This window comes from Arachis ipaensis, chromosome B7, assembly GCF_059453495.1.
Source record: "Arachis ipaensis isolate K30076 ecotype BB chromosome B7, ASM5945349v1, whole genome shotgun sequence".
NCBI lineage: Eukaryota > Viridiplantae > Streptophyta > Magnoliopsida > Fabales > Fabaceae > Arachis > Arachis ipaensis.
The window spans coordinates 132,417,680-132,489,034 of NC_142442.1; the positions used below are offsets into that span (position 1 = coordinate 132,417,680).

General features: G+C 37.5%; 6 protein-coding genes and 1 non-coding gene across 9 annotated transcripts in view; 5 read left to right on the top strand and 2 right to left on the bottom strand.

The window, feature by feature from the left end:
• LOC107608290 (pathogen-related protein) overlaps positions 1–1,769 on the bottom strand; it is a 1,987-nt gene extending 218 nt beyond the window's left edge. The window contains exons 1-4 of the mRNA XM_016310127.3: positions 1,507–1,769; positions 1,300–1,432; positions 535–839; positions 1–100 (exon numbers count right to left, since the gene is read on the bottom strand). The exon at positions 1–100 is cut by the window's left edge and continues 218 nt beyond it. Of these exons, the coding sequence (XP_016165613.2) occupies positions 1–100; positions 535–839; positions 1,300–1,432; positions 1,507–1,635 (667 nt within the window). The 5' untranslated portion in view covers positions 1,636–1,769. The remainder of the gene's footprint in view (positions 101–534; positions 840–1,299; positions 1,433–1,506) is intronic.
• A 6,387-nt stretch (positions 1,770–8,156) lies between these two features.
• LOC148554183 (uncharacterized) lies at positions 8,157–9,643 on the top strand. The gene is made up of 3 exons (XM_088495027.1): positions 8,157–8,589; positions 8,631–9,100; positions 9,299–9,643. Exons 1-3 carry the CDS (start codon positions 8,157–8,159, stop codon positions 9,641–9,643), a joined length of 1,248 nt encoding a protein of 415 aa, XP_088351153.1.
• Positions 9,644–17,018: 7,375 nt separating this feature from the next.
• Positions 17,019–20,286, top strand: LOC107605959 (WAT1-related protein At3g28050). 2 transcript variants are annotated; one of them, XM_016307914.3, is made up of 7 exons: positions 17,019–17,515; positions 17,618–17,680; positions 17,872–17,985; positions 19,000–19,234; positions 19,366–19,524; positions 19,610–19,761; positions 19,861–20,286. In XM_016307914.3, exons 1-7 carry the CDS (start codon positions 17,340–17,342, stop codon positions 19,997–19,999), a joined length of 1,038 nt encoding a protein of 345 aa, XP_016163400.1. In that variant the 5' UTR covers positions 17,019–17,339; the 3' UTR covers positions 20,000–20,286. The 2 variants fall into 2 exon arrangements, with proteins under 2 accessions (XP_016163400.1, XP_016163402.1); XM_016307916.3 differs by having other exon boundaries at positions 17,056–17,515; positions 17,861–17,985.
• A 6,190-nt stretch (positions 20,287–26,476) lies between these two features.
• On the top strand, positions 26,477–30,678 carry LOC107607728 (WAT1-related protein At1g70260-like). Of its 2 annotated transcripts, none has more exons than XM_088493905.1 (7): positions 26,477–26,839; positions 26,987–27,052; positions 27,146–27,262; positions 27,888–28,152; positions 29,664–29,825; positions 29,891–30,042; positions 30,218–30,678. In XM_088493905.1, the coding sequence occupies exons 1-7, from the start codon at positions 26,634–26,636 to the stop codon at positions 30,363–30,365; spliced, it is 1,116 nt and encodes a 371-aa protein (XP_088350031.1). In that variant the 5' UTR covers positions 26,477–26,633; the 3' UTR covers positions 30,366–30,678. The 2 variants fall into 2 exon arrangements, with proteins under 2 accessions (XP_088350031.1, XP_088350030.1); XM_088493904.1 differs by having other exon boundaries at positions 26,498–26,839; positions 27,885–28,152; positions 30,218–30,495.
• An 854-nt stretch (positions 30,679–31,532) lies between these two features.
• Positions 31,533–33,801, top strand: LOC107608295 (beta-glucosidase 13-like). Its single transcript, XM_016310131.3, has 5 exons — positions 31,533–31,672; positions 31,780–31,811; positions 32,151–32,253; positions 32,365–32,461; positions 33,633–33,801. The coding sequence occupies exons 1-5, from the start codon at positions 31,552–31,554 to the stop codon at positions 33,799–33,801; spliced, it is 522 nt and encodes a 173-aa protein (XP_016165617.1). The 5' UTR covers positions 31,533–31,551.
• A 21,204-nt stretch (positions 33,802–55,005) lies between these two features.
• LOC148554184 (small nucleolar RNA R71) lies at positions 55,006–55,113 on the top strand. Its single transcript, XR_015893248.1, has one exon. It is a non-coding gene; the product is annotated as a small nucleolar RNA R71 (small nucleolar RNA).
• Positions 55,114–69,671: 14,558 nt separating this feature from the next.
• Positions 69,672–70,076, bottom strand: LOC148554185 (uncharacterized). The gene has a single exon (XM_088495028.1). It carries the CDS (start codon positions 70,074–70,076, stop codon positions 69,672–69,674), a length of 405 nt encoding a protein of 134 aa, XP_088351154.1.
• Between the last annotated feature and the right edge of the window lie 1,279 nt (positions 70,077–71,355).

Consider the following 71,355-nt stretch of genomic DNA (forward strand, 5'->3'; position numbering starts at 1 on the left):
CACCACTTGCATCAATGGCAGGACCTTTCACGAGTCCACCAAGGAGTTCAGCAGGATCATAAAAGAACTCCACCTTCACTATCTTCGAGGCCTCATCCAACTGTAACCATAACAAAAACCATGACTTACTAAAAATTGAATTTATTCCATAAATGTATGGAAAGCATAGTATTAATAATAAGTGTTAACATCAAAGCAATGCTATATATGTTGCTGCATACAGTTAGATTCAGATTCTTAATTGAAGCAAATATCTTTCTAAATTCTAATGCTCTTTCTTTTGGTTGTCCATGGTATACTCCAATTCCATAAGTCAAGGACTAATCTATCACAGATCTAAGCTTTATTTAAAGGTCTACCGTTGGTCGATGGATTGCTGTCTGCATAAGGCGAGATTCGACCCTTGACACTTGTTTAAGCGGACGAGTGAGCTGACTACTCGACCATCCCAAACTGGTTTTCTAATGTTCTTTCTAATATCATGCATATATGGATATTACTTTCGAAAATGGAGGAAGCAATGATATAATATACCGTGAAAATGGCGATTCCAAAAAGTTCAACTTTTTGACCAGTTGGGGCATGGCCTTTGAAAGGACCCTCCATGAATCCCCAGTGTCTGAACTTGTAAATAATAACGGGTGGTCCAGAATAGACATGAAGAATCTCCAGAGCAAAACCACGTGGGAAAGTGGTGGTGAAAATTTTGTGAGATGAATCTGCTGTTTCTTCATTTGGGTCGTATACCCTTAGTTCTTGTGGCATCGATGTTTGCAGCAGTGCATTATACCCACCACCTCCAAGCTTCTTATTCTCTTCCAACGTCATAGCATTCCTTCCTATCACCATTAATTCTCAAAAGCTTAAGAACAACTTTTCACTTTCAAGTTATAATCTGTCCAAACTTTAGAATAAATAATTTCGTGACATGATATCAGAACTAATATTCCAACCAATATAAGGCGAAAATGGAGATATGCTAATTCCTTATTGCGTGAAGTGTGGTATTAGACGATAGTTTAGTTAAATATGTCAAATCTTTTAACAATTCTCAATCATCAATTTTACAAACACTGGCACGCGAGTTTATGAGTTTATAATACATGGTTAGATATATAACATGCTGAAAAGTGAAAATTCACACACAATTATTTTTATGTAAAGTTAATAATTGAAAATCGTTAAATGATAATTTAACTAAATATATGTCCAATCATTTAACAATTTTTAACTATCAACTTTACGAAAACAAGCGCATGTGAGTCTCTGCCGTATAATACATGGTTAACTTATTATTACCATTGAGGCTGAAGGTGTATTTCTGTGGGTCTAGTGATCTGTATTGATTTACATCAAGTTTATGGAAAATTTCCATTTCCCAATTCTTGACTAGAGTCTGCACCTGCTCTTCAAGAGATCCAGGAGCCCATTCCTGCAATCAAGAATATAAATACTAGTGTATTATATATATTACTTAGTAGTAGTTATTCTAAAATGTGGGGGTACCTTGGTTCTGCCCTCTTCAAAAAGCTTGTTGACAGCATCATAATTAGGAGGGGCACCAAATCTCCATTTGGTGTTCTTCTCTTGCTCTTGATGCAAAAACGTGCGGTATTTGTCCTCTGATGAACCCATCAATCTCTTGCTGCCATATAACTCAATATCTTATTAGCTTTGTGATGATATCTATATACATAATTGAAGAGGAGGTAAGATGACTTTTCATACTTATTCCCAGCAGAAAGCAATGGCTTTATTATTATATTGTAATAATGAGGAAAATAATATCATGGTTAATTTTATAGGAGAGAATAATGCCACAATAACTATAATGGACAATTGCTCTTAATCATGTGGCAGTAGTTTGTTTGATTTTTCAAGTGGTGATAGATGAGTGGTAAGGCCATACGTATCTATGAAATAAAAAATGACAATTACTTAATTGTTACAAAATTTCTAGCACATCTTGAAAATTCTTTATTAAGCTTAGTCATCAATTTTAAAGCTTCCAATGTACTTCATGATTCTTCTAGTATGGAGGTGATGAGTGCAACTTCCATTCAATTCCAATTCAATTTGATTTTGAACTTCTTTAATGTTCTAGTATATTGTAGTTGTGCTATTCTTTTGAATGTTCTTCAAAACTCTTCAAGCTTCCAATATGTTAGCTTCTAGCAATATCTAGCCAATTGATGATTATTGTATTCAACTCAAACTTTGCTTCTTCAATTCTCTAACCATGTTTCATAAAGATTCTAGTCCATGCAAGTTGATTTAAAATTTTAATCAACATACACTAGTTAATTAGTTTAGTATCTTGAATTATTTTGAAATCTTTTGAAAGTTGAGTTTGTGTGTTATTGGTTACTATTTTAGTATCCTATTAGTGATTTGATTTAAGTGAAATTATTATCTATTTTGTCCGTTCCTCATATTTTATAGGAAAATATTTGTTTGTCATATTTGTATATAAATGTTAAAATGAACTATTTAAATTTTTTCAGAAATTATTTTTTATATGGAACTCTTTTGGATATATTTGCTGAATATTGGTGAAAGACGTATTTTATCAAGGTATGAGTGTTAGACTCATCAACATGTCAGGGGCGTGGTGCCTGAGCCCATCAGTGGCGTGTCAGTCCCCGGTCAACACGCAGAGGACGTGGTGATGTGGCGGTCAGGAACAGGTGGCAGTACCTTGTTAACACGCGAGGAGTGTGTGTGTTGCCTTGAAATTCGTGAAGCATTGTAGGTTTGTGGTGAGTTCCGATGATGCAGCAGCCTAGTCTGCATGCAGGGAACAATCTCCCACTCCGGTAACCAGCGGCCAGCCCATTAAGCTCTATATATTAAAGTTTCTCCCCATTCCCTTCATGCATGTTGTGAAAGAGGTAGGAGATCACCAAAGAAAAAAAAAAGAGCATGGAGAAGAAGAGGGGCTTGTTACCTTTAAAAAAGAAGAGAGTGTTACAGTGTGTTAGTAATAGTGTTAGTGTGAGTGGTGTTTTGAAAGAAAAAAAATATTAAAAAAAATTATTAGTTTGTAATAATTAAAGAATAGTATGTAATTATACGGCACCCAAATACCATATTATCAATTATTTAGATTATTCAATTTATGTAAATTGATAAATTTTATTTGTTTATGTATTTAAATTTTTTTAAATTTTGTTATTGTTAGTATCATATAAAAATATAGTAGGATTGTTGTTTTTTATATTTTATAAATATTTTAGAAAAAAATTTATTTGTAAAATATAATTATATTTTATTTTATATAAACGTGAATATATAATTTTTTTGTTATAATTGAATTAATTTTTTGTTATAAAAATACTATAAAGAAATATATATTTTATAATTTTTGTTATGAATATAATAATGAATAAATAAATATTTGGATTTTTTGAAAATAAATATGTATATCGAACATGTATTTTCAAAATTTTAATAAATAAATATTATAATAAATTGTAAATATTTATAAAATATATTGTTATTAAATATTAAAAAAATAAATATTTTGATTTCGGGAAAAAATCAATTATTTATATTTATTTATTTAAAAAAAGAAATGTAAGTATAAATATTTGTTTATAATATTTAAAGAAATAAATGTTAATATATAATTTTTTTATTATTTTTCTTAGAATGAAATTATTTTTCTATGAGTTTAATAAACAATTTGAATATTAATAAATGAATAAATATTTTTTTTAAATAAATATGGTAATATTTGTTAAATATTTTAATAAATAAATATTATAATTAAAATGTGAATATTTATAACAATATTTATATTGATGTTGATTTATTATTTGTAAGAATTATTATTTATTTAAACTAATAAATATATTTTTTTGGAACCAGCCTAACAGGAATTTGATGGTTCGTAAACTGGATCCGCTACAGACGTGGAACCCGATGGTCGAAAACCACTTATGCTCGACGGGATTTTACCATGTTTCTAGGATTGGGGTGATAAGAGGATTTTACCCCTTATTAGCTGCTCTGGTGGAAAGGTGGAAGCCAGAAACTCACACCTTTGTATTGCCGGTGGGTAAGGTTACTGTGACACTGGAAGATGTCGCACATATATTTGGCCTACCCATTGATAGAGAGCCTGTGAGCGGATGGACAGATAGTAGTAGCGACTTCATATAGAACCAGAGCATCGCGATATTCGGTCATGAACCAGAAGTCAATAGTTCTTTGAAGTCCTATATAAAGCTGGGTTGGGTTCGACGTATCAGAGACGCAGAGCCGTTGGACAATAAGGAGTCCATTAGGAGATACGTCAGATGCCAGATTTTCTGTTTGTTGGGTTCGACTCTATTCACAGATAAGTCGATCGCATATGGCCACATGAAGTATCTACCATTGCTTCGCAATTTCGAGCAAATCCATACTTATAATTGGGGGTCAGCATGTCTCTCACATCTTTACAGAGTATTGTATCGTGCATCACGACAGGATACAAAGAAGATGGATGGCCCTTTTAATCTGTTGTTTGTTTGGGTATATGGGAGTGAATGTCCTGTATTGCGCCCGTATCGAGACAGACCCTTCCACAGGCTGAGATACCAGTTGCTATGAGGTAACAAAAATCTATTTTAGTCCTGTGTTATATTCACGATGCATGTTTGATTTACAGTGACTTTTTTAAATTTTTTCAATGAATCATATTTCAGGTGGAGTCATTCGGAACGGACCACAGCGTGGTTATCGAAGACCGCAGCAAAATTTAGGTTGGATATAGACTACATGGAGGAGGTAAATATTTAGGGTTTTTGTGATTCCTATTTCCAAACATTAATGATAGGGTTCTAATATAGCAATAATATGTGGAAGTTTGAGTGGTGGCCGTACGACGGATTGATCATACTTGACGAGTTACAGGGACATCTTGAGGTGTGTGACATCGTTGCTCCATTATTGTCATTCGAGTCTGTCGAATGACACCCTGCGGACCGAGTGATGCGTCAGTTTGGGTATACACAACCTCCCCCGCGAGTAGCAAGAGACATTCCACTACACCAACATTGCATCACTCTTCGCAGAGTGCAACTTTATGACTAGACAGTTTTACTTGGGGTATGGATACCGGAATGGGGCAACAGGCGAAACACTCAGCGGCGGGATCTGCACCCTCTTCCGAACTGGGACTTTATACCGACGGTGGAGTACTGGGATTGGTACGTGGGCTCGTATGGACATATGCTGAGATTGTTGGAGCACGTTTCTCAGCATCCATATTAGCCACCAGCACCACAGCCACCTGCACCTCAGGGTCCACCTCAGCATGCAGTGTTTGAGACGTTTTCTTATTATATACCACAGCCACCAAACTACAGTCATGGTAGCCATCACACTCACTACAGTGGGTGTTATAACTGAGAAAAGAAAAAAAAAAGGAGGGGCATATGAAAAGCACGTGACCTCATTAATTCCTCTTATTTCCTTCAGGAAGGCTCCCGAAGCCCTTCCCCCTCCCTTTCTCAATATCATCTCTCTCCTTCGTCATTCCTCCTATCTTCTTAATCTCTTCCATCTTCTTATATTTTCTTATTTCAATCATATACTATCATCAAACTCACTTTCCTTCATCACACTTCTTTCTTCTTTTCTACTCTAACTTTATTCATCCAAATTTCATTTATTACAACCCCAAATCATGGAGTTCTAACTTAATGAGTGAGGAAAGTATTCAACTTTTGAGTTTCGATTATTATTGAGACTTCAAGATAACTCTTTGACTCAATAATTAGCTATATCTCAAATTTTTATCATCTCTATACTTGTGAGTATAGCAAAATCCAAAATTAGGGTTTTTAGGTTAGAGAATTTGGGGTTTTTGTCAAAATGAGTAAGATTATATTAATTGACAACATTAATAGCTCACAAATATCATTATTGTCATATTTCTAGAGTTGTAAAGTTATTGGACATCACATGGCAGCTCATTGACGCGCTCAGAGTTACTTCTGGTTCTTTGGAATCAAGTTGTGAGTGGATATTATGTCTATAATGATTTTTAAATGTATTATTATCAATATTTAAATTGAAACATTATTTTTAACATTTGAAAATAGTTTATTGTTGTGATTTTTGAATCATTGGAATGAATATTGATTTGGAAAATGAATAATTTTATAAAATAAATAAATAAATAAATACACACGGAACGATATTTATATATTTTATAAAGTATATATTTTCTTACTTGACTTTATGAAACTTTAATTAAATTCTAGTATGCATTCTTATATATATTTGATTTATTATGAAATTTTTAGTAATATGTTATAAGTATTAGAGATTTGTTATAAGTGATTTGGTTTGAATTGGTTGGGAGACTCTGACTAGAAAACCATAGTTAACGGCAGTTATGACGTTAACTTAGATGCATCTAACTCAGACCTCAGCTAGCAGGGGCGTTGCTAGCCCAACGTGTAGACTACACGTTGGATCTGTTATACCGTACGGGCACACTTGAGGAAATGGATACCCATAAATGTGGAGTCGCTCTAAGTGTTTAATATTTGATTTGATTTGACTTATGGAATGAGAACTTCCATTTCAGTTCATTCCACTTAATTATTTATCTATTTATTTGCATAATTAGCTAATATGAATTTCTCATCTTTGGAAAGAAACATAATTTTCATGGTAAAATTGTATTGTCTCGTATGGGTTATAGATATAATATTTGCTCACTGAATTGTAAAATTCACCCTATCATATTCCCATGTTTTTCAGATACAGGTGTCATTCCAGGTTCCATTCCACCCGCCCACAGTAGATCTTATTCATTCGGTGAGCCCATATTCTTTCCAAAGGCTATGTGATATGTAATAGAACCTTCATGTAAAAACTTAGAGTTTGTCAATGCTCCATATGCCACAAGCAGGATTCTCGTGTGGGTTATGTTATTTTGAATCTCGAACTATTTAAATAGTAATTATAATTTGGTTATGTAAGACTTATGGATTTAACTATATACTCTAGTTATCAACTTAATATATATGATGCGTATTTTGGATATGTTTGGTTGTGGATATGATTAGAATATGTTGTTGTTATTGTCTTTGGAAATGGATATTTATTATTGAAACATGAAGATAATATTTATGTTGGTAAGGTCTTAGGAACAGAGGAGATTCTGTCTGTTTTTCTAAAAAATTTGGTCGTTTGGCTTGTTGAGGGACTTGTCCCTTGAGCGCCAGTCATGCCTTAGTTCGGGTGATGAGAAAGTGGCATCAGAGCCTTAGGTTTCTTGTGTAATATGGAGCAAGTATTCTGTAGTAAGATCACAATTGTGAAAATTGAAGTCGGCCCATTTTCACAAGGTGTGATGTTATTAGAGGCCTATAGGAAGTTATCCTCAATATTTTGGTCTCATAATTCTTTCTGTTTGTCCTATTGTCTTTGAACCCCATATACGTATCTCATTGGTGATCCGATCGCTTTATTGACTCAATAGGAGGAAGATGCCTCCTAAGAAAAGACGTGGTGGAGCTGTTAATGCTCCTGATACTGCTGAATCCAATAGGGTAGTTTCTCCACCACTTGGAGTGCTTCGACAAAGACCAAGGAGCCAAAGAATAGCTGATAGGCTCGGAGAAGGGATACCCCACAAGGGAGTTCAAGAAAATCCCGCAGTAGGAGTGGGTCAAGCAGACTTGGCAGCTGAACTGAGGGGAATGAATCAAAGTCTTAATGCAGTATTACAGATCCTAACAAATCAAAATAGGAGCGAATCAGGACTTACTAATGTGCCAAATCCTCAGCCTTATAGAGTTCATCAATTGTTTGGGGATCAAGAGCCTCTAATTGAGAAGTATTTGAAGTTGAATTCGTCCACTTTCAATGGAGATTCATTGGATGAAGATCCACAACAATATCTAGAGGATACAAAGAAAGCTATTCGGGCTCTCAAGTGCACCAAGGAATGGGATGTTGAGTTAGTATCCTACAACTTGCATGGTTCAGCAAGATACTGGTATGAGTCTCTTCTTGAGAGCAAAGAAGCAGCTGGATTACCTCCTCCTTCTTGAGAAGAGTTCACTGAAGAGTTTTTTGCTCGATTTTATCCAACTAACAAGCAAGTAGAAGATGCAATTGCCTTTGAAAGATTAAGGCAAAAGAATATGACAATGACTGAGTATGCTAAGGAGTTTGCTAGACTTTCTAAGAGTGCTCCGTACTTGGTGAACTCAAAAGAAATGAAAGTTCGTCGGTTCGTTCGTGGATTGGCAGAACCTATGTTCACTACTCTTATGCCTGAAGTCGGACGCATGTCTTTTAAGGACGTCCTAAACTCTGCTTATGGAATTGAAGTTGGGATAGTAGAGAGAAATGCTTATAAGGATGTGGGTAAGAAGACCAAAGTGAAGGGACAATTTTCTGGTGGATCTAGTTTAGGAGGATTTCAATCTCATCATGGTCAGACTAATCAGCAAGGTTATTCGGATTATCAAACTTGTCCTCAAACATCTTTCGGTGGGGTTACTTCTTCTGGATCTGTTCCCATGAGTGTTTCAAGTCCGAGACCTTTTGTTGGAGGCACCTCTAAATCTAGTGCACAGGGTTCTAATCAGACAATACCAACTAAATCTTACTGCCAGCAGTGTGGGATTTACCATTCCAGTATATGTTTTTTAAGGCTACTAGAGCATGTTTTGGTTGTGGTCAATCTGGTCATCTTAGAAGAGATTGTCCAAATCCTAGAGGAGGCTTTGCTCCAAGTATTGCACGTTCTACAACACCAATGCCATCATCTTCACCTATGTCTATTGGCAATTCTTCTGGTCTTAGTGGCAGGGGAGCAGGTGGAAGGGGTCAGACTTATAATAGAGGAGGAAGCCAGAGAGGAAGAGGTCAGCCACGTGTGTACGCTTTAACACGTCAAGTTGCTCAAGCTTCTAATGCTGTGGTGGCAGGTACTTTACAAGTTTGTTCTTTAGATGCTCGAGTGTTATTTGATACGGATTCTCATTATTCATATGTATCTCCACATCTTGTATCTCGTTTCGATAAACAACCTGAACTGTTATCCCACTCATTTTATGTTGGCACTCCACTTGGAGTCTCCACGATGGTTCAAAGTCATGTTTTAATCTTGTGTTGTTAAAATTAATACGATTGATACCTTAGCTGACTTAATTCTTCTAGAACCAATGAAAGATATTGATGTTATCTTAGGTATGGATTGGTTAGCAACTTGTCATGCTGATGTGGGTTGTTACTCCAAAACTATGAAGTTTGACATTTCGGGTATCTCACCTTTTATTTTAAGGGTGACGATTGTCCCACTTTAGCTAGCATCATCTCATCTATGAGTGCTATGCAATTGATGGATAAGAAAAACCAAAGATTTCTGGCAGTTGTTAGAGGTATTGATGCTGAAGTGCCTAGTCTTGATCAGGTTCCCATAGTTAGAGAATTTCCTGATGCGTTCCTAGATGAGTTACCAAGGATGCCACCTAACCGCGAAGTTGAATTTTCCATAGAATTGGTCCCGAGATTTTATCCTGTGTCCATTCCTCCCTATCGTATGGCTCTAACTGAGTTACGAGAATTAAAGGTTCAATTGGAGGACATGCTGGAGAAAGGATTCATCCGTCCTAGCACTTCTCCGTAGGGTGCTCCTGTTCTATTCGTAAATAAGAAGGATGGAACGATGCGATTATGTGTGGACTATCGTCAGCTCAATAAGATAACTATTCGTAACAAGTATCCATTACCAAGCATTGATGATTTGTTTGATCAACTTCAAGGAGCTACTTGTTTCTCTAAGATTGACCTGCGTTCAGGGTACAATCAATTGAAGATAAAAGAGGGAGACATTCCAAAAACTGCCTTTCGTACTCGTTATGGACACTATGAGTTCTTAGTAATGTCTTTTGGTCTGACGAATGTGCCAGCAGCTTTTATAGACTTGATTAATCGAGTCTTCAAACCTTTCTTAGATTATTTTGTTATTGTCTTCATCAATGATATCTTGGTATATTCGAAAAGTGCCACGGAGCATGAGTATCATTTGAGGATTGTGTTGTAAACCTTAAGAGATCACAAACTTTATGCTAAATTTTCTAAATGTGAGTTTTAACTTGATCAACTGACATTTTTTGGGCATGTTGTATCAAAAGATAGAATCATGGTGGATCCAAAGAAGGTTAAAGCCGTTCAAAAGTGGCCAAGGCCTACTACAGTGACGGAAATTCGTAGCTTTCTAGGGTTGGCTGGCTATCGGTGATTCATCAAGGACTTCTTGAGAATGTCTGCACCATTAACCAAGTTAACTCAAAAGAATGTAAAGTTTCAATAGTCAGAAGTTTGTGAGGAAAGTTTCCAGGCGCTTAAGGCTTGTCTAACCTCAGCACCTGTTCTTGTTTTACCTTCCTGATCTGGAGGATTCTCAGTCTTTTGTGATGCATCTCGGATAGGACTTGGTTGTGTATTAATGTAACATGGCCAAGTTATTGCCTATGCCTCGCGACAACTCAAGAAGCATGAACAGAATTATCCAACTCATTATTTGGAAATGGCAGCAGTCATTTTTGCTTTGAAGATTTGGAGACACTACCTTTATGGTGAGACCTGTGAGATCTATACGGATCACAAGAGTTTGAAGTATATATTTCAGCAGAAGGATTTAAATTTGAGGCAACAGAGATGGATGGAGTTGCTAAAGGATTACGATTGTACCATTTTGTATCATCCTAGAAAGACAAATGTTGTGGCGAATGCCCTTAGTAGAAAATCTATGGGTAGCTTGGCCCATATCCCTCTTGTAAGGAGACCAATTATTGAAGAAGTCCATCAATTGGAGGCTGGTGGAATCCAATTTGACCTTGGAAAATCAGGAGTTTTCTTAGCACATGTCCGAGCTCAATCTTCCCGGATAGAACAAATCAAGGTTGCACAAAGCAGTGACTCAAAATTAAGAAAGCTTATGGAAGATGTTCGCAATGGGAAGAACTCATAATTTTCTCTTGATCAAGGTGTTTTGCGATGTGGGCAACGCTTATGTGTGCCAGATAACCACGACTTGAAGAAAGCGATTTTGGAGGATGCTCATAATTCTAAGTACACAATTCATCCAGGCTCCAATAAGATGTATCAAGATCTGAAACAATTGTTTTGGTGGGAAGGCATGAAGAAAGACATAGGAGTTTTTGTTTCTCATTGCTTAACTTGCCAACAAGTTAAAGCTGAACATCAAAGACCTGCTAGGTTATTGCAACAAATTGGGATACCTGAATGGAAGTGGGAAAGGATTACGATGGATTTTGTAACTGGTTTATCTCATAGCTTTAAAGGTTTTAATTCAATTTGGATAATTCTGGATAGAATGACGAAGTCAGCCCACTTTCTTCCTTTGAAAATAACTTTTAGTGCAGCTCGGTATGGTCAACTTTATGTTGATAAAATAGTTAAACTACATGGAATTCCAGTGTCCATTATTTCAGATCGTGGACCTCGGTTCACCTCTCATTTTTGGAAATCCTTTCAGAGAGCATTAGGAACTCGTCTGGATCTTAGTACAGCTTTTCACCCTCAAACCGATGGACAGTCGGAGAGGATGATCCAAACATTGGAAGACATGTTAAGATGTTGTGTTCTAGATTTTGGTAAAAATTTGGACAACTATCTACCTTTGATCGAGTTCTCTTATTATAATAATTATCAAGCCAGCATTCAAATGGTACCATTTGAGGCTCTTTATGGGAGAAGACATAGGTAGCCTATTGGGTGGTTTGAGGTTGGTGAGGTTAAGCTTTTGGGGCCAAATTTGGTACAAGATGCAGTTGAGAATGTTCGTTTAATAAGAGAATGTTTATTAGCAGCTCAGAGTAGACAAAAGGCTTATGTTGATAATAGAAGGCATAACTTAGAGTTTTCAGTTAGTGATCATGTATTTCTTTGAGTGTCGCCTATGAAAGGAGTGATGAGGTTTGGAAAAAGAGGCAAGCTTAGTCCATGTTACATTGGTCCATTTGAGATTTTGGACAGAATAGGTGCAGTTGCTTACTGCTTGGCATTGCCGCTTGAGTTGTCTATGATTCATCCAGTCTTTCACATATCAATATTGTGCAAATACCTTCCTGACCCATCTCATGTGCTTGCACCACAAGCCATAGAGCTAAAGGAGGATTTATCATTTGAAGAAGAACCAGTGGCTATAGTTGATCGCCAAGTAAAGAAACTACGTTCTATAGAGATAGTATCGATGAAAGTTATTTGAAAAAATCATTCAGAAGAAGAAGCAACTTGGGAAGTGGAGGATGCCATGCGCGATAAATATTTGTATTTGTTTGAATCTGAAGGTAAATATCATACTTATCACAGTATATGAGTTTGAAATTCGGAGACCGAATTTTTTAAAGGGGAGAGAATGTTATAACTGAGAAAAGAAAAAAAAAAGAGGAGGGGGCACTTGAAAAGCATGTGACCCCATTAATTCCTCTTATTTCCTTCAGGAAGGCTCCCGAAGCCCTTCCCCCTCCCTTTCTCAATCTCATCTCTCTCCATCCTCATCCCTCCTATCTTCCTAATCTCTTCCATCTTCTTATATTTTCTTATTTCAATCATATACTATCATCAAACTCACTTTTCTTCATCATACTTCCTTCTTCTTTTCTACTCTAACTTCATTCATCCAAATTTTATTTATTACAACCCCAAATTATGGAGTTTTAACTTAATGAGTGAGGAAAGTATTCAACTTTTGAGTTCCGGTTATTATTGATGCTTCAAGGTAACTCTTTGACTCAATAATTAGCTATATCTCAAATTTTTGTCATCTCTATACTTGTGAGTATAGCAAAATCCGAAGTTAGGATTTTTAGGTTAGAGAATTTGGGGTTTTTGTCAAAATGAGTAAGATTATGTTAATTGACAACATTAATAGCTCACAAATATCATTATTGTCATATTTCTAGAGTTGTAGAGTTATTGGACATCACTTGGTAGCTCGTTGACGCGCTCAGAACTGCTTCTGGTTTCTTGGAATCAAGTTGTGAGTGAATATTATGTCTATAATTATTTTTAAGTGTATTATTATTATATTTAAATTGAAATGTTATTTCTAACATTTGAAAATATTTTATTGTTGTGATTTTTGAATCATTGGAATGAATATTGATTTGAAAAATTAATAATTTTATAAAAATAAATAAATAAATAAATACACACGGGACGATATTTATATATTTTATAAAGCATATATTTTCTTACTTGACTTTATGAAACTTTAATTAAATTCTAGTATGCATTCTTATATATATTTGATTTATTATGAAATTTAGTAATCTGTTATATGTATTACAGATTTGTTATAAGTGATTTGGTTTGGATTGGTTGGGAGACTTTAACTAGAAAACCATAGTTAACGGCGGTTATGACGTTAACTTAGATGCATCTAACTCAGACCTCAGCTAGCAGGGGCATTGCTAGCCCAACGTGTAGGCCACACGTTGGATTTGTTATACCGTACGGGTACACTAGAGAAAAGGGATACCCTTAAATGTGGAGTCGTCCTAAGTGTGTAATATTTGATTTGATTTGACTTCTGGAATGAGAATTCTCATTTTAGTTCATTCCACTTAATTATTTATCTATTTATTTGCATAATTAATTAATATGAATTTCTCATCTTTGGAAAGAAACATAATTTTCATGGTAAAATTGTATTGTCTCGTATGGGTTATAGATATAATGTTTGTTCACTAAGTTGCAAAACTCACCCTATCATATTCCCATATTTTTCAGATACAGGTGTCATTCCAGATTCCATTCCATCCGCTCCACAGTAGATCTTATTCATTCAGTGAACCCTTCTTCTTTCCAAGGGCTATGTGATATGTAATGTAACCTTCATGTAAAAATTTAGAGTTTGTCAATGCTCCATATGCCACAGGCAGGATCCTCGTGTGGGTTATGTTATTTTGAATCTCGAACTATTTAAATAGTAATTATAATTTGGTTATGTAAGACTTATGGATTTAACTATATACTCTAGTTATCAACTTAATATATATGATGCGTATTTTGGACATGTTTGGTTGTGGATATGATTGGAATATGTTGTTGTTGTAGTCTTTGGAAATGGATATTTATTATTGAAACAGGAAGATAATATTTATGTTGGTAAGGTCCTAGGAACAGAGGAGATTTTATCTTTTTTCCTGAAAAATTTGGTCGTTTGGCTTGCTGAGGGACTTGTCCCTTGAGCGCCAGTCATGGCTTAGTTCGGGTCATGACAGTGGGTCCAACCACCACGTCCAGTGCATGCATGGCGTCAAGATCCAACGTACACATAAAAGGTGACATTCATTGGTTGACTACCTGAGGGATGAACCACTACATTCTCCGCTACTGCCTCAACTCCCACATCACCATCTTCGTCTTCGTTGCCGGCTTCATAAGTGGCTTCGAAGTCCTCTTCGTTGTCACTATTCATTCCTTCGTACACTGCAGCTCTATCATCCTCTATATCTAAATCATTTTGAATCGCATATGCCTCTACGTTTTTAAAGTCAACATACAGCTCAATCTGTAGCTGTCGCATCTGAGTCTGCCGGTGAATTTGGAACATATTCTGCATACTCGCTTTGTTAATGATCGGCATGATATCAAACTGTATTAGACCACCAAAAACTACAACCGGATTCCGGTATAAAATTATGCTCACTCTCCTTAACATACCGTTCTCCATGCTTTGACAGAGACCGTTCTGAAGCTCCATTAACGTCATGGTGCATGGAACCACAAACGAAAACGGATTCTGGCACACAAACCTCACTCCCTCATGAGTATTCTGTATTATCTCACCGTTGCGATACACTACCAAGTTTGCGGTACCCTTCGTTACACTACCAATACACTCAAAGAACACTCTTCTTCACAATGAAAATGGTATCGAGTTTTGCCTTATATAGAGGGGAGCATTCAACACGCCCACCACGTGTTGCTTCATCAGCCAGTCGGAGTGAGCCACGTGTCAACACGCCCTACCCGTGCTGACTCAGCATGCCCCCACGTGCTGGAGATTCAACCAACCAGGCTTCGCCACGTGTCAGCACACCCATGCGTGCTGATTCAGCACGCTCCCCACGTGCTGCTTGCCAACCCAACCAGGCTTCGCCACGTGTCAGCACGCCCTATGTGCTGCTTGGCAACCCAACTAGGCTTCGCCACATGTCTTCCATGCCCCCCACGTGCTTCATGTAATACTCCCACTGCGTGTTATATCTTGCATCTGACACATCCACCAAATTGTAATTACACTCGCTATACCCATTTCTAACTAAAACACCACCCTTAACTCCATAATCAAATTCTTAGCCCAAATTTTCTTGTGTCAATTTTATTGTTCTACTTCTACTCTAGTGCACCTCTTGCCTATTTCCTAACCAATCAACCACTTACAGTTTACTATTTTGTTAAATATATTAAACTTGAACAAAATATTATTTAGAGTAAAGTACTAAATTGATCTCCTACGTTTGGACGTAATCCTATTTTGACCCTTAAGGTTTAAACTGTCTTATTTGAATCCAAAAAAAAAAAAAAAAATCATTTAGCTTCAATGTAGTCCCACCTTGATGTCAAAGCTAAATAATTAACAGAATGTGCTACGTGACAGCAGTGCAAGAACAAGGTCGATAACTTAGAGAACAAGTACAAGTTTCAGAGGTACAAAATCAACAATAGATGCATCAATATATTTATTTATCATTCTCCTTAGTTCTATAGAAAATATTTCATTTAAATTGTCAGGAGAATAATAAATAAATGTATTAATGCATCTATTGTTGATTTTATGCCTCTGGAACTTGTACTTGTTCTCTAAATTATCGACCTTGTTATTGTACTGCTGTCAAGTAGGACATTCCGTTAATTATTTAACTTTGACCTCAGAGTAGGACTACATTGAAGCTAAATAAAACTTTTTTTGGATTTAAATAGGATACTTTAAACCTTAAAGATCAAAACAGGATTACGTCCAAATGTAGGAGATCAATTTAGTACTTTACCCATATTATTTATTAAAAGAGCATGGACATTTTGAAAATGAGGAAATTGTAAAATTAGTTCCAAAATTTTTACTAAATCAAATTGGCTTTTTGAATTTACAAACATTAATTAAATCGATTGATTATCCATGAAGTCTTGATCGATTTAGACTATTGAAAACTTTAGTGTTTCACATTAACTAAAATTAGGTAGGGTTTTTAAAGTTATTATCAAAAATTGATTTTGAGGTGAAGATTATGACAAAATTAAAATGATTTTTTATTTGTTTACAAGTTGAAAAAGATTGTGCATGTTGATGAATGATAAATATACATATTATTAAAAGTTGTATTAGTCACAAAATTTGACTATATTCAAAAGTCAAAAGAAAATTAATAGATTTCAAGTTAAGGGTTAGCAACAACTCAGAAACTATGTGTACAAGATAATAATAAGATAGTTAAGTTGCAGAAAATCTTATTATAAAAAATCAAATATCCAATATAAAACGTGTTAAGACTTAAAGAATCAATTTAAATATTTATTCTATGTTAAAAAGTTTTAAAATTAATCATTGAGAATTTTAATTTATTCTCTAATTATTCTAAATATTTAAAGGAGTAAAAATTAAATATATATGTCACTTTCTAAAAACATCAAAACTAAAAAATTCAAAAACTTTTTATTTAAAAATTAGAAGAATAATTAGAAAATGTTATCACTCCCAATCATTTTTCAAGTTTTAAATTGCTGTATTCTTAAATCTTAATTAGTCTCCACAAGACAACAATAAACTATTAAACTCACGAATATTGTTATTTCATTAGTCATTGGTTAATGGTTAGAAATAGATTTTTTCAAATTTTTTTAATAATTAAAAAAATAAAATATAATTTTTAATATTTTAATATTTTTTTATATTTTTACTTAATTTTATTTATAAAATTAATAGTAAAATATTACATTTTATTTTTTTAATTATTAAAAAAAAAATTGAGAATATCTATTCCCATGAATGGTGAGGTCATAGGTGGCTAAGAAAAGTGGCGAGAGAGAATGAACTTGAGCAAGAAAAGCGGCTTCATCCAATAGCATCCACTATTTTCTCACACAAGTTTATTACTACAATCCAAAGTATGCTTTGACTCAGCAAAAGCAAGTAATTGAATCCTAAATAGTATATAATCTTTGGGATGTGCTAACGTTTTTATTTGTGTGCTTGAGGAGTTAGGAGAATGGAGGATAGCATATAGGAATAGAATAGGATAGCATACAAAGCTGCACTCAAGGTGTTTGTGTATTTGTCTGTGTGAGAAATGGGGAAGTTGACACTCCCATTTGTGGGGATGATCATGGCCGAACTTGCTCAAGTTGGATTAATCATACTCAGCAAGCAAGTCATGGCAAAAGGAATGTCCAGCTTCATCTTCATTTTTTACTCCAATTCCCTTGCTTCCCTCATTCTTCTCCCTTCTTCCTTCTTCATCCACAGGTAAAACATACTATTGCAATTGCTTTCTTGTTTTGCAGCTGAAGAACTTCACTATGTATTAATCTTTCCAATAATTGGCTTCTGAATTCTCATTCTTGCAAGATTTAACCGCCCTCCAATTACCTTCTCCACCATTATTGGATGCTTCTTCCTTGGACTACTCGGGCAAGTTTAATTTTGCCTTATTATACTCCATCATCCATATTGTTCACTATCAAGTTCAAAGAAGAATAATTGTGTTCTAAAAGTTCGATTTTTTTTTGTTGGACTACTTGGAATTAATTGTGTGGATTGAATTCTAATACTCTCAATTGTGTTTGTTTTTTTTTTTTTTTTTTTTTTTAGATTGTCTTCAGTTTTATGGCACAGGCCTTTGGGTATGCTGGTATTAACTACAGTTCAGCTACACTCAGCACTGCAATGCTCAACCTTGTTCCTGGCTTTACCTTTGTACTTGCCGTTCTTTTCAGGTTGATAATCTCATCTCCTCTTTGTTGCTAATAGCCACTTTTTATTAATTATATCTATGGTCAATGTTGTCATTAACTCATTTTTGACATAGTGGTGGGGGTAAAATAAAAAAAGAAAGTATCTCTTCTGTGGTAACTTCAAAGATGTTGTAATTATGTACAGCATTCAACTAATATCAATGGAGATGGAAATATTGTTTTGTTGGATTAACTGTTTTTTAAAATTTAATAGCTTGTCAATCAACATGGCTTAAGATGAGACACAATGGTATTGTTAAATCCATATAGTTGGCCCCACCTAGTGTGAAAAATATTCTGTTGTTATAATCATTTGATTCATTTCCACAACGTAAGGGTTCATTTTAAATTACATTATGTCTTGAGTGATGGCTTGCAGAGTTGCAGTAGTTCATCATCTTACTAGATTTCTCCCCATCTGTTTAGTAGTTGCATTTATGAATAAATTGTTCCTTTAAATAACTCTGTTGAATCAAGTCATGCCAATTTACAGGATTAGCTTTTTGTATCCTGAAGTCCATTTGTGTATGTAATTAGTACACTTTAAATGGCATATAACATCTGCAAGTGGTCCTTATTTCCGATTTTCCTTAGATCATATTATAAGTGACTGTTAACACCTGAACAATAAATCTTGTACTACTAAAAAAAACCTCTAAAGTTGTATCCGGAAAACAAATATACAAATATGCCATTTTGGAGTAGGACATCTGATCCCTACATATGAATTTGGATTCAACATTTGCATAAACATATATCCAGATCACCTTATGTGAACTTAGTTTGATTGGTCAATTGAAAAATCTTTAGAAACTCTTATGAGAAAAAAAAAGGCTAATAAACTAACTCATCCAAGTTTTGAAAAATTTTCTATTGCTTCTGGGTGTGTCTATCCTTCTTTCAATTATATATAGAAGGCTCAAACTAAATATGCACTTGGGGACTATAGTTCACTGCTACATACTCTGTGTAGCTTATCCATCTCGCTGGTTTCAGGTTGGAACAATTTGATTGGAGAAACTCTAGCAGTGTAGCTAAATCATTGGGAACAATAGTATCAATTGCTGGTGCATTCATTGCCACTTTGTACAAGGGCCCTGCAATTCTGATGGGACTATCACCTGCTAACTCATCTCTGCAGCCACTTTCGTCACAAGATCCCAACTGGATACTCGGAGGATTATTTCTTGCACTGGATTGTGTGATGGCTTCGGCATTTTTAATCGTACAGGTGAAGTTACCAGCTTGTAATATGGCTTGTACAATATGCAATTTCAACTTGCTTGGTGTAAAAAAATACAAGGAACTTAACTTTTCTTGAAAAATTACTTTAACTGATTAACCATAACTGGATGTTTTCAGGCTTATGTTCTTAAGAAATATCCAGCAGAGTTCATTGTTGTATTCTTTTATTGCTTCTTTGTGGCCATTCAATCTGCTGTGACCTGTTTGGTTGTGGAAAGAGACATCGATGCTTGGAGCTTGGAACCGATGCAAAGATTGCTCACAGTTCTATACTCGGTAATCAAAATAATAATGAATCGAAGCACAACTAGTAACAGCTATTCACCTATAATTCAAGCTTCATCTGTGTAAACATTTTCAGGCAGTCTTTGGTTCTGTCTTTCAAGTTGGTGTTGCTACTTGGTGTTTACACCAGACAGGACCTGTTTTTGTTTGCATGTTCAAGCCTGTAGGAATCATCATATCGGTGGTCATAGGCGTTGTTTTCCTCGGCGATGCATTCTATCTTGGAAGGTACATTTTGTGTTTCTCTTGTAGACTGTGTTTGGTCATAGTAATGATAAGATTTGTTTCATGTAGCACAATTTCATTTGCTGTGTTTTATCCATGCAGTTTGGTTGGTGCTACTGTGATTGTTGTTGGGTTTTATTCTGTACTGTGGGGAAAAGCCAGAGATGTTGAACAAGTTAGCTTGGAATCAAGGGGGAAACAAATCCCTCTTTTGAAAGAAAACAACACTGAAGAGATATAAATGTGTTGGTTGGTTCATTCTAAAGGATGCTACAATTCTGCCACCAAATCAGGCATTTTCTATTTTTTTTAGTCACAGCAAGTGGCTATCATACTGCCATAACCCTTTAAATCTGTGACAAATTCTGTTACAAAATATTGGAAGAAAATTATTATGGTAGTATTTATGTCGGATATTTGTACCATTGGCTTTAAATAAGGGGGGTATGTTAATCCATGTATGTATAAATAATACTGGATAAATGGGGAAGTCTTTGAAAGTTCTCTATACATATCAAAATTTGTGTACTCTTCACACCTTTTTTTTTTTAATTTTAGTTTCTAATTTTATTAGTATTATTTTGTTGTTTTTATGAAGCAAGAAATTCCCATGTTAGAAGCAGACTATCATATTCTAGGCACTTGGAATTAGCTAGCTTTCTTTCAATGTTCAATTAATTTTGGTCCAAAATGAGAGAGTATATATCCAAATTTAGCTAAGAAATTTTATTATACATTTACATATTCAATATTGAAGTAACTAAAATCTAAAAATACAATTAGCAAACTGGTATTGTAATAAGAATTTAGCTAATTTATATGTTAAGGACACATTTTAAGGATATAATAATAAAATTTTTGAAGTTTTTGATATATTTAATATATTAGAAATATATATATAAATATTTTTTCAGTAACTTTTAGTAAGGATGGATTTATAAACATGAAAATAGAGTTTTTTTTGTTTGAACCAAAGGAAGCTCAACACATTAATGTGGAGCAAACGAATCAAACAACAAGTACTACATAAAATTACATAAAATCCCTGTATTTTCCGGTATTGCCATCAACAACCAAAAGGATCACTATCAGTTCATTCGTTGTAGCTCAGAATCGTCTTCCTTATTACGAACTCAACACCTGCTTCCTTATTATTGAAAATCCTAGCATTGCGTTCTATCCAGATGTTCCAAATCACTGCAAAAAACCTTGTCAGCCACTTCTTCTAATCTTGTTTTCGCTGATGCCTACCGGTCCACCTCTCAAACAGTTCCCTTATAGTTCCAGGAATAGTCCAAACTTCATCAAAAGACCTCAACCAACTGCACCACACCTGCCATGTTAGTTCACATAGAAGAAATAAATGTTGCACCGACTTTATCTCCTTCTTACATAGTACACAGATATTATCACTGGGCCTAATAACGCCTAGCCTACTCAACCTCTCCTTGGTATTAACTCTACCAACAAGCACAAACCACCCAAAAAACTCTATTCTCGGAGGCACCACTCCTCGCCAGACTGAACTTGTGAAACTGTAGCTCGTTATCTCATCCGACAGAGTCTCCGATTGTAGAACCTGCACAAGAGAATTGGTAGAAAATATCCCTTTACTATCAAACTTCCACACCATATTATCCTCTTTACCATCTGACAACTTCACCGGCCTTAGCCTCTCATGAAGCTGGTGAACAAGTTCCATCTCCCATTAGAACAACTCTCTTCTCCACTGGAAATTTCATATCCACTCGAGCCCATCCCAAAAGCCACAATCCCCTATCCTGTATCCTTGTTGATTCGAGATAGAGAAGAGTCTTGGAAAAGTCACTTTCAGGGGCCCACCTTGCAGCCAGTTATCTTCCCAAAATAGGGTGCGCCTCCCATTTCCTACCTCCATTGCCAGGCCAGTATGTCTCTTATCCGCTGCTCCTTTATATTTAATTGACAGATGTCTTTTCAGGGCCCTCCTTTAACCGGTATCTGCTGAGTTGCTAGCATTACACCAGGGTTCAGGTTGTTACACGAGCATATAATCTTCTTCCACAAGGGGCAATCCTCTTTTGAAAACTGTCACCACCACTTAAACAAGAGCGCTGTGTTCCAAAGCACTGCATCCCCAACCCCTAATCCCCCAGCCTTTTTCGGTGCCTGAACCAACTCCCACTTAACTAACGGGATGCCATCATTACCATCCCCCTTACACCACATAAATCGCCTCTGCAATGCAATAAGCTTATCCGCAACCGCCTTTGCCATCTTGTACAGACTTAGGTAGTATATCGGTAGGCTATTCAGCACTGATTTGATGAGAACAAGCTTGTCCACTTTGGTTAGAACATTTGCTTTCCACAGGCTGAGTTTCTCTTCCACCTTATCTACGATCGGTTTCCAAATCTTCACCATACGCAGATTCGCACCCAAGGAAATCCCGAGGTACCTAACAGGTAAAACCGCTTGCTTGCACCCCAGCGACCCACACGTATCATCTATCCATTCCTACTCACAATTCACCGATATTAGACTTAACTTATCAAAATTGATGCTCAGCCCCGACATCAACTCAAAACACCGCAGCAGTCTCTTATAATTCACTACTGTCTCTGTAACCGGGGGGCAAAACAATATCGTATCATCTGCAAATTGTAAGTGAGACAATTCGATATGCTCTCCTCCGACCAATAACGGTTCAATGCGCCCGTTCCTGACAGCTTCTCCCACCATCCGATGCAACACATCGACCACTAACACAAACAGAAATGGAGAAAGAGGATCCTCTTGTCGGAGGCCTCTCTCCATGTTAAATGGCTTGGAGGGTGACCCATTTACCAGAACAGACATAGTGGCCGTACTGACACACTCCATCACCCAATTCTTCCAACGCTGTCCAAATTCCATTTTCTGTAATACTATATCCACAAAACTCCATCTGACTCTATCATAAGTTTTATAAAAATCCAGCTTAATTAATGAGTGCCGCTTTCTTCCTTCGTGCCTTGAGCCAATGAACCGTCTCACAGGCTATGAGAGCACCATTATGAATTTTTCTGCCTTTCACAAATGCCGTCTGAGTCTCTCCCACCAAGCCCGGCATAACCGACCTCATTCTTCTCACCAGGACCTTCAAAATCACCTTATACACACATCCTACCAAACTAAATAGAGCTTTTATATATATATATAAGGGACTAAACAGGATTGGGTCAATCCTTCTTCCTTGCTAACTTAATTTGTGACTTCTTCAAATTAAAGTAAAATATTCTTCTAAACAAGTGAATGTTTTAATGGCACCTCGTCCATTTTTATGAGTGAACAAAGTTTATCAAAATTTGTTTTCTTTTCACACCATTTGTTTTGTCGATTTTTAGCATATCAATGGTGGTTTGGTTCTAATGGTTTGGGAGCGAAACCTACTTCTCTTTTACGAGTACTAATTTTCTAAAAGTGCATCAAAGATAAAAAAATATAAATAAAGACTTTAAAAGTAAGATTGACTGGAATTGAAATGGTTTGCATTGAATTTAAACAAAGCAATAAAATGCCTTCGACTGAAATAAAGGACTTTTAACCTGGGAAATTAAAGGTTTTGAAACATAAAATTGGACAAATAAAGTAAATGTTGCTTGAAAGAAAAATTTGCAAAAAAAAGTAAAGTTTGCAAAAAATGTAAATGAAAAATAAAGACATGTGGAAGGAATCCTACCGAAAATTGACTCGAAACAGATTCAGAAAGTCTCTAAAATGTGAGTGTGCGTAAATAATTTCTGAAGCAAAGTTCCAACCCCGGTATCTTCGAACCTTCTTCTATTTATAGCCATTCCTTTACCGTTCGATTCGAAATATAATTTCCATGTGTGTGTGAAAACGTGAGTAACTATTTTCACTTTTTTGCTTAAACATGTAACGGCCGAAAAATAACCTTCAAATCTCAAGACCTTGGATCCACTTCTTCAAATGATTTCTTGACTTACTAGATTAATCGGACTTTTACTCGATGTCCCTTAACACAAGACTTTTTTGATATCAACTTCCTTCCAAAAGCTCACTCATTAAACTTCGAATAACTCCCTTGTTCGAATTTAATTACCTTGACGAACACTATTTATCTATCTTTTATTTTTATCTCTCATTTTTCCTCGTTATTCTTTCAAAAATGGTTATGATGATGACATGGATGGTGTATATAAAAATGACTCTTAAAAATACTTGCATTCTAAACACTTCTGAGCATTTCATTTCGGCTCATTATTATATCAATGAAAAATAGGCCGAATGGCCCATCAAATTGATGACGATCTCATTAATACAGCCAAGTTGAGACTGCAGATCTGGTCCATTCGGGTCTTGACAAAACTGGTGAAAAGATTCACAAAAAATTATTCCACATGAAAACATTTTATTCAGATTCCAATATAGTCTTTCTTAATCACACGCAAATTGGGCAGGTTATATCAATAAACACTATTATAAAGAAAAATCTTCTCTAATGGTAGGGCCACAAAACATGCCAGCCACTAAAGGATTCCAAACCATACTAGAAACTCTTCACTCATTTGTCCACATTTATTCATTAAATATCCTCTATATCTGCGTCATCAACTTTATAAAACCATGTACAACATCATAATAGAATTAGTTAATAACAAGCCATAGAGTAAGACTAAACCAACCTCATTGGCACATCTTTTTAATTTATAGGGTAGCAATATATATCTGCATAACGTAAGACTAGAAAATGAAATAATAAGAATAATTACAATAGTATTAAAACAAAGATTTTACCGCAAATTAAAATAGTAGTCAAGTATATTATGTATTAAGACTACTGTCTACACTCTACAGATAAATAGATGTTAAAAAATATTTTTCTATTCAATATTAGAGAATCAATTGTTTTCGGTTAAATCAGTTAATTTTTTTAAAATTATTTTATTTATTTTAAATTTTAAATCTCAAATCATAAATTTTTAATTTTTAATTTTAAATTAAAAATTTTAGAAAATATTAATATTAATTAATTAAAAATTAATTCCACGTATTTTTTATTTTACACATACGTAATATATATTTTACCTTTGGTTAATTAAAATTGGTGTTTGCTACGGTACGATGATAAATTTATACGTACCGATACGTTTAAAATATAGACAAATAATAACAAGTCACGTGGAATTTATTTTTCACATCAACATTTAATTTTTGTTTTTTTAAATATATATTATATCACCACTTTTACTAATACACCCCTTTAATTAAATAAAAATAAAAAAATATTTTTTATTTAATTTTATAAAAAGTCTTAAACATCCTTCTTTTATTTGATTAGACAAAAATATCCTTTTAAATTAACGAAATTTTAGAATTCAATTAATCCTAATTTTATAGTTTCAAATAATTTAAACAACAAAACAAAAACATATTAAAAAAATAAAAAATCAAAATTTCTTTCTCTTCTCTAATTTCTCTAATCATTGGTGCCCTCTCTAAGCAAAACATATCAAATAAACAAAAAATTCGATCGTTCTTCATCTTCTCCAATTACCCCTCTAAAACAAAACAGTGAAAGTCTCAAACCATATATGTTTTGAACTCTTTTCCTCATTCAAAATTTTTCGACTTTTGTTTGTAGTCTCAGCTCTTGAATCAAAACAGTCAACGAAAATTCTAATTTCTCTTGCCGAAAAAGTGGCAGACTATACTGTGGGTGCCATTGGAAGGCAATTCAGTTATGCAATATTCTACAAAACCAATTTTAAGGAGTTGAGTGACCGTGTTACTGATCTTGAAGGTAAAAGAGATGAAACCAAGCATCGTATTCAGAACGAAAGAAGGGATTTGAAAAAAATTGAAGGTCGTGTGCTGAAATGGTTGAACGACGCGGATGAAGCCATTGGGACGGCAGCGACGAAGAACCTAGGGTTTTGGTTTAGGATTTTTACTGCTTTGTTTCAGAGGGATAATTGGAGAAGATGAAGAATGATTGATTTTTTGTTTCTTTGACATGTTTTGCTTAGAGGGGGCACGAATGATTAGAGAAATTGGAGAAGATGAAGAAATTTTGATTTTTTTGTTTTTTTTAATATTTTTTGTTTTGTTGTTTAAATTATTTGAAACTATAAAATTATGATTAATTGAATTCTAAAATTTTATTAATTTAAAAGGATATTTTTGTCTAATCAAATAAAAAAAGGATGTTTAAGACTTTTTATAAAACTAAATAAAAAACATTTTTTATTTTTATTTGATTAAAAGGGTGTATTAGTAAAAGTGGTGATATAATATATATTTAAAAAAACAAAAAATAAATGTTGATGTGAAAAATAAATTTTATGTGAATTGTTATTATTTGTCCATATTTTAAATGTATCGATACGTATGAATTTATGTAGCAAATACCATTAAAATTTAGAAAGATGGCAAAATGGGCCAAAAAGAAGACTAATAATGGAAGAATAAATACTTAAATAGGTAACATGTGTTGATGTGTACAACTTCCATCCAATAAAGAAAAAAGTATGAATGATTTAACACCACATGACACGTCATCATTTGGCCCCTTGTTTAAGAATTAGGGACAACTCGAGTTGCAGCTTCTCTTCACAAAGTAGCTCCCTTATTCTATGAAGGGTTAAATAATGGCCCCATTCTCTTCCTTTACCATTGATTCATTCTTATATATACAAGCTAAGCTTTTCAATTCCATACCTTATAATAATTAGCTAGCTTTATTTATGTATGATATTGTATATAGTGTTCAATAGTAGCACACCATAATAATAATTATTAACTTGTGGTGCATATCATATACTTCTCAAATTAAAAAAAAAAAAACTTCCATTTATTGCATTACAACTATATAACATAAATTTGATTCATCAATGGAGTCAAAAATCACAAAGATATGGGAAATCATGCCATTCATAGTGATGGTGATGATGGAAGGGTGCACCATAGCACTTACAATTTTTGCAAAAACCGAATTGAATAATGGAATGAGTCCTTTTGTGTTCATTGTTTATACCAACGCTCTTGCTACCATAATACTCTTTCCTTCTTCATTTTTATTACACAACAACGGTGGCAGGTCCTTCAATTTCTCTTCTCCCTTTAATTAATTTAATTCACTCTATCTTAGCTTGTTCCACTTACAAATTTTCTTTTTCTTGCGTAAATTTGTTTGCATGGTTCATTCATTTGAGTTCTGATGTTCATTACAATCTCGTTTGAACAGAAAGGAGCCAACACCATCTTTTACTTTCTCTTTGTTCATGAGATTCTTGCTTCTTGGTTTTACCGGGTAATATATATAATAATAATGTTTAATCAAATTTATTAACTTATGTTTTTTGTTTCACGTTATATTGATGGATTATTAATTTTAAATTTGTAGGATAACAATGACACAGAGCTTTTCATTCTTGGGTCTAAGCTATAGTTCACCAATACTTGTATGTGCTATGGGACTCTTGATTCCAACCTTTAATTTCCTCCTGTCACTCATTTCCAGGTTATTCTTCATTAATTTAAGGTTTAATTATAGTCTCTATAATTTTACCGAATTTTTAATTAAATCTCTATATATTTTTTTTTTAATTGAGTTTTTATACTATATTATATTTTGTAATTAAGTCTCTGTTGTAACAAAAAAATGTTAGAATTAACAGAATATTCTATTAAACAAAATAAATATGTCTAATACGTGAATGAATATTCTATTTTGTTTAATAGAATATTCAGTTGATTCTAATATTTTTGTGACGACAGAAATTTAGTTACAAAATTTGATATGGTATAGGGATTCAATTAAAAAAAAAGAGTATAGAGACCTTAATTAAAAATTCGGTAAAATTATAAAAATAAGTGGAATAATTATACCTTAATTTAATTACCTTTACTTTATGGTGGAAACTCAGGTGTACTCAACTTCACGTGAAGTTAATAGTCGAGAACCGTTAAATAAAAATTTAGTCAAATCAGTCAAACCATCTAACGACTCTCAGCTATCAACTTCACATGAAGTCAACTGCACCTGAGTTTCCACCTTACTTTATATTTGTATATATAACATTATTAATTTAATTGCTTAGCTTCATTATTTAATTATAGAAATGAAATTTAAAAAAAAATAGCAGGGAGAGAGAGTTGAATTTGAGAAGTAGTGGATTCCAAGTGGAAGTGATTGGTGTGATGGTATCGATAATTGGAGGAGTGGAAGCTGAATTCTTCAAGGGTCCACTAATAAGACCAACTTCTTCTGATGACAAACTTCAATTCACTAACACTAATAATAATAATAAGCCACTTTTTGTGTTCTCTTCGGTCCCTGAATTTTGGGTTCTTGGTGGCATTTTGCTTGCTTCAGCTTCCTTATCAGTTGCACTTTGGAACTTTATTCAGGTAAAATCTATAACTCTTATATTTCTTATTCTTTAAACATTAATTAAACTATAATTATTTTTATATTTATTGTATTATATAAAAAATAAAAAGTAGTACCTATAAAAATACTAGTATTAATAATATCTTTTTGGCTAATCTATTCAAATAATACTTGAAAAACAAAAATAATTTCAAAAGATACCAATAATAAATAGGCCTTAAAAAATTTTAAAAATGTAACAAAAGTAATATAAATTATTAAAAAGATTTTATTGATCAAATTTTAATGTGATTTTTTTCAAATATTATTAGAAAAATCAGACATTTTAATTTTACGGCAAATGAATTTTTTAAAAAATTGAAAAAGTCTGAATATTAAATTTTGCTACAATTTTTGTATGCATCTTTATCTAAATAAATAAATATTTCTATCAAAATTTTAATTATATACACAAGTCATTTGCTAAATATAAATTCATTGCTACTTATAATTAAAAAAATAATTTTAATTTTTTTAATCATTTTTGTTACATTTTTAAATTATTCCTAGTTTATTAGTGAGAATTTAATTTTGATGCACTATTTAAAGTAGTTTTACACATGCATCCAATTAGGGGCGGAGTTTAGTTTAGACAAGGGGGCTATGGCCCCTCAAACTTTTTATAAAAAAATTAGTAGTACTTTTTCAAAAGATAAAAAATAATTCAATTGATTTAAATACTTTAGTATGACTTAAAGTATCCAATAAATTCAATAAGCAACACTCTTTCTATCTTTAAGTTTAAATATAAAAAATTAAATATTTTTTATTTATTTAATTTAATATTATTTTATATTTTACTGTTTATTTAATTTAATTTTTTATATGATAAAAAATAATAGAATATTCAATAAGTATTAATATTATTGTATTTGTATAAATTGATAAAAAAATTCAATAAATATTATAAATTTTAATATTTATCCTTTTAACTTCTTCTTTACATATTTTACAGGATATATATTCAAATTTTATATAAAATAATAATGAAAAATCAAAGAATTGATGCATTTTTTAAGAGGAAGGCTAATATTTAAGAAGGAGAACATATAACTTTTACAATATCAACACATGTAGATAGTTATTCTACTTTAATGAATCACGAAAAAAAGTGAGATACAACATTTAAAAGTTCAAAAAGTTACATCTGATGAGTTTGACCTTAATTTTTTGGAACGAGACCCTGAAAAACGGATTTAAATTTGGCAATATCACCCAGACCAGAGAGATGAGATTAGACGAGCTTATTTTAAATGGGATCCATATAAAAAACATCTTGACAATTATCCTCTGTTTGACCCCCCAAAATTTTGTTTCAAGTTTCGCCATTGCATCCAATTACATTGACTGCATGAATGATCATAAAAAACGGATGTAACTGTACGACTGTGAACTGTGTGCATCAAAATTAAATTCTTGGTATCTTTCGAATTACTTTTGTATTGGAAATGCATCATTCATCATAAATCCTTTTTGTTCTGTTAAATAGAAGAAGACAGTTAAGGAATATTCGGAACCAATGAAGGCGGTTGCATATTACTCCTTAATTGGGACAATTCTGAGTGCCATAGTCGCTTGGATTGTGGAGAGGGATGATGCAACTGCTTGGAAGCTCAATCATGACATGCAACTCATTCTCATTCTTCTTACTGTAAGCCTCAACACTTCTATAACATTTTTTTTTTCAAACAGTATATATTGATGATTATGGTGCAGGCACTATTTGGAGGTGTGATTCGTCCAAATATTCAAATTTGGTTCACTCGAATGAAGGGACCATTTTATGTGCCATTGTTCAAGCCCTTTGGTATTGCATTTGCCACAACTTTTGGTGTTTGCATCTTCCCTAACAGCCTCCACTATGGAAGGTACTTGTATTTATTTATCTATTTTTTTAATATGTAAAATATTTTACACACTCGTCTAATTATATATGTTCTTTTATATGACCATTTATGTGTTCAATGCAAATTACGTAACTGGATTCGCGTATAAAACTGTTTTATGAGAATTGAATTCTTTTATATAAACAAAATTGTGCAGTGTGTTAGGAGCAGCTATAATTGGAATGGGGTATTATACAATAATATGGGGACAAATGAAAGGAGAAGAAGAAAAAAGATCTGATGAAAGTTCAGATAACTTGGACAAGAAGATACCTCTTTTGCAAGAAAAGATGGAAGAAGTGTAAAAAGAAGGGGTTCAAAATTTCATTGATGCGATGCAGGGGAAGCCACCTTACCTATTATCAAGAAGCTTTCTCAAAATTCTCTTGTACAAAGGAGCTCTCAATATCCTTGCAAACTCTGTTAGAATTCTTTCCCAAGTTGCAAATATTTTTTTATATGAACTGCAACTTTTGTGTAAATACAGTTATTATATAATTTGCCAAAAAAAAAAAGTAGGTTGTAACTGTAAATATAGTATGTATTGAATGTTGTATATATTACGTCTTAATGCCTCTTAAGTCGCATTTTTTATTTTTATTTGTTTGAATACTAAAATAATTTAAGACTTGCATGCTTTATGTAAATTATTAGGTCAAGTAGCAGATATAAGATTTATAAATATTGTACCATAATATGCCTTTAATAATAAAAATTATTCTAGGGTTGGATGGGTAATATATGGGGGATATAATATTGCAGATTTTCATAACCAAAAAAAAAAAAAATATCAGATAGAAGAAAGAACAAAATATAGCCTCATTGCACCTCTTCCAATGACAATACTTTTTTCTTCTAAATTTGCTTCGTCCAGTCAATATATTTTTAAGAATTCTTGTATGATTTTGTCTTAGAACAAACTGTTCTCTCTTTAATTAATTTATTTAAACATGGATCCGACTCCTCTAAAGTTGTATTGTCACTTTAGAGAAAAAAATACACCATTAATCACCATTGAATTAAGATAATGGAACTCACAGATAATAAATGTTACAAATTCAAATGTGATTAAAGCAGTCACCAAAAAAAATGCTTTGGTAAGTGCTTTCCCCTATTTTCTAATAAAAAATGATCTTCTTGTCTCCAATTCTCTTAATTTTATCAGCAGATTATTTGTACTATTTCTTGGAGATAACTCTGGTATCCATGTTTCATTCACAAGAATGAGTTGTGAAACGGATTAGGCTACTCTGAAGTGCAACATCTAAAGATTTGGTGAAAATAATCAAGAGTTTCATAATTATTTGGATAGTTATACATGTGTTTGTATCTTAATAAATCTGAAATTGTTGATTTTCTCATCAATGGTTCAGATGCTTCTATATTTTTTTTTTCAAGTTCATGGAACCACTACATTCTGGTACATATCCAGCTGTAATGGTTAACAGAGTCGGGAACCGATTGCCCAAGTTTTCTGGAGCACAATCCTGAATGGTTAAAGGATCCTTCGATTTCATCGGGTTAAACTATTACACCTCAACTTATGCAACCAATACTCCTTGCCAAAATGGAAGGCCAAGTGTCTTTACAGATTCATGTGTTAGATTTACAAGTAAGTCGTTTCAAATGAAGCTTTCGTATGCTTTCTATTTTAACTTCAATTTAATTTGCCTTCCACATTTACTAACGCATGATCCATTTTCTCACACTTGCCTTCAGCTCTAAGAAATGGGCTTCTAATTGGTCCAAAGGTAAATCCGAGATAACTTTTTACTCACTTTAGTTGCTTATGAAGTATGATGTTGAAAAATTATGGGAAGTATAACAATCAGAGAATAATTTCCATGCAACGATAATGTAAAGCAATTTCATGTTGTTAGCGAATAGAAATTCAAGAAGATAAGGAATCATGGTCGTAGCATGATGTCTACTTTCTTGAATTTCTATTGGTTGACAGAGTCGAATTGCTTTATGTTGCCAGTTCATACAAATTAAGGGCTAATGCTCCAAGGAAGATAACTGCTTTTCAGGAGACGAAGTTCATTCGCATTATATCTTATAATGGAGTTGAGAAGTGAATAATTTTGCAGGCTGCTTCAGATTGGCTGTACATCTATCCACCAGGAATTCAAGGTCTTTTAGAGTACACTAAGGAGAAATTCAACAATCCAATCATTTATATAACAGAGAATGGTAAGTTTTTAATTTTTTATCTATAATGAGTACCTATAAGGCTATAACCAACCACCTTTGCATAAAAAAAATTGTATCTTTGTCATGCTCAAGTTATTCCATCATTTTCAGGAGTTGATGAGGTTAATGATGGTAAAATGTCACTTGATGACAAATGGAGAATAGATTATTTCAGTCACCACCTTCTGTATCTTCAAAGGGCCATAAGGTAAGTTTAATATTACTACCAGACACTTATTAAGGTTATTATAATAGAAAGATTTATAGTACTTACTACAGTAAATATATGAGAAAAAAACCTTATAAACTTCAAGTTTCTACAACAGTGACGGATCCAGAAAATTTTGGTAGTGGGGCCAAAATTTATATAACATGATAATAATTTTTATAATAAAAATAATATGTGTATATAAAAAAGTAAATATTAAATTATCTATTAACCACTATATATCTATGTATAAATACATGTATTATTTAACTTATTTTCAAGGTGTATTTTATATTTTAATATATATTTTATATAGATAATTATTTTGATGTACATATAGTATTATTATTGTTATGATTATATTTTGTTATTGTAAAATATGATTAGCCTTCAAAATATCTAATATACAAATTAAAACACTAAAATAGTAATCTAATAATAATATATAATTTAAAATTCTATTCTTTTAGGTTTTATATTTTTAAAAAATTAAGTAATTTTTCTCTTAACACTACCATCAAAATTTCTCTCTTTCCATATATATTACTAAACAATTATTTAAAAATTCACTTCCCAATACAATTAGAAGCCGACTCTTATTGATATTCATAGCTAAAAAAATTCTTTCAATTAATATAGTTGCTACGCAAAAATTAAAGCTAATTTGAAAAGAAGATAAATAATATTCTTTTGAGTTGATTTTTAAAAAAGAATACTAATTTCATTTAAATATGAGAATTGATCACTCTAACGAATATTTAATATAAAATTTTTAAATTGACGATTAAGTACCAAAAGTTGAGTAAAAAATTATTATGGGGTCAAATTTAATAATTTAATGGGGGCAAATAAATATTATTATCATATACTACTCAAAAAAATTCCAAATTGTAGTGGGAGCGCTTGCCCCCACACCACTGCACTTAGATCCGTCCCTGTTCTACATTGTAGGCTACTATTAAAATCTGCATTGACATTCTCAAATTGAAAACGAAAAGTATTGGGACAATTTAGCAAGTTTTTAGAATAATATGACCAAAGTGCATATCAACCAAAGTTGAAGGGATGTTAAGTTAGGAAAGTGGAGAATCACATCTTACAAAACTAGGAAGCTAAATCCTAAACTCTAAACCTTAAACCCTAGCAAGCTAAAATGTTTTTGATTTGGCAGGAATGGTGTGAGGGTAAAAGGTTACTTTGCATGGTCCTTGTTGGACAATTTTGAATGGACTGCTGGCTACTCTCTTCGTTTTGGACTTGTCTATGTTGATTACAAGAATGGCCTCAGAAGATATCGTAAAAGATCAGCTTTGTGGTTCAAAATATTTCTCCACCATTAAAATGGTAGAAAATATATGTCTTCAAATTTAAATTGAGAATTTGTTCCCTAACTCTAAGGTTAAGGCTTTGATGATTTCTGATGTTTAGCCTAAGAGTGAGGCATCATATTGGAACTTACTTTCCGTAATCTATTATGTTTCTTGCGTCTGCAACTAAATTACAATTCACAAGCAACTCAAGCTAAAAAATGATTAATTAATATTAAGATACCATTCTTAACAGGATTGGGATTAGAAGTTTAGAACCAAATACTAGATTATGATAATTTTATAATTAGATGAAAGTTGTAATTAGAATTTAAACATACAACATAACTACCAAGTTTTGTTTGGTTTGGCGGGTTAGTGCTGTGGAATTAGGGGTGATAATATGTATCCTACTCGCGGGTATCCAATCCGACCCTATCCAATTAGGTAGGTTGCCAACTCGATTTGCAGTGGGTAGGGTTTTTGTGCGGATTGGGTAGGGTGTGGGTTGTGCCTCAATCCTACCCGACCAATCCGTATTCTATATATGTATATGTTATATACTTATATAAAAATATGTTTTAAGTGGATGTTGAATCAAATATCTTTCACTAAATGCAAAAGATTCTTAGCCACTAAAAGAAAATTATTAATTGATAATTTAATTTTTTTTTACATAAAAATCAGTTCTATTTTAAATTATCATCAAGTTATATAATAATGTTGTATCTTTTTTGTAATTCGTGGATAGAGTCGGATATCTGCGAGTTAAGTCGGATATCTGCGAGTTAAGAGTGGATAGAATTAGGGTTGGAATATTTTCAATGCGCGGGTAAAGTTAGGATTGGATCCATACCCTACCTTATCCTACACATTGTCACCCCTACTGTGGAACCGGATAAAAATGGCATATCTGTAGTTTTAATGTTAACAAAGAATTGACATTTTGTAACTATCTTTTGTTATTTTCTCACTTTTTGGTGAACAACGAAGAGAAAAAACAAAAAAGCAGAAAAGAAAAAGAAAAGAAATCAGGTTCTTAACAGAAAGAGAGGACAAACCACCTCTGGCGGCTGGTACCAAAAGTGAACCTCATCAGCTCCACTACCTCCAGATCCTATCTTTGCCAACCGATCTACTACGACATTAGCTTCTCTCGGGATAAGCTCAAAACGAATATCCCAATCCCTTCTTAACTTCAACTCAAAGATCAATTGTATCACTTCTTTTTCAAGATGTCAGAGTGGAACTTGCCAACCAGTCACTAGCTCAAAAGCTGCTGCGCAATCTGTCTCACAGACAACAAGCTTAAGACCCGCCTCCCAAGCCCAAGCCAAACCTTTCCATATACTCCACAACTCCATCTTGATGACACTAGATCCAAAGAAATTTCTTGAGCATCCCATTACCCATTGACTGGAGCTATCGCGAATTACCCACCCAAAACTAGCATAATCATCCTCCAAGTTCACACTCCCATCACAATTTAACTTCTAAGCACCAGGTTTTGGCGGAGATCAAGACAGAGGTTTTAATCCCTGGACGCAACACACTCGATTCTGAGTTGTATATTCAAAATCCACCATCCACCTGCGAGCCTTGTATGCAATTGACCCAAGAGATCCAAAAACTCCCTGAAAATTACCAATATTTCTGTCTTGCCAAATTGACCATATTATAGCTGCAAACTTGGAACAAACTTCATTGAGGAGGTCATGCTTGAACCAATCATGCACCTCGTGAGAGCCAAAGAAACTCACATTAGAAAAACCTAGAAAAACCCAAACTGATCGCACCACTTCACAATCCCGAAAACAATGAAGAATTGTCTCCGAAAGTTGATTGCAATGTGTACATAAGAATGAGGAGGAGAGATGTCGCCGAAAACGTAGATATTGAGTTAGTACGGCATCATGAAGGCAAAGCCACACTAGGAGTCTTAACTTTTCAGAGGCCGGCGCCTTCCAAAGCCAAAGCCAATTGATATTTCTATCCCAATTCAACTTATTATGAATTAACCATAAATATCCTTGTTTAGCAGAATAAAGAGTGTGCTCCCAATTCCAACCCAAATCACGATCAGAAGTCGAAATATGTACTAAACTAAAAATGTCTTCCCTTAAATCCCTAGAAATAAAAGAATAAATCAATTATTTTCTCACTTAATTGCATAAAACGTGTCAAATTCACAAATAATTAATAGAATAAATGGATAAAATTAAACATAAAAAAATTTCGGGTGGATAATACCAAAAAAAAGGAGTTTGGGGTGAGTAAAAATAATAAAATATATATTAAAATTTATAAATATCAAAATATATTTGAAATTTTTTTTGATGGATAACAAATTAAAAATACACCCCAAATTATTTTTGATATGTATTTTGATATTTACAAATTTTTAGTATATATTTTTATTTATTTCAAATTATTTCATATGTATTTTTGTTAATTTATTCTAATTAATATTGTTTCTTTTCCCTTTTCTTTAAGTTAGGATTTTAACTTAAAAGTTCTATTGGAAGGAATTGCAATTTACAAACCAATACATGGGCAATGCCTAAGATTAGGGGCTGTCTAATCTATCTGATAAAAAAAAATGAGTAATTATCTAAATCAGTCCCCGAAGATTTTAGAATCGGACATTTTAGTCCCTAAGAAAAATTAATACACAGATCAGTCCCCAAGGTTTTACTCCGGCAGACAAATCAATCTCCAGTTCATTTTCCGGCAGATTAATTACCCAGATCAGTCCCCAAAGATTTTAAAAACGGACATTTTAGCCCCCAAGAAAAACTAATGTACAAATCAATCCCCAACTTTTCTCTCTGTTAGACATAATAGTCCCCTGTCCAAAAATAAAATAAAATAAAATAATTATTATTATTAATTGCACAATAATATTGTACTATATTTTTTGTATTTTTTAGACAAAAATAATGATAAATTTATTCATTAAATTCTTATATAATATATATATAGTCACTCAATAATAATAATAATAATAATAATAATAATAATAATAATAATAATAATAATAATAAAATTATTAGATATTATTTTACAAGAAATTCAAAGTTAAAATCATTTGATATTTTTGTATTTAATATAATCAAAAGATGTCCTATATAAAAAAAATTATATATGTTTATATTAAAAAATATGTATTAAAACAAAATATTTTAATTTGAATTTATATTAAATACATATTTTTTTAATACAAACATATTTTTAAAATAGTACATCTTTTGATTATATTAAATACAAAAATATCAAATGGTTTTAACCTTAAATTTCTTATAAAATAATCTCTAATAATTTTATTTATTTATTTATTATTATTATTATTATTATTATTATTATTATTATTATTATTATTATTATTATTATTATTGAGTGACTATATATATATATATATATATATAAGAATCTAATAAATAAATTTATCATTATTTTTATCTCAAAAATACAAAAAATTATGGTATAATATTATTATGTAATTAATAATAATAATAATAAATAAAATTATTAGAGATTATTTTACAAAAAAATCAAGGTTAAAATCATTTGATATTTTTGTATTTAATATAAATTCAAATTAAAATATTTTGTTTTAATACATATTTTTTAATATAAACATATATAATTTTTTTTACATAGGACATCTTTTGATTATATTAAATACAAAAATATCAAATAGTCACAAAAAAAAAATACAAAAATATCAAATGATTTTAACTTTGAATTTCTTGTAAAATAATCTCTAATAATTTTTATTATTATTATTATTATTGTTGTTGTTGTTGTTGTTGTTGTTGTTGTTGAGTGACTATATATATATATATAAGAATTTAATGAATAAATTTATCATTATTTTTGTCTAAAAAATACAAAAAATATAGTACAATATTATTGTGCAATTAATAATAATAATTATTTTATTTTATTTTAATTTTGGACGGGGGACTATTATGTCTAACAGAGAGAAAAGTTGGGGATTGATTTGTACATTAGTTTTTCTTGGGGACTAAAATGTCCGTTTTTAAAATCTTTGGGGACTGATCTGGGTAATTACTCTGCCGGAAAATGAACTGGGGACTGATTTGTCTGCCGGAGTAAAATCTTGGGGACTGATCCGTATATTAATTTTTTTTGGGGACTAAAATGTCCGATTCTAAAATTCTCGGGGACTGATTTAGGTAATTACTCAAAAAAAATTTATAGTTAGTAGCTTGGTACCGTAGGAAGTCGCCACCTAATGAAAGATTCAACTCAAGTAAACGAAGATGATATGACACATAATTGAGTAGTGGGAGTAGATTCTTTCTAGTGAAAAAAAAAATTTAGATAGTATACAGTGTTTAATTTCACTCTTTATTGCTCTCTTTTCTATTTATTTTTAATCTCAGTTATAGAATTAAAAGTGAGAGATCACACTTTATTCTTTCAAGTATTAAAAAAATGAAAAGGATCCATTTCCTAAGATTAGTAGTGTTAGATTTTGTAATGTAATAAGATTATATTGAATGAATTTTATTTTGTCCTCCTTCGACATAAAAGAGAGAAAATGCTAGGTCCATTTAGTTGATGTTTATCACCATTCTATCCCTTGGACATGAACCACATCAACCAATTACGGAATCCTCCTAGTTACATACTCACCCATATTTGCCTCTGAAAAAAAAAAAATGTATATCCATTGTAATAAAGAAATGCCAATCCAAGTTCTAAGACAAGGACAGTCATATCGCCTATGGATCCCCACTTGGGACAGATAAAATATTTAAAACTTTATATGATATCCATGATTTATATTAAAAGTAGGAGAATAAAATTGGTCATTTTATTTCTAGAATAATCTTATCATTTTAGTATTTATATACTTTAAATAAGTAAATTATTTTTTTTAATGTCTATTCAACAGATGGATAAGTGAATAAAAATAAAAGACATAAAAAAATAAAAATAAAAAAATTTAATTGTTAAACTCTTAATATTTTGTTCTCATAATTTATTCAATTTGAAATAAGGGTTTGTTTTAAAATTTTACTTGGATCAAAATAAATATTCATTTAAAAATTTAATTTATATTACCAAACAGGAGTATTAGTAAGTATAATTTTATATAACTAATTTAATTTATTTAGAGAGAGAAAGAGAGAGTAATATTTATTCAGTTTACTTTTTTAATTTATATCCCCAGAATGCAATTATAACTAAACATTTTATATGAATGGGAGAGAATCATATTTCAAAATATGTGTCAATAAAATAAATTAATTTCTAAATAATACTCTTGTTTTAATTATGATAGTTGAATAAATATTAAGTATAGAAGTTTATTTAATCATATTATATATATATATATATATAATCAATTTTAATTCGAATAAAATATATATTAAAATATAAAATAATATATATATATATATATAATAATTAATTTAATAATTATTTTTTAATATACATATATTATTTTTTGTTTATTTATTCAAAGATTATTAAAATATAAGAATATTATATATACTAAAAATTAATTATTAATATTAATTTATATTCTAATATATATTTTAATATACATATATACTTGGCCAACCTGGATGCAAGAGTCGATGACAAGCTCAGGCCAGAGCCCAAGGGACACCTCGAGAAAGTCAGGATTGGTGACTCGGAGGCAAAGTTCACCTTCATAAACAGGAATTTTTCCCATGAATTAAAGAAACCACTGGTGGAGATAATCCGGAAAAACGGCGACCTGTTCGCCTGGACGCCAGCCGACATGCTGGGGATTGACCCCAAGGTCATGTTGCACCACCTAGCGGTGAGAGCGGAGGCTAAGCCAGTGGCGCAGAGGAGGAGGAAAATGTCCCAAGAAAGAGCCGATGAAGTGGCCAGGCAGACGGCCGGCCTCTTGCAGGTGGGGTTCATCCGAGAGCTGGAATACTCAACGTGGCTATCAAATGTTGTCCTGGTGAAGAAACCTAGCGGGAAATGGAGAATTTACATAGATTATTCTGACATCAACAAAGCATGTCCCAAAGACTCTTTTCCCCTCCCCAATATTGATGCACTGGTTGACGCGGCCTCGGGATATCGGTACCTGAGCTTTATGGACGTGTATTCCGACTACAACCAGATTCCGATGCACCGACTGGATGAAGAAAAGACGGCATTCATAATGCTAGGAGGAACATATTGCTACAAGGTGATGCCGTTTGGGCTGAAGAACGCGGGAGCCACGTACCAAAAGCTGATGAACAAGATATTTTGTGAGCTCATCGGTAAGACGGTGGAGGTTTACGTGGACGACATTCTAGTAAAGACCATCAAGGCTGATGACCTCATTGGTAACTTAGAAAGCGTGTTTGCAGCTCTTCAGCGGCACGGTATGAGGCTGAACCTGCTCAAGTGCGCCTTCGCCATGGAGGCCAAAAAATTCCTGGGCTTCATGATAACCCGGAGGGGGGTTGAAGCCAACCTAGAAAAGTGTGAGGCAATCCTGCGAATGACAAGCTCGGGAAGCATAAAATATGTGCAGAGACTTGCAGGTAGGTTAACCGTGCTATCTTGTTTCCTTGGCGCGTCGGCAGCCAAGGCCCTCCCTTTCTTCAATTTGATGAAAAAGGGATAGCGTTCGAATGGACCCCGGCTTGCGAGGAAGCCTTTAATCACTTCAAGAGCATCATCTCGTCACCGCCTATCCTCGGTAAGCCCAAAAATGGGGAAATGCTATTCTTGTACCTGACAGTGACGGACGAGGCTTTGGCAGCCGTCTTGGTACGTGAAGAAGGGAAGGTTTAGCAGGCAGTCTGCTTCGTAAGCAAGGTGCTGCAAGGGGCAGAATTGAGATATAGCAAGTTAGAAAAGCTGGCTTACGCGCTCCTGACCTCATCCCGCAGGCTCCGGCAATATTTCCAAGGGCACTAGATAACAATTAGAACAGACCAGGCAATTCGACAGATATTGCAGAAACCCGACCTGGCGGGCAGGATGATGACTTGGGCAATTGAGCTGTCTCAATACGACCTATAGTATGACCCTAGGCACGTCATCAAGGCCCGGGCAATGGCAGATTTCCTAGTTGAAGTGACAGGGGATCATCCCGACAACCTGAACACACAGTGGAAGCTCCATGTAGACGGAGCCTCCAACCAAACATTCGGAGGAGAAGGAATCATCTTGGAAAGTCCTACCGGAGTCATATATGAGAAGTCGATCAAGTTCGACTTTCCCGTATCAAATAATCAAGCAGAGTACGAGGCCCTCCTCGGCGGCCTCCAATTGGCCAAAGAGGTCGGGGCCACAAGAGTAGAAGTGTGTAGTGATTCCCAGATCGTCACATCATAGTTCAATGGGATATACCAAGCTAGAGATTCACTGCTACAAAAGTACTTGGATCAGGTCAAGAGGTTGAGCAAGGAATTTGACGAGGTCGCCGTACAGCACGTCCCTAGGGAGAAAAACACAAGGGCTGATTTCTTATCGAAGCTGGCGAGCACGAAGCCGGGAACGGGAAACCGTTCTCTCATCTAAGGCCTAGCGAAGGAACCAGCCGTGACTCTGCACTTTACCCGTTCGAGTCCCTCATGGATGGACTCGATTACCGATTTCCTAGAAAATGGAAAACTCCCTAACGAAGACAAAGCAGCAAAAGAGTTAAGAAGATAAGCAGCCAAGTACACCATAATACAAGGCCAATTGTTTAAGAGAGGGCTTAGCCAACCCCTACTGAAGTGCCTGCACCCCGACCAAACAGACTACGTGCTAAGCGAAGTCCATGAGGGATGCTGTGGCCACCACATCGGTGGGAAGGCTCTAGCCCGAAAGCTCGTCAGGGCTGGCTACTACTGGCCTTCAATGATGGCAGGCTCCAAGGCGTTCGTGGAAAGATACAGGAGGTGTCAGGAGAATGCCAACTTCCACAAAACGTCGGCAACGGAACTGAGCCTCCTAATGGCCTCCTGGCCATTCTCGCAATGGGGAGTCAACCTGTTAGGGATTTTTTCGGTAGGACCCGGACAGGTGAAGTACCTAATCGTTGCCATCGACTACTACACCAAGTGGGTGGAGGCCGAACCACTGGCCAGTATATCCTCGGCCAATTGCCGAAAGTTCATGTGGAGGCAAGTGATAACCAGATTCGGGATCCCAGAGGTCGTCATCTCGGACAACGGCACTTAGTTTGTTGACAAGAAATTTGGAGAATTCCTAGCCGGCTTGGGCATAAAGCAAAGGTTCTCGTCAGTTGAACACCCCCAAACTAACGGCCAAGTTGAGGCTACCAACAAGGTCATCTTACAAGGCCTCAAAAGGTGACTTGACCATAAGAAAGGAGCATGGGCAAACGAGCTAGCCTCGATCCTCTAGTCCTACCGCACAACCCAGCAATCGTCTACCGGGGAGACCCCCTTCCGCCTCACTTACGGGGTAGACGCGATAATACATGTGGAGATCGGCGAGTCGAGCCCACAACTGATTTTGGGAGGAATCGAAGAGGCTGTGGAAAAAGACCTAGTAGACGAGGCTAGGGAAATGACCCACTTGTCGGAAATGGCGTTGAAGCAAAGGATGGCCCTGCGCTACAACGCCAAAGTGCTCAAGAGAGGGTTCGAGCAGAATGACCTGGTCCTACGGCATAACGACATTGGGCTCCCGACTCCGGGGGAAGGAAAGCTGGCGGCAAAATGGGAAGGCCCGTACAGGTTAAAGAAGGTGATCGGCAAAGGCGCCTTCAGGTTGGAACGACTGGACTACAAGGAAGTTTCGAGAACATGGAACGCGAGTAACCTAAGAAGATTCTATTCCTAAGCCCAGCACACCTACCAAGCGACCTGCCAGCCTAACAGGCTTAGTAAGATCCGTACTACTTTATGTTGAATCATTTGCCTGTGTCATATATTTGTTATTGCTATGTGTTTGACCAGTTACCGATTAATGTTCACTTTATGTTGAACTACTTCTTTCCTTCTCTATTCCATGTTGTTAACAAAACTATCATGTTGAGTAATAAACGCTACGACAACACAGTAACCCAGGACTGATCACCCCGGGAACCACCAAAATAATACACCACAATGAACGGCTACTAAAGCGATAAAAGCCACGACCTGGCTTCGTCAATTACCAGCAAAACGGTAAACGAATATAAGCAAATAGCCAATACCAACAAAGCGGTAAGAAAACATAATATCAGGAGATTACCGACTAAGTGGGGAATGAACAGTATATTACAAGTCGACCAGGCGGAAAACAGTTTCAGCAAAACAATTCAATAGCTTACAAAGTTTACAAAAGTACAAATCACTTCTTTGGCATATCAACGATCTTGCCGTCCTTAATAGTCTTGAAAACGCCAACTGCTGTGGTGTCAAAATCAGGAGCCAGCATCTTCACTTGAGCCTTCAGGGCCTCCTCGGTCATAAGGATGGCATTCTTGCCCTGCTTCACGGTCTCCTTGTACTTCTTCTTAAATTCAGCAGCTTCACCCTGGGCCGTCTTGGCCGAGAGAGGGCCTCATCGCGTTCCTTCTCTAGCGCGGCCACCCGACCTTGAGTAGTATTAAGCTGGCCTTCCAAGGTAAGCTCTCACTCGGTAAGCCGCGCCACGGAAGCATTAGCAGTCTTGAACTTCTCCTCGGCGATCTTCACCCTCTCCTCAGCGGCTTTGGCTTTCTCCTCGGCAGCGGCAAGCTGTTCCTGAAGCGACTTCACCTCGTCTTTGTACTTGGCATTGGTCTTAACAGAAGATTCAAGTTTGATTTCCAACAATCGAGCTCCCGTTAGGGCGGATTCTGCTTTTCTCGCTATAGCGGCACCCCAAAGCAACGTTCGGTACATCCATCTCGCCTGTGAGGAAAGGTCCCCACCGTAGAAAAAGCCCTCCGTATCGGGAAGCAGCTGAGAATCGATAAAGTTCCAGGCATCAAAGTTCTCCTCCATCACCGTGAGAACCCCCTAAGGACTAGAGGATGGTTTCCTTTTCCTAGGGTTGTCAACGACAACCACCTCCTCCTCCAGTTCCGCCTCTGCTCGGGTTTCCGAATCGGCTTCCACTTTTGGCTGGGGACCAGATCCAGCATTGGTATTGGCCACTTCCCCCTGGGTGGGTTGGGACTGAACCTCAGGATTAGCGGTATCTTCGGGAGGCACCTCCTGAGCTGGAGTAACGGAGTCATCATCGCTGTCGGCCAAAAAAGTGTTGAACAAAGCATCGAGACCTGTTACCTCAGCAAACATTGACACTACATCAAAACACGAAAGCCAGTTAGTCGCCAAATCGGGCAGATAAATGAGAACAATAGTAAGCATAGGTAAATCGCTAGACGGCCACTCACATGTATAATTCCTAGCCATGTCCCGATCACCCATAAGAAGATGAAGGTTAACGAGGTTATTCCCAAAAACAGCCAACAACACGTCGGCAACCCTCTTGTTTTCAGGGGATAACCCCTTATACGTTATTTTGGTAAAGACGTTAGCTCCCACCTCGAAACTCTAGTACATCGATATGCGACATTCCCCTTCTAACGTCAGCCAGAAGGGATGCCGACCTTCGGCCGGGCGGACGTTAAAATACTTGTCCTTAAATCCATGGTAGGAATCTTCGAATACGCCGAAGATCCTCCGGCCTTGGGCTGCCCAGAAGGACATGAAGCCCTTTTTAGCCTTTCCCTCCTTTGAAGGATTTGTCAAAGTAAAAAGAAACAGAAACACCTCAACAGAGACTGGAAGCTCCAAGTGCTTGCAAACCATCTCAAAACTGTGAATGAAAGCCCAGCTGTTCGGATGTAATTGGGATGGCGCCACGTCACAACGGTTAAGTAGTGCCATCTGAAAGGGGGAGAAGGGGAGGCAAACTCCTAAGCGAGTAAACATGGCCTTATACAACCACATCCAATCGGGGACCTGGGGATAGTGCAAGTTTAGTTGGAATATTTGTTCATTGTCGGCAGGAATGAAAACTTCGTAATTAACCTCCTCGACAGTTCCTCCACAAAGATATTCGGCCCGTCGGAACTCGGTAAGTTCCTCCAAGGACATTTGATTTGGGGTCTCCTTTACATCTGAGGTCACCCACGCATATCAGTCGTATGGAGCAGGTCTCACGACCCTTATGATGGGACACTGGGCCATACCTACAGTGGGACACCACTCAAAATCAGTCTAGGAGGTCGGGAGATCGACAGTACTACCAAAAAAGTACAATATCACTACCAGAAACTAGAGTTTGCCTATCCAGTAACTATAATCATCAAAATGAGGCCTAAAAGAGAAACCCTAGAATGGTAACCCCCCTACATTATCTACCTAGTACTAAAACACCAGCAGAAATGCAACTCATATGAAGAGCGCGACGCGCATGCAAAGGCCAGAAAGACAAACAGTAAAGATAAACAACGCCATACCAAAAATAGGGAAAGGAATAGGAAGCTTACCAGGATAGTGATGATGATCGAAGGGGATCGAAGAATTGAGAAAGGTCTGGGCAAGGCAGAGGCTCGCAGTGAAGATATTGGAAAGAAAGAGAAGAAAGCAAAGGAGACACGGTGGCAGTGCAATAAAACTAAGGCAAAACTGAATGGAAAACTGAAAAAGAAACCAACTCTGAGAAGCACGAAGGGTAGAAGCAGAATAGTCTTTTTTCCGCAGGGTTTTGAGTTATCCATCAAGAGCATTAAATGCTCGGCACGAAGAACGAGGCGAAGAAAGACGCTCCCCAATAGCAAATAGGCCTACATGCGCACAGAAGGCATGTCCTCACCACGGACGACCGACTAGGCGACGACACGCAAAGGAGAAAGCAGAACGCGCCACCAACGGCGCTCACGGCCATAGCTGGCACGTTGGCGCATTGGCGCGTTAGCAATGTAATTTTGTACTCATTTTTTGTTTTACAGATGACAATGTACTAGTCTAAACTCCATGCGCAATGTACTTCTGGTGTACGTGTGACTACCATTGTACCTCCTTATCACCCTAAGACTTGTTAGGTGATAAGGAGGTTCAATGGTAGTTACACATGCACCAAAAGTACATTGCGCATGGAGTTCAGACTAGTACATCGTTTTTTGTAAAATAAAACAATGCGTACAAAATTACATTGCACCTGTTCATTAACTCAACTTTATAATAATTCATTTAAAGATACTTTACTTTACAATTTGCACCACTTCAGAACATCTTTTTTTGACTCTCTTCTTGACCAATGACGGACTCTATCTAGATCGACTCTTACGAGTTGGGTCAACCCTAAGGTCATAACCCTTATCGTGAGCACCTACGTGATAACAAAAAATAACAATATAGTCATGAACAATTCACATCAATATAATTACCAATCTTAATCAATCATAAATACAATTCAAGTCAACATACAACAATAACAATTAAATTACCTGAACCATCCTCATCAACCGTGTCATCACCTGGACCAGACTCATCAATCACATCATCACCTGTACCAGACTCATCAACTACATCCTTACCTAAACCAAGCTGATAAACCTCATCCTCACCTGCATAACTCTTGTTACGGCCCAGCCCAGCTGGCATGTTGGCCGACCCGGCCCGAGGACATCCTGACCCGTTCGGTCGGGTTAACGCGCATGACCCGTCTGGTCTGCGACCCGGACACGCACCCCCGCTACCAGCTGCATGACAGTTGTGGGTAAGGAAACTTCCAGGAAGGAGGCCTCCCCCTGTGGGGGCCGCCCTACTAACACGGTATATAAGGGGAGGGTCCTACCCCTCCCCCAAGGTACGTCATCATACCCCTTACTCTCATACCACCTGCACATTTTCTGACTTGAGTGTCGGAGTGTCTTTGCAGGTGGCACCCCCCTTTACCTCTCGAAGAGCTCGGGTAGTCGGTTGCTCGCGCCTCTCACGCCCCAGATCCGGATCAAGGCTGGAACCCACCATCACACTCAGGAGTCACCACCGAACTGTCCGGTACCCGACCAACCAAACATTGGCACCGTCTGTGGAAAACGCCTGAATGGATTTTATACTGGGTCCTGTGGAGGCGGACGATAGAGCCGAACCTCATCGGGGATCGAGCGCCCACCGTAGCGGCAGGGTAGCCTCAGTGGCTTCCTCCCGCGAATGCACAAGGTCACCTCCTCAGCGACCTGCGCCCGCCTCGCGCGCCGAGGAGAGGCGCCCTTTTGGAGGAACAGGCAGTGACAGTGCCAGAATAATGCAGGAGCTGCGACACAGGGTGCAGAACCTGGAGCGCGAGCTAGCGAGTAGAGAGCCCCACCGAATAGATCCTGAGCAAGATCACCACAGATCTCCCCAAAGGGGAGAGAGAAGCCCCCGACGGAGTCGCACCAGACACACACTGAGCTACCGGTCAGAGTCGAAAAGCCAGGGGGAAAGCATGGAGGCGCCAAAAAGGCGGCGTGACCCCCTGATTTATACCTGGCCCCAAATAGAGCTGACCACGGAGGAAGACCAGGAAGACGAAGGAGAAAGACCGAGGAGGACCCGTCGTCCCGCAATCTCGAGGACCGATGAATACAGTAGGGAAAGACTGAGGAGGACCTGTCGTCCCGTAATCATGGGGGTGACCCCTTTCCACCACTCAATCCTCGAAGTCCAGCTACCAAAGCACTTCGATAAGCCGACGGACATGAGGTATGATGGTACACAAGACCCCCAAGAGCATCTGACGTCTTTTGAGGCTAGGATGAATCTCGAAGGGGTCGGGGACGAGGTAAGGTGTCGTGCCTTCCCCATCACCTTGGCGGGACCGGCAATACGTTGGTTTAACGAACTCCCCCAAGGCTCGGTGACGTTCTTTACGGACATTACCCGCGCCTTCCTCGCTCAATTCACCACGCGTATTGCTAAAGCAAAGCACCCGATTAACTTGCTTGGGATAACACAGAGAACCGGAGAACAGACCAGGAAGTACCAAGATAGATTCAACGATGAGTGCTTGGAGATTGACGGCCTAACCAACTCGGTGGCCAGTTTATGCTTGACGAATGGGTTGCTGAACAAGGATTTCAGGAAATACCTAACTGGCTAACCACCAAGCCCGTGTGGACCATGCAGGAGATTCAAAACGTGGCCAAGGAGTATATCAATGACGAAGAAGTTAGCCAAGTCGTTGCAACCAACAAGCGGCAGCCCGTCTACAACCATACCCGCCAACACGGCAACGGAGAAAGGCTTAAGGAACACTCCAAGGACGGAGTTCCGGCTAAAACCTCCAGGCCATTCCCCCGGGTTGGTAGGTTTACCAATTACACCCCCTGGCAGCCCTGATTGTGGAGGTTTATCAGCAGATAGCCGATAAAGGGCATTCTGTCGAAGCCCCAACCTCTAAAGGACAGGACCGGGAGAAATAAAAACCTCTATTGCGATTACCATAAGGGTTTTGGGCACAAGACCCAAGACTGTTTTGATCTCAAAGATGCCCTGGAACAGGCAATCCGAGATGGCAAGCTGGCCAAACTCTCCCATCTTATAAGAGAACCGAGAAAGCGGGATAGGGACCGACCCGGGGACAAAAAGGACCGAGCCGTGAAACAAAGATGGGAACCCAAGGAAGACAGAAAATGAGGACTCACGGTCTTGAATGTTGTAGTTGGAAGGGACGCAGCCCCCAGGTCAAGGTCGACATGTAAAAAGGACGTCAAAGTCCTGGCAGTATCTCCATCCAGTGCCACGCCTTCTGGTGCACGAAATTGTGATCTTAATGGCGCCAACAACTTGGTATACACAATTGTAATCTCAACTATTTTTCACAACTTCGCACAACTAACCAGCAAGTGCACTGGGTCGTCCAAGTAATAAACCTTACGTGAGTAAGGGTCGATCCCACGGAGATTGTTGGTATGAAGCAAGCTATGGTCATCTTGTAAATCTTAGTCAGGCAGATTCAAATGGTTATGGAGTTTTAATAATTAAAAGATAAATAAAACATAAAATAAAGATAGAGATACTTATGTAATTCATTGGTGGGAATTTTAGATAAGTGTATGGAGATGCCTCATTCCTTTTGAATCTCTGCTTTCCTACTGCCTCCTTCCTATCCTTCATACTCCTTTCCATGGCAAGCTGTATGTTGGGTGTCACCATTGTCAATGGCTACTTCCTGTCCTCTAAGTGAAAATGGTCCTCTACGATTTCTGTACGGCTAATCAACTGTCGGATTGCTCGTCTCGGATGAAAAATACCATGCACAGATATCGTATGGCTAATCAGCTGTTGGTTCTCGATCGTGTCGGAATAGGATTTACTATCCTTTTGCATCTGTCACTATGCCCTACAGTCGCGAGATTGAAGCTCGTCACAGTCATCCCATCCCAGATCCTACTCGGAATACCACAGACAAGGTTTAGACTTTCCGGATCTCAAGAATGTTGCCAATTGATTCTAGCCTATACCACGAAGATTCTAATCTCGAATTCAGATGCTCTGTTGTCAGGAGAGACGATGTGAATCGTTGAAGAGAGATCCAAGAGATACGCATTCAAGCTTGTTTTCATGTAGAACGAAAGTGGTTGTCAATCACTTGTTCATAAGTGAGAATGGTGATGAGTGTCACATAATCATCACATTCATCATGTTCTTGTGTGCGAATGAATATCTTAGAATAAGAATAAGCATGAATTGAATGGAAAATAGTAGTAATTGCATTAATACTCGAGGAACAGCAGAGCTCCACACCCTTAATCTATGGTGTGTAGAAACTCCACCGTTAAAAATACATAAGTGATAATGGTGTTCATTGGCTTCGGCCCCAGGGGGGAAACCAGAATGACCAAGACCTCGGTCTAAGGACTAAACGCCCAAAGATGTAAATACAATAGTAAAAAGTTCTATTTATACTAAACTAGTTACTAGGGTTTACAGAAGTAAGTAAATGATGTAGAAATCTACTTCTGGGGCCCACTTGGTGTGTGCTTGGGCTGAGCGTTGAAGCTTCCACGTGTAGAGGCCTTCCTTGGAGTTAAACGCCAGTTTGTAACTTGTTTCTGGCGTTTGACTCTAGTTTGCAACTTGTTTCTGGCGTTTAACGCTAGAGTAGGGCAGAAAGCTGGCGTTGAATGCCAGTTTGCGTCGTCTAAACTCGAGCAAAGTATGGACTATTATATATTACTGGAAATCCCTGGATGTCTACTTTCCAAAGCAATTGAGCGCTCGCCATTTGGACTTTTATAGCTCCAACAATTCCATATCGAGTGCAGGGAGGTCAGAATCCAACAGCATCTGCAGTCCTTTTTAGCCTCTGAATCATATTTTTGCTCAAGTCCCTCAATTTCAGCCAGAAAATACCTGAAATCACAGAAAAATACACAAACTCACAGTAAAGTCCAAAAATGTGATTTTTGCTTAAAAACTAATAAAAATGTACTAAAAACTAACTAAAATATGCTAAAACCTACCTAAAAACAATGCCAAAAAGCGTATAAATTATCCGCTCATCACAACACCAAACTTAAATTGTTGCTTGTCTCCAAGCAACTGAAAATCAAATAGGATAAAAAGAAGAGAATATACTATAAACTCCAAAATATCAGTGAAGTTTAGCTCTAATTAGATGAGCGGGACTAGTAGCTTTTCGCTTCTGAACAGTTTTGGCATCTCACTTTATCCTTTGAAGCTCAGAATGATTGGCATCTATAGAAACTTATAATTCAAATAGTGTTATTGATTCTCCTAGTTTAGTATGTTGATTCTTGAGCACAGTTACTTTTGAGTCTTGGCCGTGGCCCTAAGCATTTTATTTTCCAGTATTACCACTGGATACATAAATGCCACAGACACATAACTGGGTGAACCTTTTCAGATTGTGACTCAGCTTTGCTAAAGTCTCCAGTTAGAGGTGTCCAGAGCTCTTAAGCACACTCTTTTTGGATCACGACTTTAACCACTCAGTCTCAAGCTTTTCACTTGGACCTGCATGCCACAAGCACATGGTTAGGGACGGCTTGATTCAGCCGCTTAGGCCAGGATTCTATTCCTTTAAGCCCTCCTATCCATTAATGCTCAAAGCCTTGGATCCTTTTTACCCTTGCCTTTTAGTTTAAAGGGCTATTGGCTTTTTCTGTTTGCTTTTTCTTTTTCTTTCTTTTTCATTTTCGTCAAATTTTTTTTTTCGCAAGCCTTGTTATTCACTGCTTTTTCTTGCTTCAAGAATCAATTTTATGATTTTTCAGATCATCAATAACATTTCTCTTTTTCATCATTCTTTCAAGAACTAACAATTTTAACATTCATAAACAAAAAGATAAAAAAATATGCACTGTTCAAGCATTCATTCAGAAAACAAAAAGTATTGTCACCACATCAATATAATTAAACTAATTTCAAGGATGAATTCGAAATTCATGTACTTCTTGTTCTTTTGTTTTTAGAACATTTTTCATTTAAGAGAGGTGAAGGATTCGTAGGACATTCATAGCTTTAAGACATAGACACTAGACACTAATGATCATGTAGTAAAGACACAAAACACAGTCAAACATAAAGCTCAAAAACCGAAAACAGAAAAATAAATAGACAAGGAGATTAAGGAATGAGTCCACCTTAGTGAGGGTGGTTTCTTCCTCTTGAAGAACCAATGGTGCTTTTGAGCTCCTCTATGTCTCTTCCTTGCCTTTGTTGCTCCTCCCTCATAGCTCTTTGATCTTCTCTAATCTCATGGAGAATGATGGAGTGCTCTTGGTGCTCCACCCTTAGTTGGTCCATGTTGTAACTCAAGCCTTCCAAGGAGGTGTTGAGTTGCTCCCAATAGTTGTGTAGAGGAAATTGCATCCCTTGAGGTATCTCAGGGATTTCTTGATGAGGATCTTCCTCATACTCTTGTTGAGGTCCATGAATGGGCTCTCTTGTTTGTTCCATCCTCTTTTTGGTGATGGGCTTGTCCTCTTCAATGAGGATGTCTCCCTCTATGTCAATCCCAGCTGAATTGCAAAGGTGACAATTGAGGTGAGGAAAGGCTAACCTAGCCAAAGTGGAGGACTTGTCAGCCACTTTGTAGAGTTCTAGAGGTATGATCTCATGAACTTCTACTTCCTCTCCAATCATGATACTATGGATCATGATGGCCCGATCCACAGTTACTTCGGATCGGTTGCTAGTAGGAATGATAGAGCGTTGGATAAACTCCAACCATCCTCTAGCCATAGACTTAAGGTCCGGTCTTCTCAATTGAACTGGCTTGCCTCTTGAGTCTCTTTTCCACTGAGCTCCTTCTACACATATGTCCATGAGGACTTGGTCCAACCTTTGATCAAAGTTGACCCTTCTAGTGTAGGGGCGTGCATTTTCTTGCATCATTGGCAAGTTGAACGCCAACCTTACATTTTTCAGATTGAAATCTAAGTATTTCTCTCGAACCATTGTAAGCCAATTCTTTGGATTCGGGTTCATACTTTGATCATGGTTCCTAGTGATCCATGCATTGGCATAGAACTCTTGAACCATTAAGATTCCAACTTGTTGAATAGGGTTGGTAAGAACTTCCCAACCTCTTCTTCGGATCTCTTGTCAGATCTCCGGATACTCATTCTTTTTTAGCATGAAAGGGACCTCAGGGATCACGTTCTTCTTGGCCACAACTTCATAGAAGTGGTCTTGATGGACCTTTGAGATGAATCTTTCCATCTCCCATGACTCGGAGGTGGAAGCTTTTACTTTCCCTTTCCTCTTTCTAGAGGTTTCTCCGGCCTTAGGTGCCATAAACGGTTATGGAAAAACAAAAAGCAATGCTTTTACTACACCAAACTTAAAATATTTGCTCGTCCTTGAGCAAAAGAAGAAAGAAAGTAGGGGAAGAAGAAGAAAATGGAGGATATGGAGGGAGGTATGTGGTTCGGCCTAGGGGGGAAGAAGGTGTTTGTGTTGTGTGAAAATGAAGAAGTAGTGAGGGGTTTATATAGGAGTGGGGGGTGGGTTGATTTTTGAGTATTAGGGTTGGGTTTGGGAGGGAAAAGATTTTGAATTTTGAAAGTGAGGTAGGTGGGGTGTTTGGGGAAGAGTGGATGGATGTGAGTGGTGAAGAGGTGATGGGGAATAGTGAATGAGTTGATTAGTGAGGGTTATTTGGGGAAGAGTGTTGTGGAATGGTATGAGAGAGAGGGGGTAGGTGGGGGATCCTGTGGGGTCCACAGATCCTAAGGGGTCAAGAATTTATCATCCCTGCTCTTTTTAGGCGTGTAAACACCCTTACTGTGCAATCCTAGCGTTTAACGCTAGATTGCTGCTTGTTTCTAGCGTTTAACGCCAGATTGTAGCCTATTTCTGGCGTTTAACGCCAGTCTGGTGCTTCTTTCTGGCGTTTAACGCCCAGAATGGTGCCAGATTGGGCGTTAAATGCCCATTCTGGTACTCTTACTGGCGTTTAAACGCCAGTAAGCTCCTCCTCCAGGGTGTGATGTTTTTTATTTTTCTTTAATTTTTGCAGTTATTTTTGGGACTTCACATGATCATCAACCTAAAAAAACATAAAATAACAATGGAAAATAAAATTTAGCATAGATAAATAAAAATTAGGTTGCCTCCCAACAAGCGCTTCTTTAATGTCAATAGCTTGACAGTGAGCTCTCATGGAGCTTCACAGATGTTCAGAGCATGGTTAGGACCTCCCAACACCAAACTTAGACTTTGAATGTGGGGGTTCAACACCAAACTTAGAGTTTGACTGTAGGGGCTTTGTTTGACTCTGTAGTGAGAGAAGCTTTTCATGCTTTCTCTCCATGGTTACAGAGGGAGATCCTTGAGTTTTAAACACAAGGTAGTCCTCATTCAATTGAATGATCAACTCTCCTCTGTCCACATCAATCACAGCTTTTACTGTGGCTAGGAAGGGTCTTCCAAGGATGATGGATTCATCCTCATCCTTCCCAGTGTCTAGAATTATGAAATCAGCAGGGATGTAAAGGCTTTTAACCTTTACTAGCACGTCCTCTACTAGTCCATAAGCCTTTTTCATGGATTTGTCTGCCATCTCTAATGAGAATTTGGCAGCCTGTACCTCAAAAATTCCCAGTTTCTCCATTACAGAGAGTGGCATTAAGTTTATGCCTGACCCCAGGTCACACAGAGCTTTCTCAAAGGTCATCGTGCCTATGGTACAGGGAATTAAGAATTTACGAGGATCCTGTTTCTTTTGAGGTAATGTCTGCCTGATCAAGTTATCTAGTTCATTGGTGAGTAAGGGAGGTTCATCCTCCTAAGTCTTATTACCAAATAACTTGGCATTTAGCTTCATGATTGCTCTAAGGTATTTAGCAACTTGCTCTTCAGTGATATTCCCATCCTCTTCAGAGGAAGAGTACTCATCAGAACTCATGAATGGCAGAAGGAAATTTAATGGAATCTCTATGGTCTCTGTATGACCCTCAGATTCTTTTGGTTCCTCAAAGAGGAACTCCTTATTGGTCAGTGAACGTCCCAGGAGGTCTTCCTCACTAGGAATCATTGCCTTTTCACTCTCTCTAGGTTCAGCCATGTTGCTCACAGTTATGGCCTTGCACTCTCTTTTGGGATTCTCTTCTATATTGCTTGGGAGAGTACTAGGAGGAGTTTTAGTAACCCTTTTACTCAGCTGAACCACTTGTGCCTCTAGATTTTTGATAGAGGAACGTGCCTCATTCATGAAACTGAGAGTGGCCTTACACAGATCAGAGACTATGTTTGCTAAGCTAGAGTGGCTCTACTCAGAATTCTCTGTCTGTTGCTGAGAAGATGATGGAAAAGGCTTGCTATTGCTAAACCTGTTTCTTCCACCATTATTATTATTAAAGCCTTGTTGAGGCTTTTGTTGGTCCTTCCATGAGAAATTTGGATGATTTCTCCATGAAGGGTTATAGGTGTTTCCATAGGCTTCACCCATGTAATTCACCTCTGCCATTGCAGGGTTCTCAGGATCATAAGCTTCTTCTTCAGAAGATGCTTCTTTAGTACTGTTGGATGCATTTTGCAATCCATTCAGACTCTGAGAAATCATGTTGAGTTGCTGAGTCAACATTTTGTTCTGAGCCAATATGGCATTTAGAGCATCAATTTCAAGAACTTCCTTCTTCTGAGGCATCCCATTATTCACAGGATTCCTCTCAGAGGTGTACATAAACTAGTTGTTTGCAACCATTTCAATGAGTTCCTGAGCTTCTGCAGGTGTTTTCTTCAGGTGAATGGATCCACCTGCAGAATGGTCCAATGATATCTTAGACAATTCAGACAGACCATCATAGAATATATCCAGGATGGTCCATTCTGAAAGCATGTCAGAAGGACACTTTTTGGTCAGTTGCTTGTATCTTTCCCAAGCTTCATAGAGGAATTCACCATCTTTTTGTTTGAAGGTTTGAACATCCACTCTAAGCTTGCTCAGCTTTTGAGGAAGAAAGAACTTGGCTAAGAAAGCCGTGACCAGCTTATCCCAAGAGTTCAGGCTGTCTCTAAGTTGAGAGTCCAACCATGTTCTAGCTCTGTCAACTCAGGATAAGCAAAAGGGAAAAGCATAAGCTTGTAGACCTCAGGATCAACTCCATTGGTCTTAACAGTATCACAGATCTGTAAGAACTCAATCAAGAACTGAAAAAGATCTTCTGATGAAAGTCCATAAAACTTACAGTTCTGTTGCATCAGAGAAACTAATTGAGACTTTAGCTCAAAATTATTTGCTCCAATGGCAGGGATTGAGATGCTTCTCTCATGGAAATTGGGAGTTGGTGCAGTAAAGTCACCAAGCACCTTCCTTGCATTGTTGTTGTTAGGTTCAGCTGCCATGTCCTTTTCCTGTTCAAAAATTTCAGTTAGGGCCTTTTCAGAGTTTTGTGCTTTAGCTGCTCTTAGCTTCCTCTTCAAGGTTCTTTCAAGTTCAGGATCAGCTTCAACAAGAATGCTTTTGTCCTTGTTACTGCTCATATGAGAGAAGAAAACAAAGAAAGTATGGAATCCTCTATGTCACAGTATAGAGATTCCTTGAGGTGTCAGAGGAAAATAAGAATGGAAGGATAAGGTAGGTAGAGGAAAATTTGAACGTGTAAAGAGAGGAGAAGGTTCGAATTATTAAGAGAGGAGGAGTGTTAGTGATTAAATAGAAAGAGATGAGAGAGGAAAATTTTCGAAAATTTTTAAAAGAAATAAAATTAAAATTTAAAATAATTAGTGAATTAATTAAAAAGAATTTTGAAAAAGGGTTAGTAGTTTTCGAAAATTAAAAGTGAGAAGGTGGTTAGGTGGTTTTGGAAAAGATAAGAAGTAATAAATTTGAAAAAGATAAGAAGTTAGAAAGAAATTTTGAAATTAGAATTTGAAAAGATATGATTAAGAAAAAGATATGGTTTAGAAAAAGATATGATTGGAAAACAAATTGAGAAGATTTGATTTTTTAAAATTAATGACTTAACTAACAAGAAAATTAAAGATATGATTCTAAAATTTCAAAGATTGAACCTTCCTTAACAAGAAAGTAACAAACTTAAAAAATTTTGAATCAAGATTTTTGAAAACAATGAAAAAGATTTGATTTTTTTTTTAAAAAAAATATATGATTGAAAAGATATGATTTTGAAAAAGATATGATTGATAAGAAAAGATATGAAAAAGATAAGATTTTGAAAATTAGTTTTGAAACTTGAAAAATTGAAAAAGATTTGAATTGAAAATAAAGTTACCTCCTTGGTGCCATCCTGGCGTTAAACGCCCAGAATGGTATCCATTCTGGCGTTTAACGCCCAAACCTCTATCCTTTTGGGCGTTTAACGCCCAGCCAGGTACCCTGGTTGGCGTTTAAATGCCAGATTTCCTTCCTCACTGGGTGTTTTTGAACGCCCAGCTTTTTCTCTGTGATTCCTCTGCTGAATTTTCTGAATCTTCAATTCTCTGTGTTATTGACTTGAAAAAATATATTTTTGAATTTTTTTTTGAATTTTTAATGATGAAAGACAAAAACAACAAAATGAAGTTAACCATGAAAATGTAAGATCAAAACAAGATTATCATGCAAGAACACTATGAATGTCAAGATGAACATCAAGACACTATAAAAAACATGATGAACATCAAGAACATATTTTTGAAAAATTTTGAAGGGAAGAGAAACATGCAAGACACCAAACTTAGAACTTTTGAATGTTCAGACACTGTGATTTTGAAAATGCATATGAAAAACAACATAAAATACTAAACAAGAGAATTCAAAGATCAGAACAAGGAAAATCATCAAGAACAGCTTGAAGATTAATGAAGAACATCATGCATAAAATTTTGAAAAATGTAAGAAAAAGAAAAACATGCAATTAACATCAAACTTAAAAATTGACTCTAGACTCAAACAAGAAACACAATATTTTTTTTGTATTTTTCGAAAATTATTTTGGAAAAAGAAAATAAAGAACTTCAAAATTTTTAATAAGAATTCCAGGGCTCATAAAATGTCAGTCTAAAGCTCCAGTCCAGGAATTAAAGATGGCTTACTAGCCAGCCAAGCTTTGAGTGAAAGCTTCGGTCCAAAACACTAGACATGGCCAATGGCCAGCCAAGCCATAGTAGTACATACAAGCATTTCATAATAGGTGGAAGCCTCAGTCCAAAAGAAATTAGACATGGCTTAACAGCCAGCCAGACTTCAACATATCATGATGGAACTTTAGAATTCATTCTTAAAAATTCTAAAGAACAAAATAAAATTTTTTTTAAAAATTTTTTTTGATATTTTTTTTCGAAAATAAAGAAAAATAAAATAAAATAAAATTACCCAATCTAAGCAACAAGATGAACCGTCAGTTGTCCAAACTCGAACAATCCCCGGCAACGGTGCCAAAAACTTGGTGCACGAAATTGTGATCTCAATGGCGCCAACAACTTGGTACGCACAATTGTAATCTCAACTCTTTTTCACAATTTCGCACAACTAACCAGCAAGTGCACTGGGTCGTCCAAGTAATAAACCTTACGTGAGTAAGTGTCGATCCCACGGAGATTGTTGGTATGAAGCAAGCTATGGTCATCTTGTAAATCTTAGTCAGGCATATTCAAATGGTTATGGAGTTTTAATAATTAAAAGATAAATAAAATATAAAATAAAGATAGAGATACTTATATAATTCATTGGTGGGAATTTCAGATAAGTGTATGGAGATGCCTCATTCCTGTTGAATCTCTGCTTTCCTACTGCCTCTTTCCTATCCTTCATACTCCTTTCCATGGCAAGCTATATGTTGGGTGTCACTGTTGTCAATGGCTACTTCCCGTCCTCTCAGTGAAAATGGTCCTCTACGATTTCTGTATGGCTAATCAATTGTCGGATTGCTCGTCTCGGATGAAATATACCATGCACAGATATCGTATAGCTAATCAGCTGTTGGTTCTCGATCGTGTCAGAATAGGATTTACTATCCTTTTGTGTCTGTCACTATGCCCTACAGTCGCGAATTTGAAGCTTGTCACAGTCATCCCATCCCAGATCCTACTCGGAATACCACAGACAAGGTTTAGACTTTCCGGATCTCAAGAATGCTGCCAATTGATTCTAGCCTATACCACGAAGATTTTGATCTCAGATTCAGATGCTCTGTTGTCAGGAGAGACGATGTGAATCGTTGAAGAGAGATCCAAGAGATACGCATTCAAGCTTGTTTTCATGTAGAACGGAAGTGGTTGTCAATCACTTGTTCATAAGTGAGAATGGTGATGAGTGTCACATAATCATCACATTCATCATATTCTTGTGTGCGAATGAATATCTTAGAATAAGAATAAACATGAATTGAATGGAAAACAGTAGTAATTGCATTAATACTCGAGGAACAGCAGAGCTCCACACCTTTAATCTATGGTGTGTAGAAACTCCACCGTTGAAAATACATAAGTGATAATGGTGTTCATTGGCTTCGGCCCCAGAGGGGGAACCAGAATGACCAAGACCTTGGTCTAAGGACTAAACGTCCAAAGATGTAAATACAATAGTAAAAAGTTCTATTTATGCTAAACTAGTTACTAGGGTTTACAGAAGTAAGTAAATGATGCAGAAATTCACTTCCGGGGCCCACTTGGTGTGTGCTTGGACTGAGCGTTGAAGCTTTCACGTGTAGAGGCCTTCCTTGGAGTTAAACACCAGTTTGTAACTTGTTTTTGGTGTTTGACTCTAGTTTGCAACTTGTTTCTGGCATTTAACGCCAGAGTAGGGCAGAAAGCTGGCGTTGAACGCCAGTTTGCATCATCTAAACTTGGGCAAAGTATGGACTATTATATATTGCTGGAAAGCCCTGGATGTTTACTTTCCAACGCAATTGGGAGCGCGCCATTTGGATCTCTGTAGCTCTAAAAATTCTATTTCGAGTGCAGGGAGGTCAGAATCTAACAGCATCTGCAGTCATTTTCAGCCTCTGAATAAGATTTTTGCTCAAGTCCCTCAATTTTAGCCAGAAAATATCTGAAATCACAGAAAAATACACAAACTCATAGTAAAGTCCAGAAATGTGATTTTTGCTTAAAAACTAATAAAAATATACTAAAAACTAACTAAAACATACTAAAAACTACCTAAAAACAATGCCAAAAAGCATATAAATTATCCGCTCATCACCTTCCCCTAGGAAAGTACCACTAAAGAATTTTGAGGGATTCCACGGCCTACAACATCATCATGGGCAGAGAAACCATCAATGAGCTCGGAGCAATAATCTACACTAAGCTGCTGATAATGAAGTTCATTTCCGATAATGGATCGATTGGATCTATCAAGGGAGATTTAGAAAAACGGTCGCATGCGACAATGCCAGCCTCTCCCTAAGGAAGAAATCCAAGGAAGCAAGCGGGGTCTTCTTGGCCGACCTAGATGCAAGAGTCGATAACAAGCCTAGGCCCAAGCCCGAGGGAGACCTCGAGAAAGTCAGGATCGGTGACTCGGAGGCAAAGTTTACCTTCATAAACAGGAACCTCCCCCATGAATTAAAGGACCATGGTGGATGTCTCGTATCCAAATATAATTGTTCAAGAACAATTTGAGACATTGACACCTGTAGAGGGTCTTGGGTAGATAATAAATCATTCACCTACTGAGATGACTTAGGACCCTCAATCCAATCAATAATATGCCTAGTAATTGTGACAACAAATATCACGACGTCTATGTTGGTATGTATTCCTCGCACATGGTAGAGGACTGACTATATGGTTCTATGGAAGGTTAGATAGAAGGTTATGCATATTCCTGTGTGTATGGTGGTTATGTTTGTGAGTATGATGATATAACAGGTTGGATGAAAGGTAGTACATAATCATCTGAGTATGGTAGGTATGGATATTGTGGTGGGTAAAAAATATAGCGGTATGTATAATTGTTGTTGTGATGATGGATATGTGTATGGTAGGCATGGATATGGTGGGTATGCATATGGCTGTAAATATGGTTGTTGTTGTTGTTGAGGTGGTTATTCTTGTTGAGGTACTTGCTCTAACTCGGCATGCTTGGAGAGCCGCAAGGGATCACCGAATCTACTAATGTACCAGTCTATGTACTGGTCGGATGATTGATAGTTGTTGACATGTTAACCTGTCAAGAAGAACGCAGAACTGTTATTCCATTGTGAGATCCATTTGCCATGTTCTACTCCCCAATTCTTGTTTTTTTTGTACTCGCCAGCACTATGTTATGCGACGCTCTAAGTTTCATAGCTTCTACTAGGGAGTCCTTATAAAAGCCAAACTATCTTTTAACATTATCAGTCGGATGCCATTCCACAACACTCAAAGCATATTAGAGGCACAATTGCACTCCATAGATCTACACCGTCATTGAAAGCTAATATCCATCGGCAGAGACCCTATTGATGGCATCTGATACATATGTGCAAGTCAAGCAGAACCCTAACTAAACTTATTAATATGGGAAAACTTACAAAGCAATGGGAAATACTTCTAGTGTACAGTAATTCCAGATTTGTCATTGAATAATTTACCAAATAGCAACATGATGTGACATTTCACATAAATTTTCTTACTTTGTCGGTCAGTCAAATGTTAGCGCTGCTTTAGGATGTAGAATTATGTCAGCTTGATTCCGCTTCCTCTATGGTCGTTCACCCCAGGAGGTATTATGAGTGTGTGGTGGTTGGAGGGGACTTGGATCTGGGTTGCTGGCATGTGAGTGGATCTCCCGGGCTGGTGTTGGTGAGTGAGGAATGGAGCTTCATGACCTCACGGGTTGTTGGAGTGTCGAAGGGGGAGCCACCTGCAAAAGGGACTCCGACGCTCAAGTCAGAATCCGTACAAGGTGGCAGAAAAGGTGAGGGTATAGTGACGTACCTCGGGGGAGGGGTAAGGCCATCCCCTTATATAGTCTACACCTAGGGAGGGTCCTACAAGAGTAGACCCGCCTTCCAGGAAACTTCCCTTTCCAGCTGTCAGGTACCTTGCTAAAGGGGTGAAGGTGTCTCGGGTCTCCTCCCGGTTTGGGTATCGGATACCCGTCGGGTCGGCTGGCTGGGCCGGGGTGTCAGACCAGTTGGGCTGGGCCAGAACAGTGCCCCCAATGCGCCAACTGTGGTTGTGAGTGCCATTGTTGGCGCGTTCCATTCTACCTTCTCTCTGGTTGGATCCCCGCGAGGTCGGCCGTTCGTGACAAGGGCGTGTCTCCTATGCGCGAGTGGGTTTTTTCATTTCGAGAGAATGCCATTTATTGCCTCGTTCTCCATGCCTGTCATTTAATGCCATTATGGCTTATTTGAAAGCTTAGAGAAAAGTCAGTTCTACCCCTGACTTTTGTGCTTTCCTGCAGTGGCAGTTATTCTTCAGTGCTTACTTTCTTTCCCCTACTTTCACGTTCCATCTTCTCACTTCTGCATCCCTCTGCATTATTGCTTCTCATTTTTCCTCTCTTACTTTCTGGATTTCACTGCTTTGATCTGCTTCTAGTTCAACTTCAACTACAACTGCATTTCCTAAGATATTTCCAAATTTTCTTGACAGCAATCTTCCTAGTAAGCATCTTTTTCTTAATGAATGATTGCTATTGTTACTTCTATTGTTGCCGTCCCTTTGTGTTCCTGTGGTTTCTAGGCTATGCGTGTGTGTTGTTGGAATCATGCTACTATTAGTTAGGCTTTAAGGGGGTTGCCATTTAGTTTTCTGGTACTTAGCCTTTGTTTAATTGTAGATAGGCTAACTGTGCTATGTAGCGTTAGTTCCTTGTGGTATATGGTCTTAGTTCCAGTTCTCCCAGCTTTTTGACCTTGTAGTCTGACTTTGAGTGGTGCCCCCACTGTAGGTATGGCGCAACTTCCCCTCCCGAGGCCCTGTGTTGACCGATACGCCCGGGTCACCTCAGATGTGAAGGATACACCTTCACAAATAACCCTAAAGGAGCTCACAGAGTTCCGCCATGCCGATCAATTATGCGGGGGAAGTCCCAAGGAGGAATGCTACGAAGTGTTCGTTCCCGCGGACTACGAACGTATATGTCAGCTTAACCTGAACACCCCCCAAGTTGCCGACTGGATTTAGATGTACAAGACAATGTTAACTGTCCTGGGGGTTCGTATCCCCTTCTCCCCCATCCAAATGGCCCTTTTAAATCGGTGCGACATGGCTCCGTCACAACTGCACCCGGAACAGTTGAGCCGCCATCCGGTGCTTTGAGATGGTTTGCGAGTACCTGGAGTTGCCGGCCTCCGTAGAAGTGTTCTTATGGCTCTTTGTTTTGACAAACCCTTCCAAGGAGGGAAGGCATAAGAAAGGGTTTATGTCCTTTCGGGCTGCTCAGGGCAGACGAATCTTTGGGGTGTTCGAAGATTCGTTCCACGGCTTCAAGGATAAATTCTTTAATGTCTGGCCTTCCAATGGCCAACACCCTTTCTGGTTAACCTTGGAGGGAGCGACGGATTCCGACCTACTAGAGCTTTGGGGCCGGGGCCAATGCTTTCACTAAAGTAACATACAAAGGCCTGACCCAGTGGGATAAAAACATAGCTGACCTATTGTTGGCCATATTTAATAAAAATAACATCAACCCACATATTTTAATGGGTGATCGGGAGATAGGTAGGAGTTATGTAGGTGAGTGGTCGGCTGGTTCTAGTGTTACCCTTTCCTTCTTTTTTTTAACAAGCTAACGAGTTGTTGTGTTCACTGTAGTGGACATGGCCGCCGAGCACACCGGACTTGAAGATTTGATGGCCCAGTTTCTTCCTAGGCATAGTGAAGACAGCTCTGTAATCCATACTGCCGAGCACCCGTCCTCCCCCTCTAGGACCCACCGGCCCCAGCGCAAATACCGGCCCGAGTAGTAGCGGCGTAGTTCCTCCTGAGGTAGAGCCGTCCGGGGGAGGTTCTGATGTGGCAATAGTCGAGAATCCTCATAAGCGGAAGTTGACCTCCAGCCCTGAGGGGTCACTTACTGTTGTGGAGAAAAATTTTGATGCTGGGGGTTTTATCGACTCGCAGCTCATGTACGGCACTGATGAGTTCTTTCATGATGGGGATCTTGGTGCCCAATCTAGGTGGATCTACCGGTGTATGCTGAGAGCTACAACCATTGCCGGGAAAGCAGAGCCCATCCTAACTCAAGCTAGGGCGCTGGATGGGAAGTATTGTCAATCCTTGCGAGAGGTCGAGAGCTTGATATCTGAGGTCGGGGTCTTGAAGGAGAAATTAGCCGACTCGGCGGGGAAGTTAAAAACTTTCGACGTGGCGGTGGCCCGTGGTGAAACTGTTGCGGCCCAAACTAAGATTACTGTCTTGGAGGCCAGGCTTGAGGAGGCCGTGAAGTCGGCAAAAGATGCCAAGGATGAGGTTGCCGGGTTGAAGGGGGAGGTTGCCGGTCTGAAGAAGAAGAACAAGGAGACGGTGAGGAATGCTCGTGAGGTGATCTCCGGGACCGAGGAAGTGATCAAGGCCCAGGTCAAGCTGCTTTCTCCCGATTTCGACACTTCTGCAATTGGAGCTTTCAAAACTATTCGGGATGGTCAGATTGTTGACATCCCGGAGAAGTGATATATATTGACTTTGTAATATCTGTAAGACCAAGTACTTTTGAAAAGTTATTACGAACTAATTTCAAGTCACATATATTTATTTACAGTTTTAATTTTATAAATTATTTTATTGAAGGTAATTAAAGGTAGTTTTGATTAATTAGATTTGAAACAGATTAAGATTTTTATCCAAATTCTATAATTATGCATTATTCTCCTAATTTCAATTTTAAGTCTTAGAAATTCAAAGGTAATGAGATTTGGCTAATTAAATTAGGATTTTATCTAATTTTATAATTACTGAGTTATTCCCTATATTTAAATTATAAAGTCAGTAGTCGTCAAATAAGAAGAATTTTATATATGACTTAATTTAAATACTTTACATTTAATTCAATACTTTAAGTTTTAAGGATAAATAAAATTAATTATATTACTATTTATTTTCAATTAGAGAAATTGATTGAGAATCAATTAGTATTTTTCTTATATACCAAAAATAATATTTCAAAGTAATTTTAGAGATTTAAATTAGTTTTTCAAATCACTACTCTATACTCAAATTAAACCCAAAAAGCCCCAATTTTATACACAAACCCTAATTTACTACCCTAACCCACCCTCACTCTTCTCTCAGCGCAGCAACCCTTTCCCCAAACCCTAACATGCATCAACTTCAGACAAAAGAAAGAAAGAAGAAAAAAAGGATGAGGGAAAGAAGGAAAGGGGGAGGAAGAGAGGGAGATCTGAGGGTGAGGGAGCACCGGTGGAGGGGCGCCGGAGCTGGTGGGCTGCACCGTCGGGTCGCCATGGTCGTCGTTGAGGAGCAGAGACGCGAGCAGGGGAAAAGCCGCCGCAGCCGCAGAGGAGGAGGAGAGCGACGGGGAGAAGAGGAATACGTCGCCGCCCTTCACGCCGTCACCTCCAACCTGCGTCGCCGCCGTACGCGCCGTGACCTCTAGCCCGCGTTGTCGCCATTCATGCTTGCTCTGTTGTCGTGAAGCTCGTCGCCGTTGCTGCAGTTGTCCGAGTTGCCACCGTCGCTGAAGGGAGCCAGCATCACCGTCGTTCATGGGTGAAGCAGAGGAGAGAGATCCGCGAGGAAGGGAGGGTCGCGACCAGTCCAGCCGCCGCACCCAGTCACTGTTCGTGTCACCAGCGCCGTCCTTGTTCGAACCCCTGCCAAATCAGCCACTGCCGAAGCTTCTAGCCGAGCCTCTGCCGCTGGGAACGCCACTGCTGGTAAGGGTTTAAAAGTTTTTGTTTTTGTTCTTTTGGTTTTTGGGAAGGGTTTTAACGCCGAGTGGTTATTACAGTCATCGTCACTGGGGTTTCGCTCACGTCTGTCACTTGGAGTTATTGTCCGGGCTACTGCCGGGCCGATTCAGAGTCGCAGCTGCTTCGTTTTGACATTTCAGTAAGTAATTATATTTCGAAAACCTTCGCGTTAGTTTTTTGTTGTGTTTGGTTAATGAATCTGAGTTTTGGTATTGTGGGGTCGAGTCTTGATTATTATTTGTTGCGATTAGAGTCGTTGTGGTGGCTGAGAAAGTGGTTTGGAGCTGAGGTTGCGGCTACCGCAGTTGTGGGTCGAGGGAAAGCGAGTTGTGGCACGTTTTAGAGTTTTAGAGTTTTGACAATCGAGGTAGGAGCTTTTTATGCAAATTAATTTATTTTAAATTGGAATTGTTATAAATAGATATGATGTGTGAAATGCATTTCTGGTGATTATGTGAGTCTTATGAATTGTCTGATTTGTATTGAATGAATATGATTGCCTGTTTGATTGAAATAATGTCTGGTTTTGTCCAAAATGGAGGTTTCTGGTTGTTTTGAATTGAAAGGATTTTAGTAATTAAAGTCTGAATTTTTCTTACTGGAAACGGATTTGGTCTTAAACCCTTTGGAAGTAAGAGTTGAGGATTGGTTTGGTTGGGACCCGAAAAGGGTGGCAAAGTCCAAGTTTTAGGGGAGATGCTGCCAAAATTTCTATAAAATTCGAGATTTTGATTGAAACGTTATTTTGAAAATAATGAATTATGCTTTGAATTAAATGTTTGATAAATAAATTATGTTTGAACTTACCTTATTAAGAAAATTAGTATATTTTGGATGTAATTTATTTAAGAAATGAATTATGTTTAAAGTCAATTTAAATATGAAAATTCTTACGTTTTGGAATTTGATTTAAGTAAACAGATTTGGAGGAGTTTTAGTGGATTTAAAAGAAACTAAATTTCGATTGACTGATCTCCCTTTACGACATTTTAGGAAAAGTCTGAAGTACTCCTTGAAATCTTGATTTAGAAAAACTAAATAAAATTTTGAACCCTTTGGAAACACTTCAGATTTTGGAATGAAACTGAAATTGGTTTTTGGATTTAAATGACTTGGTTTTGGGTTTAACTTCTACCTTATTTATTCAAATCAAGAAGCTAAAGTTTTAGAGATTTTTGATGAACTTAAGGAATGAGTTAGGTTATTCTTCCCTAAATTCTTAAGATTCTGTTGAGGAATTTTATCACCAATTCCTTATTTAAAATGAATGATTTTGGGTCTTTTAACAGAGATTTTGAATTGAGCATGGTTTTGAAATTGTTTGGGAGTTTTGGAAAGATGTGGAAAGTGGTTCCATTTTGAAAAGTGATTCTTGGTAAGATGTGAACTGAATACGTTTGTTATTTAAAAGTAAATGGGCCAAGAATGATTTTTTAAATAAGATATTAAGCCCGATTGATTGTGGATATTATCGCGATTGACGAGAAATGGTTTGGTAGGTGTAAGGACTGGGTTCGTCCCGCTTGCACTGAGTTGTAGACATAAGGGCCGGGTTCGTCCCGCTTGTGTTGAGCGATTTGATATTGATGAGATATTGTTTGGTAGGCATAAGGGCCGGGTACGTCCCGCTTATGCAGAAAAATGTGAGGTCGGAGGTAGAATATCCCGCTCACATCCTTTCAGATCACAGGAGTGTGTAGGCACTGACATTCTGTACCGTGTGGCGGGCACGTTATCCCAGAGGGTTCTCATTTATACGTGACCGAAAGGCAACATTCCCATGGGGATGTATCGGGTTGGCAATTGAACCGATAATGTGATATCACAGCCACGTCAGCTAGTAGGACAGACATTCATCATTTACATTTATGTGACATTGTTTGGGTATGCATATTGTAATTGGTTTGCCTATGTGAATACTTATATTAACTGCTAACTGCTATATTTGTTGTAATTGCTATTGCTTGTGCTTGAACTACATTAATTGTGATTGTGTTTGATTAGTTGATTTGTGATGAATTGGTTGATGATTGAGTTGTTTGGGACGGGGGCCGTGTTGGATTGGATGGGCCTGAGGCCGTGGTTGGTATGTTGAGTTCTAGTTCTGTATAAAGTATTTGACTGATTCAGCATAGACTTAATGAACCTATGCTTAGAACAGGATGATCATTTATACCGCGTAGGTAACTGCTCTCATGTTTATGTCTTAGTAAAGTATGAAAAATTAAATTGGTTCAGCATAGATTTAATGAACCTATGCTTGGGACAGGTTGGTCATTCATACTGTCTAGGAAAGATTTTAAGGTTTTTAATAACCAAGGAGAAAGTTTTCCAAGCTTTGGATAATTAGCTGATTTCCTCTTTTGAAATGGGTTTTTTTGGATGTTAATCCTTTGGATTTCAAAAAGGCACGTAAGACGAGCATTGATTACTGTACTTTAAAAATAGTTTTATTTTACGTATCCTGTTATAGCAATTTTGTAACCCTATGGTGAGAACCCTTTCGAGGATGATGTTTTTACTCCCCTACAGGTTTTTCCTTTTCAGGATATGGACGACGAAGTTTCAGAGGAGTTTATTAATTTTTCTATTATTCGGTGTTTTTGTATTATATTGGTTATTATTTTTCCCTCGCCTTTATCTTTATCAATTTTGTAAGAGGATAGGAATTGATGATATGTATGCTTGTAAGTTTATTGTTATGTATATATATATATATATAGTGAGGTATTGTATCTAGTTTGTATGCACATATATGTTTATGTTTTCAACGAAAAAGTGTTTTAGAAAGGTTATGCGGTTTTAACTTTAAATAGGCTCATATTTTAGTATTAAATATATTTAGAGTTATCGTAATATCCAAGCTATCAGAGTGGCGCAGCTGGAAGCGTGACGTTCTGACAGTGAGGGTGTTACAATATCTTGTTTGAAATGTTTAGTAGTTTGTTGTAAACTTGTTTACTGTTTTGTTTGACATTGGTAATCGACGAGCTTGTATACCATTTTGTTTTGCCATTGGTAATAGCGAGTTGTTTACCGTTTCGTTTTGACGTTGGTAATTAGCGAAGCCGGTTCGTGGCTTTCATATTAAAAGTTTAAATTGTGGCTTTTACTTTTGTAGCCGCTTAATGTAGTGTTCACGGTGTCGTTGGCTCCCAGGGTGATCAGTCCCGTGAAGCGGTAACCGCGCTAAACTGGTTAGATGACAAGCCGAATAAAGATAAAAATAGAATAAAACAAAAGAGAAACATGTTAAGCAATGACAAATTAAAAATTAACAATAATTCAACACAAAGTAAAACGGGTGTTACTGAGTCGGTGAAACGGGTGGTCGTTCTAGATTCTAAGAGTAGAACCTTGTCAAATTTGCCACGTTCCATGTTCGGGGTACCTCTTTCCCATCTAGACGTTCCAGTTTGTAAGCCCCGTTGCCGACCACCTCCTTCACTCTATATGGTCCTTCCCAATTAGTCACAAGCTTCCCTTCCCTGGGGGTTGGGAGGCCTACATCGTTGCGTCATAGGACCAGGTCATTTGGCTCAAAACTCCTCCTTAGCACTCTAGCATTGTAATGAAGTGCTATTCTTTGCTTCAACGCAGTCTCCGACAAGTGCGCCATTTTCCTACTTTCGTTGACCAGGTCCTTTTCTACAGCCTCCTCAACTCCACCTAAGAGTAGTCGTGGACTTGGCTCCCCGACTTCTACAGGGATCACTACATCAATCCCGTAGGTAAGTCAGAAAGGAGTTTTCCCGGTGGAGGATTGAGGTGTTGTTCTATATGACCAGAGGACTGACGTGAGTTCATCTACCCACACTCCCTTCTTCTGGTCGAGTCCCTTCTTGAGGCCTTGGAGGATGACTTTGTTTGCAGCTTCAACTTGGCCATTGGTCTGTGGGTGCTCCACTGACGAGAACATCTGTTTTATCCCTAGGCCTATGAGAAACTCCCTAAACTTCTTGTCCACGAACTGCATTCCATTGTCCGATATCACGGACTCTGGGATCCCAAATCTGGAAATTACTTGTCTTCACATGAACTTACGATAGTTTGCTGATGAAATGCTGGCCAGCGGCTCCGTTTCGACCCACTTTGTGTAGTAATCAACAACCACAATCAGGTATTTAACCTGTCCAGGGCCTATCGGGAAGGGTCCCAAGAGGTAAATCCCCCACTGGCTGAAAGGTCGGGAGGCCATTAGCAAGCTTAGCTCGGCTACCGGGGTCTTATGAAAGTTAGCGTTCTCTTGGCACTTCTTGCATCTCTTGACGAATTCTTGGGAATCCATCATCATCGAGGGCCAAAAGTAACCGGCCTTCACGAGCTTATGGGCTAAATCCTTTCCCCCGATATGGTGGCCGCAACATCCCTCACGGACTTCCCTTAGCACGTAGTCCGTCTGGTTGGGTCGTAGGCATTTCAACCGGGGTTAGTTTAGTCCTCTCTTAAATAGTTGGCCTTGTATTATTACATACATGGCCGCCTCCCTTCTTAACGCATTCGTTGCCTTATGGTCGTTGGGGAGATTGTCGTTTTCCAAAAAGTCAGTAATTGGGTCGATCCGTGAGGGAGTGACGTCTGTTCGGGTCACGCACAGGGCGACTGTCGGCTCTTTTACCAATCCTTGGATCAAAGAACGATTTCCTGTTTCTAGCTTTGTGCTAGCCAGTTTGGATAGGAGGTTGGCTCATGTGTTTCTTTCCCTTGGGACATGCTGCACCACGACCTCCTCAAAATCCTTGCTTAGACCCCTAACCTTTTCCAAGTATTTTTGTAGCAGAGGGTCTTTGGCTTGATAAGTTCCATTGATTTGGGAGGTGACGACTTGAGAATCGCTGTTCACCTCCACTCTTGTCACCCCGACTTCTTTTGACAACAGCAGGCCGCCAATAAGGGCCTCATACTTCACCTGGTTGTTGGAGACCGAGAACTCAAACTTGATGGACTGCTCGTATACTACTCCTGTCGGGCTCTCGAGGATTATCCATGCTCCCCTCGACATTTGGTTGGAAGCTCCGTCAACATGGAGTTTCCACCGTATGCCCGGGGTTTCATGAGAGTCACCCGTTACTTCCACCAGAAAGTCGGCCATAGCATGTGCCTTAATTGCATGTCTGGGTTCATACTACAGGTCAAACTGGGATAGCTCGACTGCCCAAGACATCATCCAACTCGCCAGGTCGGGTTTTTGCAAGACCTAGCGGATCGCTTCATTTGTTCTGACGATCACCCGATGACCTTGGAAGTATTGTCACAAACTTCGAGACGAGGTCAAGAGCACATACCCTAGCTTTTCCAATTTGCTATATCTTAACTCTGCCCCTTGCAGCGCCTTGCTAACAGAGTAGACCGACTGTTGTATTCTCCCTTTCTCTCGCACCAAGGCAGCCGCCAAGGCTTCGTCTGTTACTGCTAAGTATAGGAACAACATCTCACCGTCCTTGGGCTTGCCGAGGACTGGGGGTGTCGAGAGTATGCTCTTGAAGTGGTTGAATGCCTCCTCGCACATTGGGGTCCACTTGAAAGTTATTCCTTTTTTCATCAAACTGAAAAATGGGAGGACTTTGGCCGCCGACGCGCCGAGAAAACGGGATAGGGCCGTGAGCCTTCCGGCCAACCTCTGCACGTCCTTGATGAATCCTGGGCTTTTCATTCGCAAAATTGCCTCGTACTTCTTGGGGTTGGCTTCAACTCCCCTCTGGGTTATCATGAAACCCATGAACTTTCTGGCTTCCATGGCGAAGGCGCACTTGAGGGGGTTAAGCCTCATATTGTGTCCTCGGAGGGACGGGAATACAGTCTTTAGGTCACCGACTAGGTCTTCTGATTGGATGGTCTTTACCAGGATGTCATCCACGTACGTCTCTACTGACTTCTCGATGAGGTCACTAAAGACTTTGCTCATCAGCCTTTGATAAGTTTCTCCCGCATTCTTTAATCCGAACGGCATTACCCTGTAGCAGTAAGTGCCACCTGCCGTTATAAACGCCGTTTTTTCTTCGTCAGGCTGGTGCATCGGTGTCTGGTTGTAACCAGAGTACGCGCCCATGAAACTCAGAAAACGATATCCCGCAGCCGCGTCCACTAAAGCATCAATGTTGGGGAGGGGAAAGGAGTCATTGGGGCATGCCTTGTTGAGGTCCGAGTAGTCTACACACATTCTTCATTTTCCGTTGGCCTTTTTGACTAGTTCCCGGATGAACTTAGCTTCCAACAAATTGGCCGTCTGCTTAGCCACCTCGTTGGCTCTTTCCAGGGACATATTTCTTCGTCTTTGGGCTACGGGCTTGGCATCTGCTTTTACGGCCAAGTGATGTGACATGAACTGGGGGTCGATCCCCGGCATGTCGGCTGGTGTCCAGGCGAATAAG

Coding starts and splice junctions, on each gene's coding strand:
- LOC148554183 (XM_088495027.1), top strand. CDS start 8,157: ATGACTGAGTATGCTAAGGAGTTTGCTAGACTTTCTAAGAGTGCTCCG. Junction 8,590..8,630: donor CTCTAAATCTAGTGCACAGG/GTTCTAATCAGA, acceptor TACTGCCAGCAG/TGTGGGATTTACCATTCCAG. Junction 9,101..9,298: donor CACTTGGAGTCTCCACGATG/GTTCAAAGTCAT, acceptor TTTTATTTTAAG/GGTGACGATTGTCCCACTTT.
- LOC107605959 (XM_016307914.3), top strand. CDS start 17,340: ATGGGGAAGTTGACACTCCCATTTGTGGGGATGATCATGGCCGAACTT. Junction 19,235..19,365: donor CGGCATTTTTAATCGTACAG/GTGAAGTTACCA, acceptor GGATGTTTTCAG/GCTTATGTTCTTAAGAAATA. Junction 19,525..19,609: donor TGCTCACAGTTCTATACTCG/GTAATCAAAATA, acceptor AAACATTTTCAG/GCAGTCTTTGGTTCTGTCTT.
- LOC107607728 (XM_088493904.1), top strand. CDS start 26,634: ATGGAGTCAAAAATCACAAAGATATGGGAAATCATGCCATTCATAGTG. Junction 27,263..27,884: donor CTCCTGTCACTCATTTCCAG/GTTATTCTTCAT, acceptor AAAAAAAAATAG/CAGGGAGAGAGAGTTGAATT. Junction 28,153..29,663: donor CACTTTGGAACTTTATTCAG/GTAAAATCTATA, acceptor TCTGTTAAATAG/AAGAAGACAGTTAAGGAATA.
- LOC107608295 (XM_016310131.3), top strand. CDS start 31,552: ATGGTTAAAGGATCCTTCGATTTCATCGGGTTAAACTATTACACCTCA. Junction 32,254..32,364: donor CATTTATATAACAGAGAATG/GTAAGTTTTTAA, acceptor CATCATTTTCAG/GAGTTGATGAGGTTAATGAT. Junction 32,462..33,632: donor TATCTTCAAAGGGCCATAAG/GTAAGTTTAATA, acceptor TTGATTTGGCAG/GAATGGTGTGAGGGTAAAAG.
- LOC148554185 (XM_088495028.1), bottom strand. CDS start 70,076: ATGGCCGACTTTCTGGTGGAAGTAACGGGTGACTCTCATGAAACCCCG.